Source organism: Silene latifolia, chromosome 3 (genome assembly GCF_048544455.1).
Source record: "Silene latifolia isolate original U9 population chromosome 3, ASM4854445v1, whole genome shotgun sequence".
Lineage (NCBI taxonomy): Eukaryota > Viridiplantae > Streptophyta > Magnoliopsida > Caryophyllales > Caryophyllaceae > Silene > Silene latifolia.
In genome coordinates, this window is record NC_133528.1 from 56,870,724 (window position 1) to 56,942,812 (window position 72,089).

General features: G+C 36.9%; 1 pseudogene; it reads right to left on the reverse strand.

Moving 5' to 3' along the window:
- Positions 1 to 26,359: 26,359 nt before the first annotated feature.
- LOC141646103 (uncharacterized) lies at positions 26,360 to 37,850 on the reverse strand (annotated as a pseudogene).
- Positions 37,851 to 72,089: the final 34,239 nt, after the last annotated feature.

Sequence of the window (72,089 nt, forward strand, 5' to 3'; positions counted from 1 at the left end):
CTCATAATGATCTCATACACTCGTTACTAAATTCCACGAATAACTATGTTCCAGGTCCAACACTCTCTCTTACCTATTGCAACTCCATTATCAAGTCTCATATAGTCTTATGCCATTGCTATAATCCCACTCTAGAAGCCTCTTTAAGGGCCCCCCACTTACAAGCTGTTGGAGTTAGTGTCCTCCACAATAGTGCGTTTACATAATAAATCTCATTAAAGGAATATCATCAGGATATTTATTATTTGATCCTCGTCATTTTATTAACTTAAATCGATAACGGTTGGCTGAATAGAGTTTAACGTTATTGTCGTGAGACGACGGTGATCAACTGACCCCTTTCGGTCACACCTAAAGGAACGAACCCCAATTGACAACTAATTAATTGTATGAGATACAATTTATTTAGTCCCTTGATTTATAGACTAAAAGGTTAGTCGATCCTTTTTAGAGAGATTTCGAGTTGCGAACTCGTGGCGTGGCAGTTATTATTTAATTATGCGATAATTAAATAATAAATTTTATGAGACGGGTTTTAGTTAATTAACTGTTAATTCACTAAAATTGTACTAATTGATTAATGTGATTAATATTAGTACGTAAATAATATGTGTAGCGGTACACGTATATTTACGGAGTGTTTTGGACAAAATTAATCGGGAAGCATTTAAACATAAAACGATGTTTAAATAAAATTTACACGTATTTGTGCGACAAATATAAGAACCAATATGGACCCGTAAATGGACATTGGACCGTGTAAAATAGAGTGTAGTGGATGATTATAAACATAATCATTTCACTTTGCTTTATACTCTTCCCTAAATTAGCTTTTGCTCTATTTTATGTACAAATCTATTGGACATAAAAAAGAGAAAATCCACTCCCTCACTCAATCCTCTCTCACCCGGCCACTCCCTCCTTTTAGACCAACGATTTGTTCATTTTTACACACTTGCTCACTTGTGCATTTTGCATGTGAATGAAAAATTGTTTATCTCTTTAAAAATTAATATACATCTCTTACTAAGATTGTTAGTTTTCAAAAATAAATACTAAGTGCATTAGTATTATTTACATATGAACAAGGGTAGATTTATTAACTAGATATTTGTTAAATTATTGGGTTTTGATCTTGGGTGCGTATTGAAGGAGATCTTCTAATTTGAAGATTTGTTCTAGGAGGATCATCCATCTTTTATTAGCACAAGAACAATCTAGATAGGTGATCTAGATTGTGCCCATATTACCATCAAAATTAATGTAAGGAAATTGTATTTCCTTAATCTTTATTTATTATGCTTTTTTATTTGCATGCATGTTACATAGATCACATAAAAACGAATTATGAGATAATTTGTTTTTTAATTAGAGAGTCTAATATGGATCTATGATCTTTCAAGTGGTATCAGAGCTAGGCTTGTAATTTGCATGTTGATTTTAAGCATATTAAACAAATTATGAGATAATTTAAAAAACTCAAAAATTGTGTTAGAAGAGGTTTTAGCACGAACATTTTTGGGCATGGATGTATTGATCTCAAAAGGTTTGTGGTAAAATTTGGTGACTTGTGAAGTTATTTTTCTATTTTTAATGATTTTTGGTAGAAAACCGAGTCAAAATGACGTATTTTGGTTAAGAGTTAACTAAAAATAGTTAAAAGTTTATTCGGGTCATGAAATTTTTATATTATTCATGCATATTTTCTACATATTTTATGTAAAATTTCGAAGGTTGGTTTGAAGTTTTGCATGTTTATTGATTTTATGAGATAAAAGTCGATAAAAGTGAATTAAATTAATCATATATTTGAAACATTTGCTCCTACCCTTGATAAATTTATGTACATTTAAAAATATTATTTGAAAGTTAAAAGTGAAATTTAAAATGTGACTTCACCTTGTTTTGATGTTTATTGGTTTTTGTGGTTAAAAACCGATAAATATGGATCTTTTTCTTTATAAAATTTATCCAAATTTTTTGGGCAATTTTTATGAAATTTTGGTGTTCTTGAGAGTGTTCCATAATACTCAAAATTTTTAGTTTCAAATTTTGGTAATTTTTCAATTATTTTGGATTTATTACTTAATAGTTATGATTTTACCGATTAAATTAGCAAATATCACCAAACCAAACTAATTATTCATCATCAAATTAGTGAGGACTAATTTTTAGGTCCAAAACCGTTTGAACAACTAGTTTGGACTTAAATGAGATTTAAGAGTTGATTATTGATTTTTACAAGTTAAAAATCGATTAAATCCATAAAACCGAGCAAGATATCAACGATTGTAAGATAGGGCGATTTTGGCATCATTTTACAGCATTTTAAGCATATTTATTTATGTTGAATGAATGATTGTCATTTATTTAAAGTATTTAATTTGTTGTACCTAGTATGGCCTAGTTTATTTTAATCGTTATTACCCGAAATGAATGGGAATAGCGATTTGTTTGTAATTTAAATACGATCTCGTATCGTCGGTTTGTAATTAATTAATAGATTTATTTATTTTATTATTTAATGTATAATAGGAATAGCTATGTAATTTAATTGTAATAGTTAGTTTTACCGGCGTTTCCAAAAGACGGATTTACATCAAGACGGAGTCTATTTTTGGAAAGGTGTTCCACATCCCACAAGAAGGAGCCACTTTTGGAATGAAGAGGCAAGGGACCAAGGAGTTGGTTTCCGATATGTAATAGTCTAGTTTTTATTAACTAGGAGGCCATACTAGGATTATTCATATGCTTGCTTGCTTTTATTTTTCCGCGCATGCCAAAATCGCCATTCACATGCATTTTATTTTCGTGGTTGTCAATTCACATCATTTACATTCACCGATCCGACTTAGTTCACTAATAGGGAATTTATGACTAAATTGACAAGATCTCTCACATAACCAAAATTGAGATTAGCCTTACCAATTAGTAACACCTATGAATCCCTTGTTCATTAGAGCCACGCTCGCCCAAGCGGGGTGTTCTCTTTTTACCTCGGGTAAGTAGGGTGGTAAACGGTTATCACACGCCAAAGTTGGTTGGACTCAACGAGGTATAAGACGGTCTTGTATTCCGGGGCTAGTAGATGGATTTAAGGAAATTTGTCAACCAAGAGTTCTAGAGGTAGAATTAGTCAACCGTTGACTTACCGAATTTACACGATTATGGGATGTTTCGCCAAGCGATGCTCATTTTTGTTTAAAATTTGGGTCTTGGGATCATTTATATAATTTAGTGGGAGATCATTATATAAATGTTAAAACTTGTTAAACATGTTTTCACAAGTAATTTTAAAACAATGAATGTTAATATTTCCTTATTTTGTTGTAGCATTTCAATTCGCAATGGCAACTTTATCAATTCCATCGACTACTACACTAGGCAAAGATTCATGGCTAAGGTCCGTAATGGATTAAAAGATGATGGTAGTAACTTTCTTGAATGGGAATCCAACATCAAAAGCGCCGCGTTGTCCGACAACGTACTTGCTTACTTGACCGATGCCCCTCCCATCGAGCCTGGTTCAAGGCATCATCGGCGGTGCGGACCGCCTATTATGACCATGTGAAGATGTCGAATAATATCAAAAATGTGTTGATATGGTCGATGTCCCCAAATCTCAAGCTTTCATGCATTTCTTTGAATGCGTACGAGATATTCACTCGTATGAATAGTATGTTTTCACAAACACCAAAAGTCCGCCAATACGAAGCGGCAGCACGCTTCTTTGAAGCAAAGCTTGAGAGGGGCCAAAAGGTTGGCCCCAATGTGCTAAAAATAGTCGAATATGTCGACATCCTAGAGCGTCTAGGGTGTAAGATTTTCTAAGACTCTTGTGGTGGATCACATCCTCCACTCACTTCCTTCCAAGTTTGCCCATTTTAGGGTGAACTATAACATGAATGGCATGGATAAGTGTTATCATGAAATTCATGCGCTCCTCACCCAAGCAGAGAGGGATATGGAAGCTAGTGGGAGTGAAAAAGTGGATATTCTAACCATGAAGTTAAAGAACATGTCCCTTGGAGTTAAGAAGGGAAAGGGGACAGAAAAGTCCCAATTCAAGAAATTGTCTAAGAAACAAGACAAGGGAAAGGGGAAAGCTGTTGAGAATGGCAAACCCAAGGCAAAGAATGTCAAACTCTCCGAGGCCAAATGTTTCCATTGTAATGGGAAGGGCCATTATAGGAGGAGTTGTCCCAAATACTTGGAGGACCTCAAGGAAGGGCGTGTGACGTCTATTGGTATGATTTCCTCTCTCTATGTGATAGACATTAATTATGCTTGTACTTCCACTTGGGTACTAGATACCGGATGTGTCTCTCACCTTTGTAATCATTTGCAGGGTTTAAGGGACGTGCGAGCACTAGCAAAAGGTGATGTGGATCTCCGCATAGGCAATGGAGCTAGAGTAGCGGCCGTTTCCATGGGGACCTATGTACTCAATTTAGCTAATGGTCTAGAGTTATATTTGAATAAGTGTTATTTTGTACCAACTTTAACCAAGAACATCATCTCCATTTCCGCGTTAGACGCGGAAGGCTTTTGTTTTATGATTATGGACAATAGTTGTACTTTTTCATTGAATGATGTGGTTTATGGCAAGACCATTTCAATTGAAGGCATTTATGTTTTAAATGATGATAATGACGTTTATCATGTAGAAACTAAAAAGCTCAAAACGGGTGATCCAAATGAATCCTACTTTTGGCATTGTCGTTTAGGTCACATAAACGAAAGACGCATTAAGAGACTTGTTTCATCAAAAGTGCTCAAACCATTTGATTTCGCATCTTATGGTATATGCAAGTCTTGCCTTTTATGCAAGATGACTCGTCACCTTTTGCGGGAAAAGGGACACGAGCTAGTGAGGTTTTGGCTCTCATATATACGGATGTGTGTGGACCATGAACCCTCGCCGCTAGAGGAGGTTTTCACTACTTCATTACTTTTACTGATGACTTGAGTAGATATGGGTATATCTACTTGACGAAGAATAAAAGTGAAGCTTTTGACAAGTTCAAGGAGTTTCAGAATGAAGTAGAGAACCAATTGGATAAAAAGATTAAGACCCTACGATCCGATCGTGGTGGTGAATACCTAGATTCTGAATTTGATTCACACCTAAAAGATTGTGGTATAGTATCACAATGGACTCCTCCTAGCACACCACAATTAAATGGTGTAGCCGAAAGGAGAAACCGAACTTTATTAGACATGGTCCGGTCTATGATGAGTCTAACCGAGCTTCCTGATTCATTTTGGGGTTTTGCCATCTTGTCTACAATATTTTCACTAAATCGAAGCGCGACTAAAGCTGCCGATAAGACTCCATATGAGATATGGACAGGGAAAGTCCCTCATTTGTCATTCATGCGAATTTGGGGTTGCGAAGCGTATGTCAAGATCAAGTCTGACAATAAACTTGCACCCAGGTGTAACACCCCAAGTTATTGAGAGTAAGGTTGTCCCACATCGAGGAATTGAGGAGGTTGTGATATGTTTATAAGGGATTCCACCCACCACTTAATAACAAGGCCTTGTGCTTTTGGGCTTAAGTGGGGACAAGTAATAAGCCCAAAGGTACGTATCCCATCTTATTGGGTTGTGTTACGACCGTGGTGGGTCGGGTTTTTATACCAGGTCTGACAAATGTCTTTTTGTGGCTCGTGATGCTGTCTTCCTAGAAAAAGAGTTTATTTCTAGAAGACAGAGTGGGAGAAAATTTGAACTTGACGAGGTTCGTGAGCCACAAACCGAGAATGAGGTAGAGGAGAACGTGGAGGATAACGTTCCCTCCTCCTCTGAGACGGTTATCATTTCTAGAAAGTCAAGTAGGATTTTTAATCCACCTGACTGCTACCTTGGTAACATCGAAGAGGATGGTGTTTTGTTACTTTTGGAAAGTGACGAACCGACTACCTACAAATCGGCCATGTCTAGTCTCGACTCCTCGCTTTGGCTAAAAGCCATGCGGTCCAAAATGGATTCCATGTACGAGAACCAAGTATGGGACTTGGTGGATTTACCTGAGGGATTGCGACTCCTTCAGTGTAAATGGATATATAAAATTAAGCTCGGCGTGGATAAACATGTAGATGTTTACAAAGCTAGATTGGTGGCAAAAGGTTTCACCCAAGTTCATGGTCTACACTATAACGAAACCTTCACTCCAGTTGCTATGCTTCGGTCCATTAGGATAATCTTAGTGGTTGCCGCGTTTCATGATTATGAGATTTGGCAAATGGATGTCAAAACCGCCTTCTTGAATGGGATTCTAGAAGAGGAAGTGTACATGATACAACCTTAAGGTTTTGTGGATACATCTAACCCTAAGAAGGTGTGTAAGCTCAAGAAGTCCATCTATGGTCTTAAGCAAGCATCTCGGAGTTGGAATCATCGTTTTGATCATGTTATTAAACAATATGGTTTCACTAGAAGTGTTGATAAACCATGTTTATACATGAAGTTTAGTGGGAGTAAGGTTGCATTCCTTGTCCTATATGTGGATGACATCTTGCTCATCGGGAATGATATTCCATCGCTCACTTCCGTTAAGGAGTGACTAGGGAATCACTTCCAGATGAAGGACTTGGAGAGGCACAACGAATCTTGGGTATCCGGATCTATAGAGATAGGTCCACGAGGATACTAGCATTGAGTCAAGAAGCTTATATTGACAAAGTTCTTGACCGGTTCAATATGAAAGACTCAAAGAGAGGATTTCTACCTATGGGCCAAGGGATTACTTTGAGCAAGTCACAGTCTCCCACTACCCCTAAGGAGATTGAACACATGAAGATCGTCCCTTATGCTTCCACTGTTGGGTCTATCATGTATGCTATGATTTGCAGTCGTCCCGGCGTTGCGTATGCCTTGAGCATGACAAGTCTTTATCAAGCCAAGCCTGGTGAGAGTCACTGGATAGCTGTAAAGAACATCCTTAAGTACTTGAGCAGGACTAAGGATTCGTTCTTAGTGTTTGGAGGAGAAATTGAGTTGCATGTAAGAGGTTACACGGACGCAAGTTTCCAAACCGATCGGGATGATATGAAATCCCAATCCGGCTATGTGTTTATGCTAAATGGAGGAGCCGTTTGCTGGAAGAGCTTCAAGCAAAGCGTTACCGCGGATTCTACAATAGAGGTTGAGTACCTTGCAGCGTCTGAGGCTGCAAAGGAAGTTGTTTGGATTCGGAAATTCATAGAGGGGCTAGGAGTAGTCAATTCCGCCAAAGATCCGATCACTCTATATTGTGATAACAATGGAGCTATTTTTTAAGCCAAAGAGCCGAATTCTAGTAACAAATCTAGACACATTGAAAGGAAATACCATCTAATTAGGGATTATGTGGAAAGGAAGGAAATAGACATTTGTAAGGTTGGGACAGACGATAATATTGTTGATCCTTTAACCAAGCCTTTATCAAAGGCTAAGCATGATAGTCATGTCGTCGCAATGGGATTGAGACGAGTACCAGATTTTCTTTAGATTATGGATATGTAATAATTGGATAGTGTATATCTTTTTATATATATGATAATCGCATTCATTGTTTAAGCATTCATTTATGAATCTTTTATTTAGTGTGACTAAATTTTTAATACCTTGTTTATCTGAATAAGTTGTGGAGATAATGTTGAACACTATTCAAGTGATTAAGATGAACATTGTATTTTGTCCCTAGTCACTTAATGAGGTGACGTCTCGGAGTGACTAGATTGTAAGTCGATTGATGGTTGCTCAACACCATAAGGTCATACGTGATCACTAGTCGATTACATAGACAGAGTGTGTGACACTTTGCCGGACAGTGACCATTTAGAGAGTCCCTTAGTTCTATTATAGACGCCTGGTCGTGGCAGGGATCTCTAAGATATTCCTATGAGTCGATTCTTTTGACTGGAGACTATTATCTAAGTCAGTGCAGTTTCCAAGTGACTTTGGTTTTTGTCCTAGGTCGTACCGTAAAAGGAGGCTAAAGAACATCTTCTGAGTCATGATGATCTGTATTGGGCAAAGATAGATAGGGCATATAGGAATTATCCACCCATGTTGGGTAACTATATCTCAAGGCCACTCGAGGAGTTGTGACTATAAATGTGTGGCCACGCTCGGAAGTAATCTGTGGGAGATTTTTCCGGTCAAGTAGTCACACTCCCGATCGAGAAAACCACTCGCGATATGTTCATGTGCAAGTGCAACCTGAAAAACACCTTGCATTGAGTAGGAGATTAAATTGGACAAGAGAATTGGTAGCGCACACCTTGTGTCGGACAAGTGGGAGATTGTTGGAGTTAGTGTCCTCCACAATAGTGCGTTTACATAATAAATTTCATTAAAAGAATATCATCAGGATATTTATTGTTTGATCCTCGTCAGTTGATTAACGTAAATCGATAACGGTTGGCTGACTAGAGTTTGACGTTATTGTCGTGAGACAGCGAAGATCAACTAACCCCTTTCGGTCACACCAAAAGGAACGAACCCCAATTGACAACTAATTAATTGTATGAGATATAATTTATTTAGTCCCTTGATTTATAGACTAAAAGGTTAGTCGATCCTTTTTAGAGATATTTCGAGTTGCGAACTCGTGGCGCGGCAGTTATTATTTAATTATGCGATAATTAAATAATAAATTTTATGAGACGGGTTTTAGTTAATTAATTGTTAATTCCCTAAAATTATACTAATTGATTAATGTGATTAATATTAGTACGTAAATAATATGTGTAGTTGTACACGTATATTTACGGAGTGTTTTGGACAAAATTAATCAAGAAGCATTTAAACGTAAAACGATGTTTAAATAAAATTTATACGTATTTGTGAGACAAATATAAGAATCAATATGGATCCGTAAATGGGCATTGGACCGTGTAAAATAGAGTGTAGTGGATGATTATAAAAATAATCATTTCACTTTGCTTTATACTCTTCCCTAAATTAGTTTTTGCTCTATTTTATGTACAAATCTATTGGACATAAAAAAAGAGAAAATCCATTCCCTTACTCAACCCTCTCTCACCCAGCCACTCCCTCCTTTTAGACCAACAATTTGTATGTTTTTACACACTTGCTCACTTGTGCATTTTGCATGTGAATGAAAAATTGTTTATCTCTCTAAAAATTAATATACATTTCTTACTAAGATTGTTAGTAATCAAAAATAAATACTAAGTGCATTAGTATTATTTACATATGATCAAGGGTAGATTTAACAAATATCTAGTTAGTATTTGTTAAATTATTGGGTTTTGTTCTTGGGTGCATATTGAAGGAGATTTTCTAATTTGAAGATTTGTTCTAGGAGGATCATCCATCTTTTATTAGCACAAGAACAATCTAGATAGGTGATCTAGATTGTTCCCATATTACCATCAAAATCAATGTAAGGAAATTGTATTTCCTTAATCTTTATTTATTATGCTTTTATATTTGCATGCATGTTACATAGAACACATAAAAATGAATTATGAGATAATTTGTTTTTTAATTAGAGAGTATAATATGGATCTATGATCTTTCACAAGCCTCCTAAAGGTCAAGCCCCAGGTCAAACCGACGATTCCCATCTATAATCCCATAACTAATTCCCAACTCGAGTCGGTTATAAGTATACGTATCTATCACGGTGTATAACTCGATTATTATTACATATCTATATAACGTCAAATATCATGCTTTCACATGTATGCACGTCCATCATGAATAGGCGGACTACAAGACACACTGAAATAATGCAATTTCTCTTTATGTGACTCAACCATATTCAACATTCCCATTTTTGGACATCATGCCACGCATGTACCGCGTCAAATCCACCATGTGATCACACACGTGTTTAAATATCCGTTCCCATTCCTCATCAATACTTCCGCTCGTACGGAAGATCTCAATCACTATCATGCAAAGACCACTATGTGACACATAACTTGCATTTTCATCTTACTTGTACACAATAAAAATAAAATCATCTCAATTAACACAAAATCGAACAAGATTATCACGTCATTCTTGTCATCCAATTATACATGTCAATTACCACTTTCATTAGAATTTCACTCTTAAATAGCAAAACTACCCAATATGGTCAAACGTAAATAATTCGCAAAATACCACTCATGTAAGGTCCACATGTTCATCCAACACGAGTCAACTAACATAAACCGCGATATAAGGGTATATACCCAATATTTGGGTCAAGTATGAACAAAACAAGGGTCAAAGCAGACCACTCGGTCGAGTATAGGAAGCCACTCGGCCGAGTAGGCGGCCACTCGGTCGAGTACATGGTGCACTCGGCCGAGTGTCACCTGGGCATGAGGTTTTCATTCTTAAACTCGTTTCCAAGCTTTGCTGTCTCATCAGACAATGCTAATAGACTCCAATGGTGACTAATACACCATTAAATAACCGAATTAGACAAAAACTCTTGGCCTTATGGCCATCATCACTACACAATTACGTTGGAATATCCGAGACATACTACCAACACAAACATACTATGTCATGGTTACTTTCACAACCATCCCATCTCATCCCCCACAACCGGCGACGGTATTACCATACCATCACCAACAACCGCCATAGTCACATCGGTATCCACAACACTTACACTATCTCAAGGACACGGTCTAACTACTCATTATTCTCAAGAAATAATAATGATATCATTACTCGATTAAGTACTACCACCAGGTCAAGATATACACCATGGGCACTTATCTAACGTTTGGGAGGCAATTTCACAAACATCATCTATACTACCACTCTTAGGGTCGGAGTCCGACACAACCACTTTCACATACCATGCACACACACCTAGCTTATGCAGCCATACTAGGTAACACAAGTGTTCAAATCTCTTAACAACATGATTGAATCCTCAAGCATTGCATGCCATATCCTTACTCTCATATTCCGGTTTCATAAATTTTTGTCACCATTTATTCAATTCATACCATTCCCCAAGTCAAATCTCATATCCTCTAAAAACTTTTATCAACTCCTGTCATCACTCTCTTTTACTTTTGGTACCCCAATTATTTCCTCATCATTCCATAAGTCTTATCCAAACGTATGCTATTCCAAGATACTCGAATCACACTAAATAAGGTCACTCTCACATGTCCTTTAAATGCCGTTCACTAACTATGAGTTTGAACAACCGCTAAATATCCAATCTTGGTCGCACTCCACTCATTATTTATAGGTTGTCTCTTATGATCAACTCACCCCATTCAAACTTTACTAGGGCTACCTATCTTCCTAGTGTTCCCAAATTTTCAAACTTGATAATTATACCTAATTCCACATTTCAATTGAACAACTTACCGTAACCCATGTCTCCCGTTCCTAACTCTCAAGATACCATATTCGTTCATCACACTTCATTGACACTTTGCTCTTTATCCTAATAAACGCGTCAACTCGCTCCCGTCTCATATCCTTTCAATCACAACCACGTGTGTCTACGCGTCTATACTCATCAAAACCATACAATCCCCAAGGTAAACTAAGCATTGACCTATATATAAGTAAAACAACACATTATTAAAAAAATTGTAAGCTTGCGGCACAATAGCACCGAGTATTAAGCACAAAATCAAAATTTGGGCATCAACACTATAAATTTCGAAAATTTGAGATAAGATTTCTAATTTAAGACCACACATAGCACCATTAACAAATATTGAAGCAATATGAGACAATTAAGTCATGTTTTAAATACAAGAATGCAAATTTCGACATGTACATAAAAAAAAAAAAATCGAAATTTTCGGGTGAAATTTTAATACAAGGTCTCAGATGTAAAGTAAGATTTAACATTACTAACAAAGATTAGGGTCTTTTAACACCATCAAATCAAGCTTTACACATGAAAAACCGAAGGTTTGGGCAAAATTTTAAAGCAAAATTATCGACGTAAGACAATACATAGTATTATTAACAAAATTGAAGTCTTATTACTCATTCAAGTCAAGAGAACCTTAAAATAAAGTCGTAAAATGTTATGGTTGTTGGAGTTAGTGTCCTCCACAATAGTGCGTTAACATAATAAATCTCATTAATGGAATATCATCAGATATTTAATTATTTGATCCTCGTCAGTTGATTAACGTAAATCGATAACGGTTGGCTGACTAGAGTTTGACGTTATTGTCGTGAGAGGCGGTGATCAATCGACCCCTTTCGGTCACACCTATAGGAACGAACCCCAATTGATAACTAATTAATTGTATGAGATACAATTTATTTAGTCCCTTGATTTAAAGACTAAAAAGTTAGTCGATTATTTTTAGAGAGATTTCGAGTTATTTAATTATGCGATAATTGAATAATAAGTTTTGGGAGACGGGTTTTAGTTAATTAATTGTTAATTCACTAAAATTGTACTAATTGATTAATGTGATTAATATTGGTACGTAAATAATATGTGTAGCGGTACACGTATATTTACGGAGTGATTTAGACGAAATTAATTGGAAGTATTTAAACATGAAGCGATGTCTAAATAATATTTACACGTATTTCCTTATACTTTCATTTTTATGCTTTCATATTAGCATGCATGTTACATAGATCACCTAAATGACAAATTATGAGATAATTTAATTTTTATTAGAGAGTCTAATATGGATCTATTATCTTTCAAGTGGTATCAGAGCTTGGGCTTGTAATTTGCATGTTGATTTTAAGCATTTTAATGAATTATGAGATAATTTATAAAAACTCAAAAATTGTGTTAGAAGAGGTTTTAGCATGAAATTTTTGGGAAATGCATACCTACTGATCTCAAAAGGTTTGTGGTATTGTTTGGTGATTTTTGAAGTTATTTTGCTATTTTTAATGATTTTTGGTAGAAAACCGAGTCAAAATGCCGTATTTTAGTTAAAAATAGTTAAAAGTTGATTCGGTGCATGGATTTTTTATAGTATTTCATGCATGTTTTCTACTGATTGTATGCAAAAAGTTGAAGGTTGGTTCGAATTTTTGCATGTTTATTGATTTTATGAGATAAAAGTCGATAAAAGTGAAATTAATTAATCATAATTTCAAAACATTTGATTCTACCCATGATAAATTTATGTACATTTAAAAATATTTTTTAAATATTAAAAGTGATTTTTCATGTGTGTTTTCACTTTGTTTTGATGTTTATTGGTTTTAGCGGTTAAAAACCGATAATTATCGATCTTTTTCTTTATAAAATTTATCCGGAATTTTTGGGCCATTTTTCTGACATTTTGGTGTTCTTGGGAGTGTTCCAGAATACTAAAAAGTTTTGTTTAAATTTTTTGGGTAATGTTTCAATTATTTTGGATTTTTACTTAAATATTATGATTTTATAGATTAAATTAGCAAAATATCACCAAATCAAACTAATTATTTATCATAAAATTAGTGAGGAGTAATTTTGAGGTTCAAAACAGTTTGGACAATTAGTTTGGACTTAAATGAGATTTAAGAGTTGATTATTGATTTTTACATGTTAAAAATCGATTAAATCCACAAAAACCGAGATGTATACCAACGAATGATAGATAGGGCGATTTTGGCATCATTTTTACAGCATTTTAAGCATATTTATTTAAGTTGAATGAATGATTGTCATTTATTTAAAGTATTTATCTTGTTGTACCTAGTATGGCCTAGTTAATTTTAATCGTTATTACCCGAAATGAATGGGAATATCGATTTGTTTGTAATTAAATACGATCTCGTATCGTCGGTTTGTAATTAATTAATAGTATTATTTATTTTATTAATTAATGTATAATAGGAATAGCTATGTAATTTAATTGTAATAGTTATTTTTACCGGCATTTCCAAAAGACGGATTACAACGAGACGGAGTCTATTTTTGGAAGGTGTTCCAAATCCCACAAGGAAGAGCCACTTATGGAATGAAGAGGCAAGGGACCAAGGAGTTGGTTTCCGAAATGTAATAGACTAGTTTTTATTAACTAGGTGGCCATACTAGGATTTATTCATATGCTTACATGTTTGCTTGTTTTATTTTCGCGCATCCCAAAATCGCCATTCACATGCATTTTATTTTCGCGGTTGTCAATTCACGTCATTTACATTCACCGAATTAATTCACTTATAAGGAATTTATGACTAAATTGACAAGATCTCTCACATAACTAAAATTGAGATTAGCCTTACCAATTAGTAACACCTATGAATCTCTTGTTCATTAGAGCCACGCTCGCCCAAGCGGGGTGTTCTCTTTTTACCTTGGGTAAGTAGGGTGGTAAACGGTTATCACACGCTAAAATTGGTTGGACTCAATGGGATATAAGACGGTCTTGTGTTCCGGGGCTAGTAGATGAATTTGAAGAAATTCGTCGACCAAGAGTTCTAGAGGTAGAATTAGTCAACGTGACTTACCGAATTTACGCAATTATGGGATGTTTCGCCCAAGCGATGCTCATTTTTGTTTAATATTTGGGTCTTGGAATCATTTATATAATTTAGTGGGAGGTCATTATATAAATGCTAAAACTTGCTAAACATGTTTTTACAAGTAATTTTTTAAAACAATGAATGTTAATTTTTCCTTTTTGTTGTAGCATTTTAATTCGCAATGGCAACTTCATCAACTCCATCGACTACTTCACTAGGCAAAGATTCATGGCTAAGGTCCGTAATGGACAAATGTATTTTAAAAGATGACGGTAGTAACTTTCTTGAATGGGAATCCAACATCAAAAGTGACGCGTTGTCCGACAATGTGCTCACTTACTTGACCGATGCTCCTCCAATCGAGCCCGGTGCAAGAGCTTCATCGGCGGTGCGGACCGCCTATGATGACTATGTGAGGATGTTGAATGATATCAAGAATGTGTTGATATGGTCAATATCCCCAAAGCTCAAGCTATCATGCATTTCTTTAAATGCGTACGAGATTTTCACTCGTATGATCACTATGTTTTCACAAACACCAAAAGTCCGTCAATACGATGCGGCGGCACGCTTCTTTGAAGCTAAGCTTGAGAGGGGCCAAAAGGTTGGTCCCCATGTACTCAAAATGGGCGAATATGTTGACATCCTAGAGCGTCTAGGGTGTAAGATTCCTAAGACTCTTGTGGTGGATCGTATCCTCCACTCACTCCCCACCAAGTTTGCCCACTTTAAGGTAAACTACAACATGAATGACATGGATAAGAGTTGCCATGAAATTCATGCACTCCTCACCCAAGCGGAGAGGGATATGGAGGCTAGTGGGAGTGAAAAAGGAGATGTTTTAACCATGAAGTTACAGAACATGTCCCTTGGAGTCAAGAAAGGAAAAGGGAAGGAAAAGTCTCAATTCAAGAAATCGTCAAAGAAAAATGACAAGGGAAAGGGGAAGGCCGTTGAGAATGGCAATCCCAAGGCAAAAAGTGTCAAGCTCTCCGAGGCCGAATGTTTCCATTGTAATGGGAAGGGGCATTATAGGAGGCGTTGTCCCAAATACTTGGAGGATCTCAAGGAAGGGCGTGTGACGCCTATTGGTATGATTTCCTCTCTCTATGTGATAGACGTTAATTATATTTGTACTTCCACTTGGGTACTTGATACCGGATGTGGCTCTCACCTTTGTAACCATTTGCAGGGTTTAAGGGACGTGCAAGCACTAGCAAAAGGTGATGTGGATCTCCGCATGGGCAATGGAGCTAGAGTAGCCGCCGTTTCCGTGGGGACCTATGTGCTCACTTTAGCTAGTGGTTTAGAGTTGTATTTAAATAAGTGTTATTTTGTACCAACTTTAACTAAGAACATCATCTCCATTTCCGCGTTAGACGCTGAAGGCTTTTGTTTTATGATTAAGGACAAGTGTTGTACTTTTTCTTTTAATGATGTGGTTTATGGCAAAGCCATTTCAATTGGAGGCATTTATGTTTTAAATAATTTTAATGACGTTTATCATGTGGAAACTAAAAAGCTCAAAACGGGTGATCCAAACAAATCCTATCTTTGGCATTGTCGTTTAGGCCACATAAACGAAAGACGCATTAAGAGACTTGCTTCATCAAAAGTGCTCAAACCATTTGGTTTCGAATCTTATGGTACATGCGAGTCTTGCCTTCTAGGCAAGATGACTCGTGCACCTTTTGCGGGAAAAGGGACACGAGCTAGTGAGGTTTTGGCTCTCATACATACGGATGTGTGTGGACCATTAACCATCACCGCTAGAGGAGGTTTTCACTACTTCATTACTTTTACTGATGACTTAAGTAGATATGGGTATGTCTAATTAATGAAGAACAAGAGTGAAGCCTTTGACACATTCAAAGAGTTCCAAAATGAAGTAGAGAACCAATTGGATAAAAAGATAAAGACCCTACGGTTCGACCGTGGTGGTGAGTATTTAAATGTTGAATTTGATTCACACCTAAAAGATTGTGGTATATTATCACAATGGACTCCTCGTGGCACACCGCAATTAAATGGTGTGGCCGAAAGGAGAAACCGAACTTTACTTGATATGGTTCGGTCTATGATGAGTCTAACTGAGCTTCCTAGTTCATTTAGGGGTTTTGCCCTCTTGTCTGCAGTATTTTCACTAAATCGAAGCCCGACTAAAGCGGCCGATAAGACTCCATATGAGATATGGACACGGAAAGTCCCTCATTTGTCATTCATGCGTATTTGGGGTTGCGAAGCGTACGTTAAGATCAAGTCTGACAATAAGCTTGCACCTGTGTCGACAAATGTCTTTTTGTAGGATATCCAAGGGAAACACGTGGCTATTACTTCTACAATAAACACGAGAACAAAGTGTTTGTGGCTCGTGATGTTGTCTTCCTAGAAAAGGAGTTTATTTCTAGGAGACAGAGTGGGAGAAAATTTGAACTTGAAGAAGTTCGAGAGCCACAAACCGAGAATGAGGTAGAGGAGAACGTGGAGGATAGCATTCCCTCTTCCTCTGAAACGGTAATTATTCCTAGAAAGTCAAGTAGGATTTTTAATCCACCTGATCGCTACCTTGGTAACATCGAAGAGGATGGTGTTTTGTTACTTTTTGAAAGTGATGAACCCACTACCTACAAATCGGCCATGTCTAGTCCCGACTCCTCGCTTTAGCTAGAAGCCATGCGGTCCGAAATGGATTCCATGTACGAGAACCAATTATGGGACTTGGTGGATTTACCTGAGGGAGTGCGACCCCTTCAGTGTAAATGGATATATAAAATTAAGATCGGCGTGGATAAACATGTGGATGTTTACAAAGCTAGATTGGTGGCAAACGGTTTCACCCAAGTTCATGGTTTACACTATGACGAAACCTTCACTCCAGTCGCTATGCTTAGGTCCATCAGGATAATCTTAGCGGTTGTCGCATTTCATGATTATGAGATTTGGCAAATGGATGTCAAAACCGCCTTCTTGAATGGGATTCTAGAAGAAGAGGTGTACATGATACAACCTGAAGGTTTTGTTGATACATATAACCCTAAGAAGGTGTGTAAGCTTAAAAGGTCCATCTATGGTCTTAAGCAAGCATCTAGGAGTTGGAATCATCGCTTTGATCATGTTATTAAACAATATGGTTTCTGTAGAAGTGTGGAAGAACCGTGTTTATACATGAAGTTTAGTGGGAGTAAGGTTGCATTCCTTGTCCTATATGTGGATGACATGTTGCTCATTGGAAATGATGTTCCATCACTCACTTCCGTTAAGGAGTGGCTAGGGAAACACTTCCAAATGAAGGACTTGGGAGAGGCACAACGAATCTTAGGTATCCGGATCTATAGGGATAGGTCCAAGAGGATACTAGCATTGAGTCAAGAAGCTTATATTGACAAAGTTCTTGACCGGTTCAATATGAAAGACTCCAAGAGAGGATTTCTACCTATGGGACAAGGGATTACATTGAGCAAGTCACAGTCTCCCTCCACCCCTAAGGAAATTGAACACATGAAGACCGTCCCTTATGCTTCCGCTATTGGGTCTATCATGTATGCTATGATTTGCACTCGCCCCGACGTTGCGTATGCCTTGAGCATGACAAGTCGTTATCAAGCCAAGCCTGGTGAGATTCACTGGATAGCCGTAAAGAACATCCTTAAGTACTTGAGAAGGACTAAGGATTCGTTCTTAGTGTTTGGAGGAGAAACTGAGTTGCGTGTAAGAGGTTACACGGACGCAAGTTTCCAAACCGATCGGGATGACATGAAATCCCAATCCGGCTATGTGTTTATGCTAAATGGAGGAGCTGTTTGCTGGAAGAGCTTCAAGCAAAGCGTTACCGCGGATTCTACAACAGAGGCTGAGTACCTTGCAGCATTTGAGGTTGCGAAGGAAGCTGTTTTGATTAGGCAATTCATGGAGGGGCTAGGAGTAGTCCATTCCGCCAAAGATCCAATCACTCTATATTGTGATAACAGTGGAGCTATTTTTCAAGCCAAAGAGCCTAAGTCTAGTAAGAAATCTAGACACATTGAAAGGAAATACCATGTAATTAGAGATTATGTGGAAAGGAAGGAAATTGACATTTGTAAGGTTGGGACAGATGATAATATTGTTGATCCTTTAACCAAGCCTTTATCAAAGGCTAAGCATGATGGTCATGTCGTCGCTATGGGATTGAGACGAGTACCAGATTTTCTTTAGATTATGGATATGTAATAATTGGATAGTGTATCTTTTATTATATATATGATAATCACATTCATTGTTTTCGTATTCATTCTTTTATGAATCTTTTATTTAGTGTGACTAAATTTTAATACCTTGTTTATCTGAATAAGTTTTGGAGACAATGTTGAACACTATTCAAGTGAATAAGATGAATATTGTATTTTGTCCCTAGTCACTTAATGAGGTGACGTCTCAGAGTGACTAGATTGTAAGTCGATTGATGGTTGTTCAACACCATAAGGTCATACGTGATGACTAGTTGATTACATAGGCAGAGTGTGTGACACTTTGCCGGACAGTGACCATTTAAAGAGTCCCTAAGTTCTATTATTGACGCCTGGTCGTGGCGGGGATCTCTAAGATGTTCTAATGAGTCGATTCTTTTGACTGGAGACTATTATCTGAGCAAGTGCAGTTTCCGAGTGACTTTGGTTTTTGTCCTAGGTCGTGCCGTGAAAGGAGGCCAAAAGGGCATTTACTAGGTCATGGTGAGTTGTATTGTGCAATAGGATAGATAGGGCATACAGGAATTGTCCACCCACGTTGGGTAACTATATCTCAAGGCCACTCGAGGAGTTAATGACTACAAATGCGTGGCCACGCTCGGAAGTAATCTGTGAGAGATTTTTCCGGTCAGGTAGTCACACTCCCGATCGAGAAAACCACTCGCGATATGTTCGTGTGCAAGTGCGACCTGAAAGACACCTTGCATTGAGTGGGAGATTAAAACGGACAAGAGAATTGGTAGCGCACACCTTGTGTCGGACAAGTGGGAGATTGTTGGAGTTAGTGTCCTCCACAATAGTGCGTTAACATAATAAATCTCATTAATGGAATATCATCAAATATTTAATTATTTGATCCTCGTCAGTTGATTAACGTAAATCGATAACGGTTGGCTGACTAGAGTTTGACGTTATTGTCGTGAGACGGCGGTGATCAACTGACCCCTTTCGGTCACACCTATAGGAACGAACCCCAATTGATAACTAATTAATTGTATGAGATACAATTTATTTAGTCCCTTGATTTAAAGACTAAAAAGTTAGTCGATTATTTTTAGAGAGATTTCGAGTTGCGAACTCGAGGAGCGGCAGTTATTATTTAATTATGCGATAATTGAATAATAAGTTTTGGGAGACGGGTTTTAGTTAATTCATTGTTAATTCACTAAAATTGTACTAATTGATTAATGTGATTAATATTGGTACGTAAATAATATGTGTAGCGGTACACGTATATTTACGGAGTGATTTGGACGAAATTAATTGGAAGTATTTAAACATGAAGCGATGTTTAAATAATATTTACACGTATTTGTGTGACAAATATAAGAAATAATATGGACCCGTAAATGGGTAATTGGACCGTGTAAAATAGAGTGTAGTGGATGATCATTACACTTTGCTTATTTTTCTTCCATAATTGTCATATGATCATTATGTGTCATAATGCATTGGACAATTAAAAAATAAGAAAAACTACTCCCTCACTCCACCTCCACCTACCCGGCCCTATTCCTCCTTTATACTCCATCTATTGTTCATTTTTAGAGACAACCTCACTTTACATTTTGCATGTGAACAATTTTTGTACATCTCTCTAAAAAATAATTATTCATCACTACTAAGATTGTTAGTATACATAAATTTTATTACTAAAACTTGTTAGTAATATTATAAATAATATCAAGGGTTCAATATTAAGAAGTTCTAGTTCAATACTTGTTATTATTTTTGGGTAAGTTCTTGGGTGCAACAAGAAGGAGATCTTCTCTTTGAAGATTAGTAAGGAGGATCATCCATTTGGAATAAGCTCAAGAACAAGCTAGTAAGGTGAACTAGTTTGTGCCCTTTTTACCACAAAATCAATGTAAGGAAATTGTTTTTCCTTATACTTTCATTTTTATGCTTTCATATTAGCATGCATGTTACATAGATCACCTAAATGACAAATTATGAGATAATTTAATTTTTATTAGAGAGTCTAATATGGATCTATGATCTTTCAATGGTCATGCCTAACATCATTAACAACATGTGAATCTTTATGACAAAACTTGATAAGGAATGGGGTACAAAATGCAAGACTCCTAGGTTATTGCAAACACAATACTACATTAACAAGGACTAAGCACCGAGGTATAATTAAGCCACATTAGTTAATTAAACTAAGTTTCAAACACGAAAAATCAAAATTTAGGAATGAACCTTAAAGTTTCGAAAATTTTGCAACAAAATTTTCAAGACAAATTTTCAAATGTACGAGAAAGTTGGCAATAACAACCAAGTTTTGGTCCTTGTTAAACCAATAACCAAACAACAAATATAAAATCAAATTATTGACTCTAGAACATATATTTTCGAGTTCATAAAAAAAATTTGGGTAAAATTCAACATGAAATTTCATACTTAGCATCCTAATTAATGTAAAAATAAGATTAATATTATGAATCAAACAAAACCTGCCATTAATTGACAAAATTTGAAGCAATTAGCAACAATGATATTTACAAGCAAAATGATCTTAAATGAATGAATAAAGAAATAAAATAAGGCAATAATGCAATTTTTGCGAAATTCACAACCCAGAAATTGGCACTCGGTCGAGTGCCTTCTCCACTCGATCGAGTGACCCACTTCCAGAAAGTTTCAACTTTCTGGAAAATGGTCTACTCGGTCGAGTGATAGGGTTCACTCGATCGAGTGACATGTACTCGGCCGGGTACTAGCTCGCACTCGGTTTGTTGCCCCTCTATGGTTTGCAATTTCCGACTAACAAACATCATTGTTTACTAATGACTAATCTACTAAGAAACATTACTACTCACATTCTAACTATGGCACTAATGAAGTTCAAACATGTACGGTATTAAAACGCCTAAAGATGGGCACATTTTCACATGATAAGATACACCGCATCATAAACAACGATATCATGCAAGGTACTTAACTATGATCAAAACTACATGTAATCACACAACATTTCGATTGATTAAGTAACTCATGTAAGGTGCTAAACAAAATAATAAGACACATGATCATGCAACATTTCACTTCACGTTTCCCGACTCATAACCACCTGCGTAGTGACCAACCGAAACAATAGGATCTAGTTTTGAAATGAGGGATCCTTCTCACCCAAAGCCGATATCCTATTGTACTCATGTCCGGTTCATTTTATTAGACACACCTATGTTCATTTTGGTTCATTGGTTTAGGTTCCAAAATCCTCGCTCTGATACCACTTTGTAACACCCCAACTATCCGGCCAAGATAATTGGAGCGTTACCATCTCGGTTTCCCGAGGTAGTGTTTCAAAACTTCAATAAAAGAACATTTTATAAATAAATGTAATGTTTAGTGAATTACACAAACGTAAACAAATGAATAAAAGTAAAACTCATGACAACTATACTCTCTAGCCAACTATACTCGTCTCGTGACTCATCAAGCTCGTCCCGTCTCCCGCGTACTATCCAAACAATCTGTACCTAACCTGCTCCCCATATTACCAAAGGATATCATATGGATCGACACAGGCCACCCCAAAAGAGACAGGTGACAATTACACAGAAACACAAACGTCAGTTTCAATAAACAAATAAAAGGTGACACGACTCAAGTGTGAACATGCAACATGACTACTAATGTGAATGACATAACACCAAATGACCACCACCATGGTACCGGGACACGCCCAGGCATACCGACAACCACACTTGTACCGGGACACGCCCAGACATACCGATAACTGACACAGCTATCGCAACCCTATCAAAAATAAAACCAACAGGCTCTAACTAATGCAGCAGAGGCAAGTCGGGTATCGTATCCACAGGGAGGCGGTCACTATCTACTCGTTATTCGGTCTATCTACGGTCACAAAGTAGGGGGGTTCAAGTTGTTTTTACTAAACTAACGAACTAAATTAAAAGCAAGGATTGAAATAAGAGATTAACAGATAGAGAGAAATATGCCAGGATGTCGGTTCACCATGATAATTGCACAAGTCAGCTAAAGGTAGGTCAGTCAGTCTGATGTGAGAAGGGTAAAGGAAAGGTCCTCTCGGTCCGCTATCTGCCCTAAAATACTACTAACTTAGCTTTTACCCTCATTAGTGTAGTCTATTGTCCATAGCAGGTCTGTTCATTCCAATCTCTCGATCTAGGTCTGAATTTAACCAAGTTAACTAATTCAGTTGCATGCATTCAACCAAACGATTACAGTTATATTGCTATCAAACAATTCTCACAAAAAAAACCTCTAGACCAATTAAAGCATCATCGATTAACTATTAAGGCTCCCTTAATCCTAGCATGGTAAACTAGCTATGCATAATTAAAACTAATCTAACAGAGGTAAGGATGAGAGAAATTAATCTAATTAAAGGCGTAGATTAACAACGATAAATAAACGAGTAAAGAGATTAAAAGCAGTAAGAGCAATAAGGGAACAAGAGAAATTAAGTAAAGAGTTTAGGGGAAGAAAATACCAAACATGAGGAAGAGATTCAGAGAAAGGAAGAAGTTCTAAATAATAAGTTTTTTAGGAAGAGAGAAAGAGTCAGGGAGATGATTTCCCCCGAAAGTCCGATCTCTCATACATTGATCTAGCTAAAGTATTTATAGTAAAACAAGCTAGGTCTAAAAGAAATAATAAGACAAAGTTGGGATTTATTGCGTCATTTAGTGTGTCGATTAATTCTTTAGCAGCGGTCTTCATTCGATCGAACATACCAGTTCTCGATCGAGTAGTTTCCTTAGCATAAGTCCTCGATCGAGAGGTTTTGTGCTCAAAATTGGTCGATCAAGGAGTAATATGGTCGATCCAGTAGAGTAGGTGGTCGATCGAAAGGCTAGAGTGACCAATCGAGAGGAATTGCGTTCGATCGAACTCAACGCGTAATTCCTGCTTTGCGCACTGAACTTCAAACGGACGCCATTTCTTCGTTACTTGGGCAAATCAGGCGTTTTTGGTGGCGTTGGAAAGATAAGAGGATACGCTTTCATCTTCAATTGGAATAACCTGATTATCATTTGTATAACACGAGATATGACTCTTTAAATTAAGCACTAGTAATTTGAAGTTCGTATTTTGTCCGCTAAGCTTTCTTACTCCTACGCGCATCACCAAATAGCTCCCATTTCAGCTTCCCTGATGACTTCACGCATCTCTAGGCCACGTTCCGAGTCCAAACTTTAATTTTATCCAAATGGGTAGCTCCTTGGGTTAAGTTTAGGTCCGATTTCTACTTAATTCTTGTCCGTTTCTGCAATAAATACAAAGAAGCGACAAAGTAGAAAATACAAGGGAATATAGTAGCGAAAGCTACTAATTAAGCTCATAAATGCGTGCAAATGAATACGAAATAATCTATGAAATAAGCACGCATCAATAACAACAAACAGGTACCGGGACACGCCCAGACGTACCGGGTCCGGAAGCCAATTGAATCCCCTGCCAGACGTCGTGTCTCAACCACACGCGTCCCTCCAAACTCAAACCATTAATGTGCACATCCCTCTTGGATTGGGAAGCTCCAAGAGGCAACTAAAGCGTAAGACGGTCTCCCAACCATCTTACGTCTCCAAAAACAATCAACAACAATATATCCTTCACACACACACAAATACAACCAATACTTTAGTTATAACCCAACATACCATAATCATCCTCTTAATGATGCAATTAACTTGTTTTTGCAATTCGAAAATCTTTACGAAAAGATGTGCTTCATATTGCTATTTACTTTCATAGATTACGTTATTGGATAATAGTACTTTACATTGTTTCTTACTCGTTCAATTGTGTAAACAAATTAGAAGAACAATCTAGTACTTTCTTATTAACGTAAGTTAGACAAAACCCAGTATTTAATGGTACTCAATTGAGTTACAGCTTGAGGTAGTTGTACGAGTGGGTTATTAATTTTGTAATCCGTAGAAAGGTACTAAAATTATTATTCGAGAATAGTGGACGTAGGTTTCGACTTGTGAAACTGAACCACTTCAAAATCACGTGTGTCACTCGTTTTCCTTCGTTCGTTTCCTTACGTTTTAATTTGTTTAGTTAATTAGTTAAAGTTTAATCAATAAACTTTAAATAATTAATTATTAATTCACGCTCATACGGATATTCGAAAAAGTGGGCTAAAGTTTTTATACCCAACACCCTCCCCCCATCTTGAGTATTTCGGATCGATAGACTCTTCACCCATCTTCCTTAACGCCTTTCTAACTTCACTCTTTTGTATTCTACGCACAAATTCCCGATTAATCATGCTTGGTGTTACTTCTACATCCCCAAAACCTTGCTCCTGATGTCCATTGAATAAAGTATCAAAGTAAGAACTCTATCTCGCCTTTATTTCGTTATCATGAACCAAAACCTTGTCGTCCATATCTTTCACACATCTAACTCTCCCAATATCCTTCGTCTTTCGGTCTCTTATGCGAGCCAGTTTATAGATATCCTTCTCTATTTCTCTCGTGTCCAACCTGGCATACACTTCTTGCCTCTTGGTTAACTTTTGCCCTCGCATCCAGCACTGCCTTTTTAGCGGCTCGTCTAGCCTCCTTATACTTTTCAAAGTTCTCATCACTCATGCATTTCCCCAAAACCTTATAACATTCACATTTTGTCTTTATCGCTAGTCTCACCTAATCGTTCCACCAAGATGTGTCCTTACTTGATGGTGTATTTCCTTTAGATTCCTCTTACACCTCCCTCGCCAAATCCTTTACAATATGCTCCAATTTATCCTATGTTGCCTCTATATCTTTCTCCTTGCAATCCGACCAAATATCGTTATTTCCAACCTTATCCAAAAACGCTTGTTGGTTTTCCCCTTGTAGCTTCCACCACTTGATTCGTGCCTCATCGATTATCTTTCTCTTCCTCAAGTCTCTCTTACCCCGGAAATCATGCACCAGTGCACCACTAGTCTATGTTGTGTTATGGTACTTTCCCAGGGTATGACCTTGCAATCAGTGTATTCTTTCCTCCACACATTCCTTACCAAAAGGAAGTCAATTTGACTAGCATTTTCTCCACTCCTATAAGTCACCAAATGAGAATGTCTTTTCTCGAACCAAGTGTTTATTATACCCAAGTCATATGCCAAAGCAAAATCTAATATGTCACTTCCTGCTTCCTTTCTCTCCCCGAACCCAAAACCCCCATGAATGCTCTCGAAGCCAACTCGACTAGTACCCACATGCCCATTGAGGTCACCACCAATGATTAATCTCTCCAATAGGAACTCGTTCTACAACCTCTTCTAGATCTTCCCGGAAGGCTCGTCGAAAAGAAGCATCCAATCCGATGGAGGTGCGTAAGCATTTATAACTGTCAGCACCTCATCCCCGACTACAAACTTAATGCTCATAATCCTATCATTCTTTCTCGATACTTCTCCCACAAGAAATTGGGAAAACTTGAATTATTCGCACTTCCAGTCACTAACTCAATTTAGTAATCCCTGGCTTCTACACAACATTGTCGACTTAAATATTTTACTAATATCATTATATTTTTGCTTTTTGGATGATCGGTTGTGTGACATTGTCAACTGTTTCGCTGTTGGGTACAATTAAGCAAGCGTCAGCTGAGCATTATCCCAGATCATGTTTTAGAGGATCTAAATTAAGTTTGTTCAATAATAGCTGGCCGATATCACACAATCACTTTGAATGAACTGCCAATGCATATAGTCAATTATTAAATTGTGTTGTCTAAGCAACATGAAACAAAGTCAAAAACATGGAATACATCAATTCGAATATCACAGCTCAAACAAGAAATTTAAAGGAGAAAGGGGGGTAAAGATCAACTCTACCCTATCTCTATACCAAAAGCTTCATCCAGTTAAAATGAGGCAAAGAAACCTCAAATTTTAGCAAACAATTTGTTACAAAAAAGAGCGCCGGAAATCAAAGAAACTTGAACGGTCTCGCAAGCTATCACCAACAATTTTCTCTCAATCAACTGTGTAGAGCAATGAAGAACACAGAGATGCTCCACCGTGTTTCATTAACCGCATAACTGTAAAAGGTCATCAAAACTCCATTGTAGTAGAACTACTCATGCCGGAATAGCAGTTGGAGCCTGCTTGGTCTTGGCATGTAATCTTGCCATGAAAGCTGGATTTGCTTTGAGCCTTTGTTTGACGTAAGCAGTCCGAGCCTCATCCACCAAAGCAGTAGCTTTTCCAGCCTCTTCAATTATGCTTAGCAGAGTTCTCAGGCAGTCTTTTCTATTTTCTTCACGGTGTTCAAACCTGAAACGATGGGGAATTATATGCAATTTGGTAAAAGCCATTTAAAAAAAAAACACTTCAAATTGAAATCCGCAAGGTATTATTAACAATACAAATTCCTATCAGCAATGGCAGTCATTTCATAAATGAGACTCCTTTGTTACATAGTTATATACAGAATACATAATAGATAAGAACGAATAATATTATTGCCAATATGTGAGATGTGAGACCAACCCAATTACTTATATCCTAATTTAATTAATGGGTTCGTCTCACATGCGAAACCGTCTCATATGTTACTGTGTTTTGTAGTACTGAAAAGATAAAGCGGTCATCCACAACATAGTGACAGTTTGAATGTATCACAGGTTTGCCTACTCGAAATCTGGATGCATAATCATAGATGTGAGAAGGATTTCAACGTTACCTTTCACTAGTTATTGTTAGCTCATCTTTTCCGGAATGATACCTTTTCCCAACTATTTCTCTCATTCGGCGGAACTGACATTTCGACGTCGAAGCTCCTTAATGATCCACCGATAATTTTACCTTTCTGTTTTTAGGATGTCGGGCATCTCCACCAGGAACAAGTACAAGTCGTGTTTGCCATAGGAGGATGGGACCCACACCAGGAGGATCATTGCTCTTTTTATCCATTGAGCTTCGCCACCTCATCGACTACGGAAGAAGTCTCTCTTCCTCATCCTTCTTTATATGCTCTGCTACGATCTCATCCTCAAACACCTTGAATTGCTCATATGCTTTTTCTACTTCAAGTCCATTATTTTCCATTTTCTCCGCTAATTCATCACACTTTGCTTGGACCTTCTGCTTAATGTCCTCTACAAGAAAGCAATCATAATGGTGACAGGTCAGATGCTACATCCAAATTACTCGTCATTCAAACACACATCTCAACAATATAATTATAAAAAAAGTTACAGCTATTAAAAAGGTCAAACGGAAAGAGTAATATAAAATTAGTCACTGGAGGGTTAAAATTCGAGACTAAATATTCTGATTTAGAAGGCAACATTTTTTCCAAAGAACGTAAGAAAGTGTCTACTTTTCAATTACCTTAAATGCCATGAAAACTTTGTTTCTCAATGACACACACACAAAAAAAAACCTTTTTTTCCCATGAAAAACCATTAAAAGTTGGAATAATTGACGGGAAAAATCCCACCTTTAGATCATCTTCCAAGAATAATCTCACCTTTCCATAATCCAAAAACAATCCTATCTTTCAACCCCTTCTTCTTTAAATAGTCCTTCCATAAAAATGACTTGTTCTAGTCTATATATATATATATATATATATATATATATATATATATATATATATATATATATATATATATATATATATATACTAGTTTGAATGCCGTGCGTTGCAACGGGGTAATAAACTTATTTATAATGCAAAAAAAAAAAACGTTATAAGGTTTTAATGTTTACATTCATGTCTAATGATTGGTTTACATATTAAAAGATTAATATATATGTGGGTTAACTCTTATTTATAATCATATAATCACCCTACCTTATACTAATCTTTCGATGTGGGACAATTCTATTATTTATATGTAATATATTCACCAAACTTGGATTATTTTTCTGATGTGGGACAATTCTACTATTTATACGTAATATATATTCATCAAACCTGCATTATTTTTCAATGTGTGACAAATAACATACTCAGAATTACACTATCTTTTTTCCACTTAATTCGACATCCAACCAGATCCCGAATACCGAATACGGACAATTGCTACTCATATATCTAATAGTTATATTTAAATTTAATAATATGATCAAGTACTCTCCATTAATATTTGTACGTTGTTTTTCTTCAAAAAAAAAAAATCATAATTGAGATACGGAAATTTTCCGTGGTACCTCTTAATTTTGTCAGATTTTCCATGTTACCTCTACTTTTAAGAATCTGCCTACGGTACCCTTGAGGTTCCCATGGTACCCCCTAATGTAAAGGTTATTAAATGGACGTTAAGTTTGATGGCGTGGCAATAAAATAACAATTAAAAATAATTCCCCCTTTATTGTTTTATTGGTACGAATATCTCTCTTTTTTAAATGAAAGTTTAATTAACTATATCATTATAATATTAGAAATTTCTCATGGTAACTTTGAACTTTGATAGATTACACATAATACCCCTAATTTTAAGTTTCTACAAATGGTACCCTTGTGTTCACCTTTTTCTTTCTCAGAATACCATTTGACAACTTCCGTCATAAGCCCATTACTCTTATGACTTGGGGACGCCTTTTTCTTTTGTTATCTATTACACAAACAGTTCAATATCTAATTCCTAAATCTATATTTTATTTAATAAACTAACATTTAATACCTAAATAACAAAACACAAATAGCATGGCATGCTCAATTACTCATCTAGTTACTCATAGGAGTAATAGCGTTGTGAAAAAAAGTAAACACAAGGGTATTATATGTAGAAACTTAAAATTAGGGATATTATGTGTAATCTACCAAAATTATAGGGTATCATGAAAAATTTCCGTTATAACACTGACCATTTTATCGCTCTTTCTCCCACCTAAAAAAAATGTTACAACTTTAGAAATTTAACATTTAATTCAAGATTATGTTTAAAGTCTCTTATATAATAAGTATACTTTGAGAGATTAATATATTTGGGTGATACCTAAGTTCTAAGGATATATCCTATTTATAAATAACATATTTAAAAGTACACCATGTTTTTTGAACCTAATTCGACATCCAACCCGATTTAATAATAAGTAAATACTATATTATCTATTAATATTCATACATTTGTTTTCTATTTTTTTTATCATAATAAAAATATGTGCAAATGATATGAATATATACTCTAATGATAGAAAATTTTTTTAACACAATTCTAATTATATTATTTAAACGTAGTATATTTACCACACCTACATTATTTTTTAAATGTGAGACATATAAAATCAATAGGTAGAAAATATAATGATATAAACTTTTAAGAGCACTCCAAGACAGTACTTAAGATACTCAAATGATTTGGGTTGATGTTAAAGTTCCAATGATGCCTCTTATTTATAATCATGGAATCACCCACCTTATGTTATATTTCGATGTGGGAAAATTCTATTTTTTATATGTAGTATATTTGTCACACATATATTATTTTTCAATGTGGGACATATAACATACTATGAAATACACCATCTTTAATATGTGCAAATTATATGAAATCTATACATACTCTAATGATAGCATTTCTTGCCATGAATCTAATAATTATTTTCATAATTTTTTTACCGACATTATTTCTTTAGTTTTGTACTCTGTCAGGAGACTACCATTAGTAAAACCTTTAGTTTTGTATTTTTTGATTTTCTTGCTCATGTTCTGAACTCTTTCCCGGGTAGTTCCCAACGATTTCCACTTTATTGTTTATATCATATCGTAGATAATGATTGAAAATCTTAAGAGCTCTTTAAAACAATATTTATGAGACTCGATTTTTTTTGGATGGATCATAAGTTCGAAATATGCCTCCTATTTATAATCATAGGATCACATCACCTTGCACTAATCTTTCGATGCGGGCCAATTCTACTATTTATATGTAGCATATTCACCGCACCTACGTTATTTTCCAATGTGAGACAAAACATACTAAAAAGTACACATTTTTACATATTACGAAGTACACCATCTTTAATATGTGCAAAGAATATGAAATCTATACTCTAATGATAGCATTTTTTACCACAAAGCTAATTATATTATTTTCATATTTTTTTTAACGATATTTTTTTGCCAAATGAAATGTAAAAGGTTGATATAAAAATTAGAAATATTACTTGAATATAATTTAGGAAATATACATATTATAATAATTAAAAGATTTTCCACTTTATTTTTTACATTAAAAATTATACTTTCCTAAATTGAATGCCCGTGCGTTGCAACGGGGTAATTAACTTATTTATAATGCAAAAAAAAAAAAAACATTATAAGCGTTTAATGTTTACATATTATTAAAATATCTTTTTCCAAAAAAAATAAAAGATTAATATATACGTGGGTTAACTCTTATTTATAATCATATAATCACCTCACCTTATACTAATCTTTCGATATGGGACAATTCTACTATTTATAAGTAATATATTCACAAAAATTGGATTTTTTTTTCTGATGTGGGACAATTCTAATATTTATACGTAATATATATTTATCAAACCTGCATTATTTTTCAATGTGGGACAAATAACATGCTCATAATTACACCATCTTTTTTGCACTTAGTTCGACATCCAATCAGATCTCGAATATCGAATACAGACAATTGCTACTCATTATATCTAGTAGTTATATTTAAATTTAATAATATGATCAAGTACTCTCCATTAATATTTGTACGTTGTTTTTTTCAAAAAAAATTTAACATAATTGAGATACGAAAATTTTCCGTGGTACCCCTTAATTTTGTTAGATTTTCCATGTTACCCCTACTTTTAAAAATCTGCCTATGGTACCCTTGAGGTTCCATTTTTTTGCCCATGGTACCCCCTAATGTAAGGTTGTTAAATGGACGTTAAGTTTGATGACGTGGCAATAAAATAACAATTAAAAAATAATACCCCCTTTATTGTTTTAATGGTACGGATATCTCTCTTTTAAATGCAAATTTAATTAACTATATCATTATAATATTGGAAATTTCTCATGGTAACCTTAAACTTTGATAGATTACACATGCTACCATGGATGTTTGTTTTCTATTTTTTTTATCATAATTAAAATATGTGCAAATGATAAGAACCTATACTCTAATGATAGAATATTTTTTAACACAATTCTAATTATATTATTTAAACATAGTATATTTACCATACCTACATTATTTTTCAATATGGAACATATAAAATCGATAGGTAGAAAATATAATGATATAAACTTTTAAGAGCTCTCCAAGACAATACTTAAGCGACTCAAAAAGATTTTGGGTTGATGCCTAAGTTCCAAGGATGCTCATAGAATCACCCACCTAATGCTATATTTCGATGTGGGAAAATTCTATTTTTTATATGTAGTATATTTATCACACCTATATTATTTTTCAATGTGGGAAATATAACATACTATGAAATACACCATCTTTAATATGTGCAAATTATATGAAATCTATATATACTCTAATGATAGCATTTCTTACTATGAATCTAATAATATTATTTTCATAAGTTTTTTACCGACATTATTTTGTCAAATGAAATTAAAAGTTTTTATATAAAAATTAAGAAACATCACTTGAATATAAAATAAGAAATACATAGTATATATTATAATAACTAAAAATTTTTCCAAACATTAACTTAGGTTAGAAATCATTATTGTAGAGACAGTAATACAAACTCTTTTAAGAGTTATCTCTGACAATACTTAAGGGAATCAAAAGATTTTGAGTTATGACTTCTATTTATAATCATAAGATCACCATGCCTTATGGTAATCTTCCGATGTGGGACAATTCTAATATTTATACATAGTATATTCACCACACTTACGTTACTTTTCAATGTAGGACAAATAACATATATACTAAGTACACCCTTTTTTTTTGCACCTACTTTAACATCAACCCCATTTAATAATAAGAAAATACAATACAATACAATATACACTCTAATGATAGCATTTTTTTTTTTGTCACAATCTAATTATATAATTTTCATACGATACTTTTTTTTCAAATGAAATATAAAGTTTTTATATCAAAATTATAAACATCACTTTAATATAATATAGAAAATGTATATATATAAGACATTTCTATTATTTATACATAATATATTCACAACACCTACATTATTTTTCAATGTGGGATATATAACATATTAAAAAGTCTATATCTTTTATATCAAAATTTTTTGGATTAATACCAAGTTGTAAGGATGTCTCCTATTTATATTTATAAAATCAGCCTACCGTATACTATTATTTCCATGTGAGATACATAATTTAATTATTTAGACGTAGTATGTTCATAATGCCTATATTATTTTTCAGTGTGAAAGATATACCATACCAAGAAATACATGTCTCTTCTTAAAAAACCACTATTGTAAACATATTATTTTTTTTGAAGGTAAAACCACTTAGTCTCGATCATTAGATATGGATCTCTACATCGTATATATAGAGACTCATTAACGCTCTATTACTGCATTCAGAACAACCATTAGTAAAATCTTTAGTTTTGTATTGTGTCAGGAGACTATCATTAGTAAAACCTTTAGTTATTTTGTGATTTTTTTGTTCATGTTTTTAACTCTTTCCCGGGTAGTTCTCAACGATTTCCACTTTATTTTTTATATCATATCGTAGATAATGATAGAAAATCTTAAGAGCTCTTTAAAACAATATTTATGAGACTCAAAATTTTTTTGGGTGAATACATAAGTTCTAAATGTGCATCCTATTTATAATCATAGGATCACATCACCTTATACTAATCTTTCGATGTTGGACAATTCTACTATTTATATGTAGTATATTCACCGCACCTACTTATTCTCCAATGTGGGACAAAACATACTAAAAAGTACCCAATTTTACGTATTACGAAATACACCATCTTTAATATGTGCAAATAATATGAAATTTATACTCTAATGATAGCATTTTTTACCACAAAGCTAATTATATTATTTTCATAATTTTTTTAACGATATTTTTTGGCCAAATGAAATGTAAAAGTTTGATATAAAAATTAGAAATATCACTTGAATATAATTTATGAAATATACATATTATAATAACTAAAAGATATTCCACTTTATTTTTTACATCAAAAATTATACTTTCCTAAATTGATTTTTGATGATGTGGACACTCTCAGATCGCTCGAAAAAACTCTCTTTTATATAGATATATAGATATATATAGATAATAGAGTTTTTCGAGCGATCTGAGAGCGTCCACATTATCAAAAATTAATTTAGGAAAGTATCATAAATAATAATTTTTGATGTAAAAAATAAAGTGGAGAATCTTTTAATTATTATAATATATATATATTTCCTAAATTATATTCAAGTGATATTTCCAATTTTTATATCAAACTTTTACATTTCACTTGGCAAAAAAGTATCGTTAAAAAATTTATTAAAATAATATAATTAGCTTTGTGGTAAAAATGTTATCATCAAAGTATAGATTTCATATTACTTGCACATATTAAAACTTCTTAGTATGTAAAATTGTGTAATTTTTTAGTATGTTTTGTCCCACATTGGAAAATAACGTAGGTGTGGTGAATATACTACATATAAATAGTAGAATTGTCCCACATTGAAAGATTAGTATAAGATGATGTCTATGATTATAAATAGGAGGCATATTTGGAACTTATGTATCCACCCAAAAAATTTGGAGTCTCATAAATATTGTTTTAAAGAGCTCTTAAGATTTTCTATCATTATCTACGATATGATATAAAAAATAAAGTGGAAATCGTTGGGAACTACCCGGGAAAGAGTTAAGAACATGAACAAGAAAATCAAAAAATACAAAACTAAAGGTTTTACTAATGGTAGTCTCGTGACAGAGTACAAAACTAAAAATTTTACTAATGGTTGTCTTCTGAATGCTGTAATTGAGCGCTAATGAGTCGTTATATGTACGATGTAGAGATCCCTATCTAATGATCGAAACTAAGTGGTTTATCTTCAAAGAAAAATAATATATATACAATAGTGGTTTTTTTAAGAAGAGACATGTACTTCTTGGTATGTTATATCTTTTACATTGAAAAATAATGTAGGCATGATGAACATACTACGTCTAAATAATTAAATTATGTATCTCACATCGAAAGAATAGTATACGGTAGGGTGATTCTATAAATATAAATAGGAGGTATCCTTGAAACTTAGTATTAACCCAAAATTTTTTGATATAAAAGATATGTACTTTTTAGTATGTTCTATGTCCGACATTGAAAAATAATATAGGTGTGGTGAATATATTATGTATAAATAATAGAACTGTCCCGTATATATACATTTTCTATATTATATTAAAGTGATGTTTATAATTTTGATATAAAAACTTTATATTTCATTTGACAAAAAAGTATCGTAAGAAAATTATATAATTAGATTATGACAAAAAAATGTTATCATTAGAGTGTAGATTGTATTGTATTTTCTCATTATTAAATCGGGTTGATGTCAAAATGGTGCGGAAAAAAATGGTGTACTTAGTATGTTATTTGTCCTACATTGAAAAGTAATGTTACTGTGGTGAATATACTATGTATAAATATTAGAATTGTCCCACATCGGAAGATTACCATAAGGCATGGTGATCTTATGATTATAAATAGAAGTCATAACCCAAAATCTTTTGATTCTCTTTTGATCATTCTGGAAGTTTGTTCAGAGTAGTTTAGGGATAAAGAGAGTAAGAGATGAAATAAAATAAATATAAAACATCTAGAAAGGAGAACAAGTAATAGGGATGAAACCGTTTAATCGCGTAACAGGTAAAAGAGATTGTTTAATAAAGACATGGTTAAAAGTTGGGATTATTTTCGGATTATGGAAGGTGGGATTATTCTTGGAAGATGACATAAAGGTGGGATCATTGCCATCAATTTTTCCTTAAAAAGTTTATGATAAAAATCCATGGCTAATACCACCATGAAAAACCATTCAAGTTTTAAACTCTCCCCTCTAACTCTTTTAATTCATCCCGCATTCTCTTACTCCTAAGACATTTGTTTGCCCATTTCCTAGCCCTGGTGGTGGATCTTATACTGAGCGCCATATAACTGGCTACAAGAAAAATGTCAGCTTATGCTCCATAAGACCATCGCTTCACAAATGTGATTGCTCACCAAATATTAATTTCACAAATTTTGCCCAAGGAGGCACCTAAAATATGTTGAGCTCTTCTTTTAATGCAATTCGAAGGATATAAGAGAGACAGGGTGCAACCAAACTCAAAATAAGTCGAACAGTCAAGCTTATTGCCAAATATCACCACACGGAGAACTTTAGGATGCTAGCACTTGGTTTAAATATGTCCATCTCCTACAAACTTCATGCAAGAGTACACTGAAATGCTAAACAGCGTAGGGGAGGTGCCCAATTGATAGTGTACAAATGTGATAGATACTTTATGATTTTTAAGATTATAAAGCAAACAAGGGTAATAAAATAGTATCATATGTCTCGGACATTTGTTTACCTCTTTTTAAAATTCACTTTGCAAAAATACTAAAGGTAAACAATTGACTAGGCAAACAAGGGTAATAAAATAGTATCATATGTCTTGGACATTTGTTTACCTCTTTTTAAAAATCACTTTGCAAAATACTAAAGGTAAACAATTGACTAGGGCGACGAAGTAAATGAACAACGCAGATGGAGATAAGGGACAAAAAATGTTCAAAACAGTTCCAGTCTACATGTGTATAGTATAGTAAATGAAAAATGTCAATTAAAGTGTTCCGTACATTCCAATAGTTGCCATAAAATCTTTGAAACAATGCATGATTGAGATATTTTTTTCCCAAATAATGAAAAAACAAAAAAAAACAAGTTATAAATTGACGAGTATGTTACCTGGGAGAAGTTTATCCCAGTAAAGCATATCTTCCAAAATCTCCTCACACTCCTTAGGATCATCTACATATCCTTGTTGTTTTGCTTCGTCGACAATGGCATTCCACTTTTTGTCATCCATGTTGAAGTATTCATCTTGCAACATCCTCTTGACAACTACATCTTTTGCAGAGCATAAGTTTGGAATATCTTCATCAATCTGAATAACTTCATCAAAATCGGACTCAAATTCCTTATCCTCAACATCCTTTAATGGGGCAAAGCGTAGTTCTTCAGTCAGCTCATCATCGGTATCTTCATGCTTTCCTGATAATTTTCTGGACAGTATGGCTTCTAGAACTGATAGGAGTGCCTCTTCATCACCCTCAAAGTACTTCCCTATCCTAGTTTTCAGCTCTGGAGTCAACCAAAAATATTTACCATCAGAAACATAAAGCAAAAATAACGCAAGCAACAAACATTTCATTCACATAGTGGTCGTTTAATTCACTACGGAGTATAAGATATCTTAATGATTAGGAAGTAATATTTCACACGATTTTTCATCTCTTATGAAATGAAAACAACTCTTTGCCTAAATACAAGAATTAGATTTCCTTACGGATTCCCACTTACCTAGGGGAGTCTAAGTAAGCAACTTTCTCGATTATGGAGAAAATAGAATTCCCAATGTCCCCAACTCATTTACGCCGACAAGATGACACCAAAGGCATTGATCGGTTTCAATCTGGCCCTGATAAGAACCTAAAATCAACTACAGACCAAAAATGACAACCCAACTTCCAAAATTTATCCATAAATTTCTCAGAGAAACCACAATTAGGTGTATACTAACTACTTCCTCCACAAATCATCGACATTTTCGCTAAATTGGATTTGCAATACTCCGTATTACTTACTAATCAAAACAGAAACAATGAACAATGAATCAACAAGCTACTATACAATCAGTAATTGGTTAAAAGAATATTGAATTGAATCAAAATTAATAAATACCTTCATTATCAACATCTTCAACAACTAAGTCTAAATGTTTTTCCTGGGTAGTTTCCAAGCTGGTTTGTTCAACAGCAGGAGGAGGAGGAGGAGGAGGAGGATGATTAGGGTTTTGATCAGAAGAATCGGATTCTTCAGAAAAAAATCTGTGGAAAATGGGGAGATTGAATTTGGGAATTAAATTTAGGGTTTGATAATGAGGGATTTGGGGAGATTTGGTGAAGGTGGTAGCGTAGAGTGACACATTTTTGAAGAGAGCTCTTCTCATGGCTTCCTCCTCTTCTCTTGTCTTTGATTCTTGCTTGTGCTTCGAGTCTCGGTTTAAGGTTGGTTCTGTAAACTTCGTTTGTTCTCTCGGGTTTGGGCTTGGGCTTGCACTATGGTTTTCGGTGTAGACCGTCTATAAAAGTCTGTGTCCTGTTCTTTTGGACTTAATTTCAATTTTATTCAACTCTATTCAGTTCATTTCAATTCAACTAGTCTATTCACAAATTAAATCTTACTTCAGTTCGATTAAATCCAGCTCCATTCAATTCAGTTCTTTTCAGCCGAAAAAAAACAGGGCCTTATTTTATTGATTATCAATTGGCATTGCATTTCGGGTTTTATCAGGGATCACCTTTCAGTTAGTTTTCGGGGTTGGATTCTTGATTCATAATATTTTGGGTTCTATTTCTTGTAGTTTAGCCTTCGGGTTTATCAAATTTTGGAAACTGTTGGGTCGAATTCCAAAGCCGATTGAGTTAGATTTTGCCAACTCTAGTTACAATATAGTAACAATTTATAAATGTCAAACTTATACTCCTTATATACCAAGTGTTCTTCCGATTTGATTATTATACTAGTGTAGATCCCGTACAAATACACGGTTTTTTAAGGTTGTAATGTGTACAGAAATTAACATTTAGTAATTAAACTTTAAATTAAATTTTATAGTCTACAATTATTATATGTAGTATTAAAGGTAAAAATTCGTGTTGTATTTTGAAGTGTGTGGTGAATTGGTGATGATATTGCGATGGAGAAGATTCTTAAATATAATACTGTCGAGAAGAAATGCAACAGCTGTTGCGCCTTCTGGAACAGTCGCAGCACTTGCTGCGCCTATTCCAGAGGCTGCTTAGCCGTCGTTGCTCTTCTTCTTCTTCCTCGTGTTTCTTCGTTGCTTCGTTCGAAGGTCTTTTCTCGTTTTATTTCTTATTTCCTTCGAATTTTCATCTTTTCCAGTTTCTTAATTCTTTTTATAAACTCCTTTTCGACTTAAATCCCTTATAATTCGATATTTGCGAGTTTTCGTCATTAAATCAAACTCGGACGTTAAGAGGCTCGATTTCTTCCATATCAAGTCTTTTGAATCCGTCTTTTGTATATTGTTTCCAATTCGTTTTCAAACCTTTGTTTCCCAATTCCCGTTTTAGCTTCGATCTTTGTAAATCCGACATCATATAAACCGTAGTTCATGTGTAAACCGTTGTGTTGGACCATATAGTTATATGTTTGTGTTTTGATAATGACAAGTGTGCTTGATTATATATATACTTGTGCTCATAATTGTTTGTTTAGTCGTATTAGATTAAGCATGGTTACATCATTGGCAAACAATGTTAAAGCAAGTTAGGCTATAACTTTGAAGATTTGTGAAGCATTATTAAAGTAATGTTATAGCAGCTTAAGCTATAACATTGAAGATTCGTAAAGCGTCATTGTGACTACATCAATCACATGTATGATGATCACTCAAGCAAAAGACATGATCAAGTCTATAAGAAGCTCGAGATGAAGAGCTTATGATCAAGATGAAGAGATGATCCTACTAATGAAGATCTCCAGGAAAATTAGCTAGTATAGGACGTCATCTAATAACGGTATCTTTGGAAATAATATTGGGAAGGGTAAAGTTATAGTCTTTTCACCTATAACTTTACTTAACTAAGCTTAATGTTATAGTCATTTATGTTATAACTTTAGGTTGCAATTTAAAGGCACGAGTTTAAGGTCTTAAAATCAATTTTCGAAAGCTCAAATTATTTATATATTTTCGAAAATTTGTGTATGTATGACAGAGATGAGATATGGGTTTAATTAGATTGAATAATTTATGTTTATCCTATTGGTAAGTAAAACGACTTAAGAGTTGTCATGCTACCTAGGGTTTGCTAAGTTATCTAAACCTAAACCCTAATCCACTTCCATATTTCGGCTAGGGTTCGACCGTGGTGGGCTTATGAGCCGTGTCAAGGTCGATCTCTCCTTGCACAAGTAATCTATTATGATAAATCTTAAATAGATTGACACAAGATATTTATATATCTTAAACAATTATTTTGATTTATCTTAGTTTACTTAATCGAAATATTTATGGATCAAAATAAGAAAATAAGATTTGTTTCTTTAGAAACAATCCAAAGTGCCTCACGGTACATCTAGGGTTTTCGTCTAACCCTAGTTCTCTCCTCTACTATATACACACATATGCTTTCTTTATTTCAGTAGGGAACTTTTCGCGATATTGTCTCTGAATTCCAGAGGACGGGGTAACAAAAAACGTAACAAAAAATATAAATAATTATATTTTAATTCAAACCACCACCATAATCCAAATACAACTTACAATGCCAGATAATAATTAAAGACTTAATTATTAGAATCTGATGAAGTATTAGGATACTCATCATGAATTTCGGTATAGAGCAAGTCGTAGATCGGCCCTTCATTATCACCGGGAAGCGCAGGTGGAATGACCTCTTTCTCCCATGACATAGGCACGGTGGCAAGAATGTGATGCTTCTTGTAATGTTTCAGCAGATGATGATCAAGATGGGTCGCAACCCATAGATAAGGGCCTTGTTGTTTATCATCCGAATAGAAGTCCCCTTTCCCCGCATCTTCCCCCGCAAATCTAGCCCCTAATTGTTTTGCTTGACGAAAACTATCATAGCAGTTGGCTTTGTCAAATACGATAAAAGCAAAGCCTACAAAACCTTGCTTGTTTGTAGACACAGGGTACACTTTTTTAGCCGCGGTGAACCCGGAGTCATGAAGCATTTGCGTCAACCACCCAAAATTAGGGTTTAAACCCTTTCCATTCACACCATAATGAACCGGGAGATTATGGAGAATGCAAGTAAAAGGTTGTGCGTAACGAGAATGTGATTGTAGCTCCGATACACCAGCCATATTTTTTTAGAGAGAAATTAAAGATTAAATGTTTGATAATTTAGAATTTGACCTAAAACATTATGAAGACATATTTATAGAATTATTTTGGTCAAATTGAATATTATTGGTCAAATTGAATATTTATTAAAGTTCTGATAAAGTTTTGAATGCAGCAGTCAAACTGAAAAATCTAATCAAATACTGACAACAGTTGAATTGAAAAACCGTTATTTCATAATAGAAAATAATAACGGTTACGAAAAATCTGTAGCTATAACATAACAACGGGTAACAAAAATCGTTGCTGTGTTAATTTAGTAATGGTTTTCGAAATGCCGATTTCTTAAACCGGTAGGTTTTCTAACAACCGTTGATAAGAGTGATTCTATAACGAGTTTTTGGAAACCGTTAAAACGTTTTTTACAACGGTTAGTTAAGTAGCCGTTGTCAAATTATAATAACAACGGTTTTCGAGGGAAACCGTTATTCCTATTAGCGCGGTCTAGTTTTCCGCCAATATTTGGAAAACGGTAATCGAAGTGTCGTTATTAAATACATTTAACCGTTGTGATACACTCCTTATAAATTGCCATATTTGGCGTAGTGAGCGTACTCAAGTCTTCTGCTTGACGGACTTCCTTCCAAAAATTTCGTCTAGCTCGAAAAGTCTTTTCTGGTTCAGAGTCGAATGGTATGAGCTCGGACCTGTGAGACCTGGGCATAAACAAAACACTAAAGAAAGGAATGAGAACGATCTCAAGGAACTAATGTTCCCTGAAACGAGACAAACTAAAATAAGCAAACAGAAAATTGTTACCTCCCCGGCAATGGCGCCAAAATTTGACAGGCTAAATCGCACACCTATCAAAGATAACCAACTGGCCTAAACTAATGTAGTAGAGGTAGTCGGGATTGTATCCACAGGGAGACAAACATGTTCTATCTGCTAATTATGAGTCCTTCTAAGTAACAAATATGGGGGTTTGATTGGTTTGATTACTAAACTAAAGTAGCGCAAAGTAGGGAAATAAGAGTAGTGAACGAGTCTAAAAATATAAGTGGAGATAGCTAGGATAGTCGGTTCACCATGGTCTAACAACGGTCAAAGGTAAGGTCAAAGACTGGTCAAATTACGGTCTGAAGGGTAGTGATAAGGTCCTCTCGGTCCACTAATCACCATAGAAACTTTGACGGGTATGTCCTCAAGCATCCCCAAAGGGCACTTGACGGACCTATCCGCCAATTGGAGGGTCATGGTAGTAGGAGCAAGACTATGAATGCCAATTTTCTTTGCAACTTTTAGAGGAATAACACTCACACTTGCTCCCAAGTCACAAAGAGCTCTTGATATAGGGACACCATCAACTACACAAGGAATTGAAAAGCTTCCCGGGTCACCAAGTTTAGTGGGCATTTTGTTATGGAGATGAGCACTATATGCTTCTTCCATTGACATAATTTCTTGGTCACCCAAGACTCTTTTCTTAGTCAAGATGTCCTTTAAAATTTTTGTGTAAGTTGGCATGTTCAAAATCACTTCGGTAAAAGGTAGGATTACTTCAAGTTTCTCTAGCATGTCACAAAACTTGGCATACTTGAAGTTTTCCCTACTCTTTATTGCTCTTGAGGGGTAAGGAATATGGGTGACAAGTTGAGAACCAAAGAGTACCTTTGGAGGGTTTGATTTCTTTGTTACCTTTGTGGCGGGTTGCAAGAGCACTTCTTCGGTAGCATATTCACCCACGTCTTCCTCACATGGTAGATCTTCAACTAAACCATCAACTTCTTTTCCCACTTATATTCCCCCACTTTAAGATTCTTCACATGTTTTTTTCCCTTTCTTTGCTTCACTCATCCTTGCTAATGGTGTCATCGGTGGGCTTTTCCTTCCACCATTCATTTCCATCCTCTTTCTCTCGGGATCCACATCAACCTCAATTTCAAGGTGCTTGTAAGGGTCTTCAAGCTCTATACCGCTTCTCAAGACTACCGCATGTGCTTGGTGGCTAGTAGAAGCATCTTTGGAGCTTTGCCCTTGAGCTAACAAGCCACTGGGTAGTCTATGAGGATTAGCAAGAGCATGAGCGGCCAATCGAGCCTCCATTTCTCTCATTTATTTTTGGTGAGCAATCCTTTGGTTGACACTTTCTTGTTGTCTAGCAATCTTAAAATTGGCCAAGTTTTGGCAATGTTGTATTTGCATGTTCTTCATCATCTTCATGATTTCACTCTGCCAAGTGTCACCCATGAACTCTTGATATGGTTGATTAGCAATGGGTAAAGGAAACCCATAATCATTTCTAGTGTTGGGACCTTGATTGTTGTTTTAATTTTATCGCCCTTGATAGTTCCCTTTAGGACCATGATTGTTGAAGTTTGATCCTTGCCCTTGTTCTTGAAAGCTTTGAGCAAACCCTTGCCTAAACCCTTGGTTAGCTTGCTTAATTTGGTTCCCTTGATAGAACCCTTGGTTGTTTTGGTTACCTCCAAAATCTTGGTACCCTTGAGATTGGTTCCCAAAATCTTGGTTTTGATTTCCGGTATTGTTTCTTTGGTTAGGGTATCCACCTCTAGGTTAAGAAAACCCGGGTGGATTGGTGTTGGGCACTTGTGGTTGAAGGTGTTGTGGGTTTTGAATATTGGTTCTCTTGTAGCTAAAATTGAGGTGGTTCTTCAAACCCAGATTATAGAAATTTGTGTTTGGGTTATAGACATTGGGATTGTTGTAGGGTGGTTGTGGTGGTCTCATATTTGTTGTTATAGCTTTGGAAAGCATTAATATCTTGAATGTTGTCTTCATACCCCGTATTATAGGAGTTGTTTGCACACACATCAAAGGTGTGACCATGTCCCCCACATAGCTCACAAGAAGCACTTTGGATCATTTCCTCCATTGGTGGACCATGGGATCCATTAGCTTGATGGACTTGGTTTCTTGTCAATTGCTCAAACTTTTTGGTGAGAAGATCAAGCTTGGCATTTGCATTAGAAGTGGTTTCCTTGGGATATCGGTCATTCCTCCTAAGCATATTGCCCCTTGAGGCGTAGTTGGCCTCCGAGTCCACCATCTTCTTGATTAGTGTCGTCCCTTCCTCATCACCCAAATGGTCGAATCCCCTTCCCGCGGAGGCATTCACCAATTCTTTAGTTCTTGGCAACAAGGTTTGGAAGAATGTTTGGGTGACATACCACTCCGGAATCCCGTGGTGAGGACAACTAGCGATAAGGTCTTGATATCTATCCCATACTTCACCTAAGTGTAGATACCTCATTTCTGCACCTCCCGCAAACCACCCGGTGATGATTGGGCCGCATGTTTGGTACACAGAACGATTTATGACAATTCGTAAGTTTATCGTCAAGTGATGGCTCAAATACTCGTGTCTACCCCTTTGTTGTCATCTACGCGCCATTACGGTCGTTTTGACAGTAATTAGAGTACATTTGGAGTTCGGGTCAAAATCGTCTTCGTTTTCTAATAACCGTTTAAAATGCCGAGTCAGAATATTATGGAATGTTCCGGATATTTCTATTCCATATTTCAATCTTTTAATCTTTTGGTAAATTATATCCCGAAATTATATTTTAAATAATAAGGACATTAAGATCAAACCGTAATTCCATAATAGAAACGCGGAAAATCTTTCTTCCGCAGGAGGAAACCCTTGGGGAAAGGACGCAGCAGGTGCTGCGCCTCTTCCAAGAGATGCAGTGGTTGCTGCGCCTCTTCCCCAGCTCGTTTCTGCGTATTTTAAGATTTTTTCGAGATTTACATCCAAAGTTTTACCGAAACCCTAATTCCTTCGTGTGATTAGTATAAATAGGGACCTTCGTTCCTCATATTTCTCACGCGAGTGTCCGTCCTTCTCTTCTCCCTTTGCATTTTAAGACCGTGCTCTTGCTTATTGACGTCTACGTGCTTGAACTTTCGACCACGTAAGCTCGGATCCTTCTGAGTACCAGTCTCGTTTTGCATGACCGACCAATTTGACCACTACACCATAATCAATAATTCAATCAATTTGTTTTCAAATCCTTTTTCAAGGGCACTTTCATATTTGCATAGATCGAGTCGAGTTACCACTAAAAGCCGATTTAGTTAAATCTCGCGACGCTAACATGTAAGTCTAAGGGTGTAAATCCTACTTTTATTATTGTATTTTATCTTTATTGTAAGATTTACGTCGAAAGCATGTTTAAAACCGATTTACAAAACCTTTTATATAACTGTTTTTACGGATTAATGGGAGACAGACTGTAACACCCCCATTTATTTAAGGCCTGAACTAGGACTCCTCAGATAAATGACGGTGTTACCATCTCGGAAACCCGAGACAGTAGATAACAAAAGAAAGAAACACAGTACTTTATTAAAATGTTTATAGTGAGATTACAACTGGAATTAAAACAAAGCCTCCAAAAATATGACCAAAAGATAAAGTCTGATAAAACTACTAATAAGACTAAGGTGGCCTAGGCACTAAGTCAGTCATCCAAGCTCTCTTCTCGGCCATCTCCCATCAGTCTCTGAAATACCTGTCAATCTGCTCCCCAATAATTGGATCATCACAGGCATACACGAATACACAGGGTCAGCCGCGAAGCTGAGTAGGGAAAACAATTAAACAACAAAATATGATATGCATGATCCTCCGTCACCTCCATCTCCATCTCAACTCGTATCTCATATCTCATTTCTCATATCTCATAACCCAGACAACCCAGCCATACCGATCCCCGGTAGACTATATATATTGACCGTAGCCGATCTGCCAGCTCGCAGCTGAGGACACCAGGGCAAGTCCTGCAGAACCCGCCTGGGCCTTATCACAACTCGCATCGTATCTCAACATCGTCACTCCTACACCATCCTCCAACTCCAATGCATATGAAATGCTCAACAGTAATAATGCAACACAATATGTATATTAATGAATGAAATCATGCCAGCTACCGAATGTCGTGATAACAAACTCAACACGATCAATGCAGTCAATCACCTTCCCGTATATGAATCAAAACGTAAATCAACAACCACGAATCAAGTCAACACAACTCAACAACAACGATAATAGGTCAAGTGTATTTCCCTACCTCAAAGTGCAGTCAAATGGACAGATGCCCAATAGTATTCCATCACAAAATCGCCCTCTGAAAGATAAATAATGATAACAATTACTTAACTATTCCCGTTCCCAAAGTAGAGAGTTATTTAAAAATAGAATTTCCTAAAAGTGGAAACTTTCCCGATATAGTAACTTTCTATTTTAACAAACCCGACTCAAAATCCCGTTTCTAGTTAATTAATTATTATTTTATTTTAATTAACTCGGAACTTAAACCAACACGATAATTTAAACGAATTATACGATTTAAGAAAACCCGAATCAAACATAGAACAACTCAAACAATCCTGACTCAAACCCGTCTTTAATTATTTACTAACTCGGGAATTAAATTGAATAAATTATTTAAATGACTCGGGAGTTAAATTAATTAATTAAGAATACGATAACTTAAATGATAACGAAACGAATCAAACCCGACTAAACACACGCGCCCCTTCAACTTGACACAACTCCCTCCAACAACCACCAACCCTCACCGCCGACCACCAGGCCTGACACCAGGTCTGGCCTGGTCACCTCCTACCACCACCAACGTGGTCGACCCACGCCGGTGGTCAGAACCACCAACACCAACACCCCCTGTCTGCAACTCAGCCGCCACAAAACGCCATAATGACCCATCTTCATCTTCAACTCGTCCGCCACCACGACACACTCGCCTGACCCACAAGCCACCACCACCACCAGAATCATGGCCAACCCAAGACCCCCAGACGCACGGCGTCACCGGCTCGACCTCCCCCCAGTCTCCGGTGAAGCCCCCGCAACCCCTGCCTGACACGCTCATAACCCGTTTGCTACCCCTGTCGATGCCGCCTTTTTGCCCCTACCACCACCTAAAACCACCCCAACAACCACCACGTCACTCGTCTCTCCCCACACTACCCTTATACCCTGTTAACAACTACCATAGACGCCTTTATAAGACACGAAACAATCAACCAAAAACCGACATCAATACTAAAACAGAGGAAATGGGTTGAGTACTTACCTTTACGCCGCCACAACATGACCACCATGGCCACCCACGATCGTCGACAATAGCCCCTACCCCTTCCTCTTCGCGCCGTCAACAACCCAGGCTCTCTCTCTCTCTCTCTCTCTCTCTATGCGTGAAAGCGGTGAATGGTGTTGATGAAGAAGGGAGGCGGGTTGAGTGAGTGTGAGAGGAGGGAGGAGGCATTTGGGTAGTTACCATTAGGGTTAGGGTTAGGGTTAGGGTTTAAATGGGCTTAGGGCTAATTTGGGCTGAAAAGTTAATGGGCCAACTCAGATGGGTTAGCTCCTAATTCGAATTCTTATAAACCCGTCACAATTAACTTATATCGATACAACGCGGGTTAAGTAAAATAACTTAACGAAATTATCGACTCAATATTAACTCGACTTAATTAGTAATATAATATGTATAATAATTAATATATAATAATATCCGTTTAATTAATTATATAAAAATAATGGGTTTTACAGTCTTCCCCCCTTAAAATGAACTTCGTCCCGAAGTTCGCTCCCATACTCAAACAACAGAAGGGTATTGTATATCGTACTTACGGACGTCACGCATTTCTAACACGGTTAACACACGCTTTTGACACATCACTTAAACACAACAAATACGGAATGTTACATTCTACCCTCCTAAAAAATAAACTTCGTCCCGAAGTTTAACTCGTCTTTACTTAACCCAATTAACTATAACTAATAACTACTTGAGGACCCAAATGTACAACAACTAAATATTCATCTGAGAACACCGTCATCTTCCATCTAAATTCCGATCTCAACTCAAGTAACTCAATAACCATGGTCTCACTGGACCGTAAACGTAACTCGGCTTAAAGGCCCCACAACTCAATACTAGTGGCCAATTTCAATCTCAATAACAATAGTTTAACTACACTCTCCTTTTACACATCAACCAACTAACAAAAGTAGGAACAAAACATATAGAACTCATTTGCATAGGTACCCCACAACGAATCATCCACTTGATCAAACTACAATCTACAAACAGGTGCAATTTAAGCATTAAGATTTTACAATCCTACCCGACTAGAAACATGGTTACGTCCTCGTAACCTCTTTTCAATTTTCATATACATATGCAACAAAATCATTATCAACCACATGTGACAGGAAAGAATACGTGATAAGAGATTGCGCATCAACATTAAGGTCGAAACAAGGTTTTATTATGGAATTAACTGATTGTCAACAAGTAACATTTATTACTAGCTCATGCTTAACTTAAAAACGCTATATCAAACTAAAAGGACAACAAGAAAGGAACCAAGGTTTACACGGTTTCACAACTAAACAAATTTGATGATCAAATATAGACTATGAACGAGCGAGAGCAAAATCAACAAAACAATTTAAGAACTTCTCACATTTGTAAACGTATCACATAAATAGATTTACCACTACTATCTATCACAATCACAGGTCTTATTGACATGTCCATACAACCATTTACTCACTCCTTTGGTTTAGGTCACGAATTAGGTCGATGAATCTAAGCAATTAACAACATACTCATAGTCCATATTTTAAATTATAAAAATTGTTTGCACAAAATCAATTCTGAAAACATATTTCCCAATAAAAGTAACAACATATGATTTATGACAACGACAACATTCCTTCCATATCCTTCATGCGTTTAACATCTTAGCAACCATATCATTCAATTGTGTCCAGCAACTTAGTATAATTCATTTTCAGCAAAACAAAGATATTGTATAAATAGTTTAAACATATACATTTGCCCTCATATACTTTGTAGAACACTAGCTATGATAAAAGATTAGCAACTTGAACAACTTCCCTGATTTGCACGATTTGAATAGTTAGGCAACTCGTGGCTCAATTAAATGTAACCATAATGACTATCATTTAAATCAATGCATGTCATGTGAATCATCAAAGGGTTATCCTATTATAATTGTCAACATAGTTACCATAACAATCTTTATTATAATATAATTGATAGTAACGACTCGAGAATATAGATATGCCAATTGTCATGTTATATCAAACAATTTCCTTTATATCACACCCATACAATTGCAAGAATCACTTTAGCACTTTATGACATCGTAATAACGAACATATTCAATAAGGAATAACAACACCGTTTATTATCATGTTATAGGTGTAGGTCCAACTAAAATAATTTAATGCGATGAAGGTAATAAATATAACTATGGGCACACAACTCATATGAAAGACATTAGAACCCAGATGCATCCTACATGTGTGAACATTTAGACATACTCATTACTACCATCCATGTGTAAACATTTAGACATAATTATTATAATTATTCATGCGGGTATATTAGAACAATCAAATTAACTTTTAACGCCATCAACTTTACCAAGATATGACAATATAGTTTTATAATTATATATATCCGACCACTATGCAAATATGATGAACACGGAGAGATATTACAACATGCCAAATGTATACAAAGTATGCAAACAACTGGACTCGTATAAACATTTCACCCTCGATTAAGAATCAAATTAAGCTATCCAATTTTACTCATGCTATCATGCAAACCATGTTATCAGCTAAGTTTTAATTTTATCACTTGTTAAGATATATAACTACTGAACATGCGTGCTACTATCGTCATATAAAGCATTATAATTTCACATTACTAAGGCTCATGAATTAATCAAACAACTGTATGAAACTCAACCTAGAACACACATTTTACAAGCCATGTTTCACGTTGTAACTTTCAAAGATCACGAACAAATAACCGTTCGATTAAAACTTGATTCATATTGTTTTTATAAAACACGGAGAGTTAAAAACACAGGGGAAAAAGAATTAGGTCTAAAGCACAAGAATTTCATTTTTAAAGAATTTTACAACTCAGTTGGTCCAAACAAACATGTGACAACAATTGGTCCAAAACTTGGGTCAGTTTGCAAAACCTACCGTTTAATATAGAGACATCAAGAATTTTTTCGTGGCTTATCAGTTTGAAAACTTATGCGACTCTTATGATCGATGGAGTTGGAATTATGCGAAAATTATTAATATAATTTAAATGAGGATTTTTACAAAATCGTTGGTCAAACATCACTACACAGGAACTTCCTAACCACAGCTCACTAAACTAATTATTACTCCTAATCCGTATATCATATAAGCATGAAACCAACGCCAAATGAATACTAATTCACGAGGCTATCCCCCATAAAACTTTCATCTCTAGGCAATAAAATGAAGGAAAATGGCAAGAAGGTCAATTAAAGAGTAAAATCAAACAAAACGAGTTTCAAAGACTAAGTCGTTCATTTTCTATGTTCCAAACTCTTACAACCATACTATCGATACTAACCCATCCTGACTTAAATCTCACCCTGTACTTACGTAAACATCTACCCCATAGAATCCCTTCGCATCTCGATCTACTCCGTACATCTAAATCACGATTGCTATGACTATAAACATGCAATTCAACAGTGTTTCTAATTACTATCACAAGACTATACTAGCATGGCTTTGGGATCACATAACCGCATATTACTAGACATAATAGTACTATCAAGACATCATTCAAAGCATCCACCTAGGTAACTATCATCGACTCGCAATTATTTTCATGCTCACGACTAGCACAACACTTCATTGATTATTAACTGAACTCGAAATTTTATTTCTCATTTCCACAACATTATATGATCACGTCATCATTCATACAAAATACTTACCGTAGCGTTGTCCTGCAGAATGGTTAGAATATATGGGTCTCAAGGTATACATCAACTCGATTATGCAATAATCAATATATCAATCAGTTAACACTTAGGCCACGATATAGGAATTTCATGCTCTACCTCATGCAACTTTGCTACCCTTTCTCTCATATACACTCAAGGTTTCCGGGTCAAACTGAGAGGGCCGCTGGTTCGGTGTGAGGGGGCCCCTAACTCATACCTTACCTTAGTGTGCTCCTAACAGTCCTATCCCGGGGTTCATTTTATTTAGACTCTTCCTATGTTCATTGGGTTCATTGGTTTAGGCCTGAGGATCGTTCGCTCTGATACCACTTTGTAACACCCCCATTTATTTAAGGCCTGAACTAGGACTCCTCAGATAAATGACGGTGTTACCATCTCGGAAACCCGAGGCACTAGATAACAAAAGAAAGAAACACAATACTTTATTAAAATGTTTATAGTGAGATTACAACTGGAATTAAAACAAAGCCTCCAAAAATATGACCAAAAGATAAAGTCTGATAAAACTACTAATAAGACTAAGGTGGCCTAGGCACTAAGTCAGTCATCCAAGCTCTCTTCCCGGCCAGCTCCCATCAGTCTACGAAATACTGTCAACCGCTTGCTCCCCAATAATTGGATCATCACAGGCATACACGAATACACAGAGTCAGCCGCGAAGCTGAGTAGGGAAAACAATTAAACAACAAAATATGATATGCATGATCCTCCGTCACCTCCATCTCCATCTCAACTCGTATCTCATATCTCATTTCTCATATCTCATAACCCGGACAACCTGACCATACCGATCCCCGAGTAGACTATATATATATCGACCGTAGCCGATCGCCACCAAGAATCGAGGACACCAGGGCAAGTCTGTGAGAACCCGCTTTGGGCCTTATCACAACTCGCATCGTATCTCAACATCGTCACTCCTACACCATCCTCCAACTCCAATGCATATGAAATGCTCAACAATAATAATGCAACACAATATGTATATCAATGAATGAAATCATGCCGACTACCGAATGTCGTGATAACAAACTCAACACGATCAATGCAATAATCACCTTCCCGTATATGAATCAAAACGTAAATCAACAACCACGAATCAAGTCAACACAACTCAACAACAACGATAATAGGTCAAGTGTATTTCCCTACCTCAAAGTGCGGTCAAATGGACGGATGCCCAATAGTATTCCATCACAAAATCGCCCTCGAAAGATAAATAATGATAACAATTACTTAACTATTCCCGTTCCCAAAGTAGAGAGTTATTTAAAAATAGAATTTCCTAAAAGTGGAAACTTTCCCGATATAGTAACTTTCTATTTTAACAAACCCGACTCAAAATCCCGTTTCTAGTTAATTAATTATTATTTTATTTTAATTAACTCGGAACTTAAACCAACACGATAATTTAAACGAATTATACGATTTAAGAAAACCCGAATCAAACATAGAACAACTCAAACAATCCTGACTCAAACCCGTCTTTAATTATTTACTAACTCGGGAATTAAATTGAATAAATTATTTAAATGACTCGGGAGTTAAATTAATTAATTAAGAATACGATAACTTAAATGATAACGAAACGAATCAAACCCGACTAAACACACGCGCCCCCTTCAACTTGACACAACTCCCTCCAACAACCACCAACCCTCACCGCCGACCACCAGGCCTGACACCAGGTCTGGCCTGGTCACCTCCGACCACCACCAACGTGGTCGACCCACGCCGGTGGTCAGAACCACCACCACCAACACCCCCACCCCGCAACTCGGCCCGCCACAAAACGCCATAATGACCCATCTTCAACAAATCGCCACCACGACACACTCGCCCGACCCACAAGCCACCACCACCACCAGAATCATGGCCAACCCAAGACCCCCAGACGCACGGCGTCACCGGCTCGACCTCCCCGGTCTCCGGTGAAGCCCCGCAACCCCCGCCCGACACGCTCATAACCCGTTTGCTACCCCCTGTCGATGCCGCCTTTTACAGCCCCTACCACCACCTAAAACCACCCCAACAACCACCACGTCACTCGTCTCTCCCCACACTACCCTTATACCCTGTTAACAACTACCATAGACGCCTTTATAAGACACGAAACAATCAACCAAAAACCGACATCAATACTAAAACAGAGGAAATGGGTTGAGTACTTACCTTTACGCCGCCACAACAGCCACCACGGCCACCCACAAATCGTCGACAATAGCCCCTACCCTTCCTGCTGCGCCGTCAACAACCCAGGCTCACTCTCTCTCTCTCTCTCTATGCGTGAAAGCAGGTGAATGGTGTTGATGAAGAAGGGAGGCGGGTTGAGTGAGTGTGAGAGGAGGGAGGCCGCTGGGTAGTTACCATTAGGGTTAGGGTTAGGGTTAGGGTTTAAATGGGCTTAGGGCTAATTTGGGCTGAAAAGTTAATGGGCCAACTCAGATGGGTTAGCTCCTAATTCGAATTCTTATAAACCCGTCACAATTAACTTATATCGATACAACGCGGGTTAAGTAAAATAACTTAACGAAATTATCGACTCAATATTAACTTGACTTAATTAGTAATATAATATGTATAATAATTAATATATAATAATATCCGTTTAATTAATTATATAAAAATACGGGGTATTACAGTCTTCCCCCCTTAAAATGAACTTTAAGGCCCATTTATTTAAGGCCTGAACTAGGACTCCTCAGATAAATGACGGTGTTACCATCTCGGAAACCCGAGGCAGTAGATAACAAAAGAAAGAAACACAGTACTTTATTAAAATGTTTATAGTGAGATTACAACTGGAATTAAAACAAAGCCTCCAAAAATATGACCAAAAGATAAAGTCTGATAAAACTACTAATAAGACTAAGGTGGCCTAGGCACTAAGTCAGTCATCCAAGCTCTCTTCTCGGCCAGCTCCCATCGGTCTACGAAATACTGTCAATCTGCTCCCCAATAATTGGATCATCACGGGCGTACACGAATACACGGGGTGGTCACCGAAGGCGAGTAGGGAAAACAATTAAACAACAAAATATGATATGCATGATCCTCCGTCACCTCCATCTCCATCTCAACTCGTATCTCATATCTCATTTCTCATATCTCATAACCCGGACAACCCAGCCATACCGATCCCCGGTAGACTATATATATCGACCGTAGCCGATCTCGCGACTCGCATGTTGAGGACACCAGGGCAAGTCTGCAGAACCACTTTGGGCCTTATCACAACTCGCATCGTATCTCAACATCGTCACTCCTACACCATCCTCCAACTCCAATGCATATGAAATGCTCGTGATAATAATGCAACACAATATGTATATTAATGAATGAAATCATGCCAGCTACCGAATGTCGTGATAACAAACTCAACACGATCAATGCAGTCAATCACCTTCCCGTATATGAATCAAAACGTAAATCAACAACCACGAATCAAGTCAACACAACTCAACAACAACGATAATAGGTCAAGTGTATTTCCCTACCTCAAAGTGCGAGTCAAATGGACGGATGTCCAATAGTATTCCATCACAAAATCGCCCTCGAAAGATAAATAATGATAACAATTACTTAACTATTCCTGTTCCCAAAGTAGAGAGTTATTTAAAAATAGAATTTCCTAAAAGTGGAAACTTTCCCGATATAGTAACTTTCTATTTTAACAAACCCGACTCAAAATCCCGTTTCTAGTTAATTAATTATTATTTTATTTTAATTAACTCGGAACTTAAACCAACACGATAATTTAAACGAATTATACGATTTAAGAAAACCCGAATCAAACATAGAACAACTCAAACAATCCTGACTCAAACCCGTCTTTAATTATTTACTAACTCGGGAATTAAATTGAATAAATTATTTAAATGACTCGGGAGTTAAATTAATTAATTAAGAATACGATAACTTAAATGATAACGAAACGAATCAAACCCGACTAAACACACGCGCCCCCTTCAACTTGATACAACTCCCTCCAACAACCACCAACCCTCACCGCCGACCACCAGGCCTGACACCAGGTCTGGCCTGGTCACCTCCGACCACCACCAACGTGGTCGACCCACGCCGGTGGTCAGAACCACCACCACCAACACCCCATCCGCAACTCACCCGCCACAAAACGCCATAACAGCCCATCTTCAACTCGTCTGCCACCATGACACACTCGCCTGACCCACAAGCCACCACCACCACCAGAATCATGGCCAACCCAAGACCCCCAGATGCACGGCGTCACCGGCTCGACCTCCCCCAGTCTCCGGTGAAGCCCCCGCAACCCCTGCCTGACACGCTCATAACCCGTTTGCTACCCCTGTCGATGCCGCTTTTTACAGCCCCTACCACCACCTAAAACCACCCCAACAACCACCACGTCATTCGTCTCTCCCCACACTACCCTTATACCCTGTTAACAACTACCATAGACGCCTTTATAAGACACGAAACAATCAACCAAAAACCGACATCAATACTAAAACAGAGGAAATGGGTTGAGTACTTACCTTTACGCCGCCACACAACGACCACCACGGCCACCCACGATCGTCGACAATAGCCCCTACCCCTTCCCTGTTGCGCCGTCAACAACCCAGGCTCACTCTCTCTCTCTCTCTATGCGTGAAAGCAGGTGAATGGTGTTGATGAAGAAGGGAGGCGGGTTGAGTGAGTGTGAGAGGAGGGAGGCCGCTGGGTAGTTACCATTAGGGTTAGGGTTAGGGTTAGGGTTTAAATGGGCTTAGGGCTAATTTGGGCTGAAAAGTTAATGGGCCAACTCAGATGGGTTAGCTCCTAATTCGAATTCTTATAAACCCGTCACAATTAACTTATATCGATACAACGCGGGTTAAGTAAAATAACTTAACGAAATTATCGACTCAATATTAACTCGACTTAATTAGTAATATAATATGTATAATAATTAATATATAATAATATCCGTTTAATTAATTATATAAAAATACGGGGTATTACACAGACATCGAGAAGAAACGCAGCAACTGCTGCGCCTCTTCGAAGAGTCGCGCGCCTTTCTTTGCGCCTCTTCGAGGTTGCGCGATTTAGCGCTTTTCTTCTTCTTCCTTTGTTCTTCGTTGATTCATCTCTTTTACTCCGTTTTCTTTTGTTCTTCATTGTTTCATTCGTATAACAACTTTAACGTATAATTCATATTATTTATCACCTTTAAATTCGACCTTGATCCCTAATAATCAATATTAGCGGGTTTTCGTCATTAACATCAAACCCGGATTTTTAGAGGCTCGATTCATTCATATCAAGTTTCTGAAATTCGACCTTTTGTATATGTTTTCATTACTGTCTATCACGTCTTTTCCCTCTTTAATTTAACCTAATTCGTAAATAGTTTAACCTAATTCGTTTTCATTCACTTTAACTTGTTCATAATTCGTTTTAATTAGTCTTAATTAGTTTTAATTCATGTTTAATCGTTTTTACGACCAAATTCGTATGTAAATAATCCGTTAAATCACTTTCATCCGAGTCAATTATCCATAATCAACCATTAAAATCACCAACGAACATTAACGATATGCAGTTCCGGCTTCACAGCCAGAACTCACTTCAGAAACAGACGCAGTGACCACTGCGCCTCTTCCAAGGGACGCAACTCTGCTGCGCCTGTTCCGGGTTGAGTTCTGCCTCTGAACTTCCGTTGTTGCTTTGACCTAGTTTATTAGTTTACGTATTAATCAACTATTAATCGTATTATCACTACTAATCTGTTTTTTTTTTCTACCCTTAATTTATTTTCTTTTTCTTTTCTAAAAACATCCGTTTTAAATGTATTTTTGACGTAAATTAATCAAACCATTATAATTATTGTAATTTTAATTATTGTATTTTGTTGTATTCTTTATTATCATATTGCTTGTTTTCACATGTAATCAACATTAAATCCCTACTTCGACCCAATGTATGCTAAACTACATGTTCACCGACATAGTTTAATTCACATGCTAGGATTAATTTATTGGATGTTGCATTGCATGCATATAATCGACAACATATCAAGTATAGATGATTTTCCCTAATCATTAGTAGAGGCCGCTATCGAGGCGGGCGGGATTAGGTGTTCGATCAAAAGAGCTTCCTAATACATACCCTCACCCCTTACTCAAGATCTCTGTGAACATCCGTGTTCATTGGCATCCACGAGAGTCATTCTAGACATAGAATGCTAAGGGTAACGAGTTCTTGGTGTTCATGTCACTACTTTGTGTCTTGACATGGCACGAGGTATTCGAACGGTTTCCAATTTTCCACAAGAAATTGGTGGTGACTCCAGAAATGCAAACGCTTGTTCCCAAGCGCCCCCGTGGCCGTCCGGTCATTCTCGGCAAATTTTTTGCTTTTTCTTCGAGTCTTTGTCTTGCGCTAATCTAGGCAAAATATGTGTTATGTGCGATTTCTATGTAAATTTCGGCAGCATGACGACATAAACCGTCATCGACCAAACCTGGTCAAAGCTAACCTGCAAGTACAAACAAGGCAACCCAGCAGCAAAGGCACTCAGGCCGCCATATACAACCAAAAGGAAATATGTACACCAAACTGGGGGCTCGTGCCCGAAACAAAGTTCAAAAGTCCAAAATAAAAGTCCTAAAATGTACAAAAGTGTGTGCGGTACAGCCAACAACAAAAACAACAAAACAAACAAACTACTGCTGGTCGCCACCTAGCTCAGTAACTCTCGCCTCGAGAGTAGCGATCTTGGCGTCGAGGACCACCAACTCCCTTAGCAGGCGAGCTGTCTCCTCCCGGGACTACGCTAGCTCTCGCTCCAACTCGCGCCCCCTCTGCAAATGACAAGAATTGACTCATGTCAATTATTTCAAACATAAAGAAAGTTAGAAAATTCAAAAACGAAGTAAATGGAAGGTTCATACCTGACGTCCTCGACCGCCAGCAAGTGCCTCGATGGCAGTAGCCCGTAACCGGTTGGCTACCCTCCACAAAGCCATGAACCGAGATGGCGCTACCTGCATTTCAATAAACAAGGATTCTCAATGATTAGACAAGAATTAAACAAATGTATTCTTATACAAAAGCTAATTGAGTTGGGGAACTTACCCTCCGAATCAGATGCTGCCACTCGTCCAGGCCAGCATCTGTCACCGCATCAGTGTACTCGAGGGTCTCGGGGTACGCTAGGGGCTCGACGCCCGCTGCCTCAACCTCCTGCAAAAATTTAAATGGTTTCCATTAATCGATGATCATTCATCTTATTTTCAAGCCAATCGAAAGAAAAGTAAAGCACTCACCACAACCGGCCAGTACGCCAGCCTCCGGTGGAGGAACGCGGAGTAGTCCTTGTCAGGAAGAAGGAGAGCGTCACCGCCGACGTCTGCCAGGTCAGCCTCCCTCTCAGCATCGGAAGGCTCCCTAAACATCGTCCGAGGAGGATCGACGGGGATCGTGAAGACATCTCGAGAGCACTGGCGAGTCAAACGCTCGCCCAAGTACCACACGGGACCCATCGACGTCCTCAACAACAACCGACTCGAGCTCCTAGGTCGAAGGACCTCAACCACAAAAGAAGGGACGCCAGTGTAGTCCATTAAAGACCTGGGCACCCACTAAGATAAGCAAACAAGAGGTCATTCTTATGATCAGTTCTAAAAGAAAGCGATGAGAAAGCAAATAAAGGAAAGTGATACTCACGCCACTCAGCTGCAGGGCGTTCACGTCCCGTCGACAGACGTCGTGAGAAGAACGCTGACTCTTCTTGCGACACATCACCCAAACCCTCACCAAGGGATAAGCTCTCTCCCCCGGCTCCATCCTCTTGGGCGCGAAGCCCGGAAAGTTAGAGTACACCCACACCTTCAAAATAAGATAATCAATGGCGATCTTTCGCGATTCAATAAGAAAGAGAAATGATCTTTCACAATACAAGATGAAGGTTCATACCTCCAACAACAGTCCAGGACCAACAATGGCAGGAGAAGTCCCCTTCTCCACCAACTCAGGACGAACCATGGCCCTCATGTAGCGAGTGAGGACCGCAAAGCCGGGAGTGACCCAGTCCCAACGACCTAGGCCACTCAAGTTAGAAAGGAATGGAAGAAGCTTCGTCGACAGCCTTGTCTCCAAGGTAGAGTGAAGACAAGAACCACCAGAGCCATAGACGAGCTCTCTACTCCGCAATACAAGGAGGAGGAGCCGTCTCCCTCCCATCGATCGTCACCACCGTCGGGACCTTGCCAGCAAAGTAATCCCTGACGTAGGAGCTCAGCACCAACCCGGGAACCGGAGCAGCTTTTGCCGCCAGGTTCCTACCGATCAAACTCTTAGCCTCAGCCGAGTCCACTCTCATGTCTGTCTCCGGCCACACCACAGCCTCGGTCCCACACGGCAAGCCAGAAATCATGTCGTAATCCTCCAACGTGACCCCAACCTCGCTGAAAAGCATGTGAAAGGTCGAGGCCGTGTCCCAGAACCGATCAAGGAAAGCTCGAATCAGGCAAAGGTTAGACCGAATCTTCCTTCCCTTGATGTCCCTCCACGCTCGTACTAAGGCCCCAAAAGCTCCCAACTCGATGATGGTCTGCTCCTCCGCTGACAGCCTCCCGTAAGCCTCCATCATCGTAGTATAGCCCGAAAAGGACCTGATGTTTCCGGCCTCCTATTTTGATTCAAAGTAAGAGCTATGTTTAGCTCGAATGAAAGAGAAAAGGAATAGCAAAAGAAGGATAAAAGAAGGTAAATGAAAGAATGGTGAATTCGATTTACCAAGCTCTTCACCGTCCTGTAGGACAGGTGACTCTCCGCTGCCCAGATGAGATGTCGGCTATCCCATCTCTCAGCCCACTCGGGTGCTCCCCTCAGCTGATGACCGCCTCATCCAACATTGGCCCACCTCGGGGCCTCCTCCTGAACAACCTCCTCCTCGGCGACTTCCTCCGCGGCCACCACTGCAGCAAAAGCCTCCTCTAACGCCTCCTCGAACGTAAGGGAAGAGTCAAAACCAGTGTCCACGTCCATAGGAGTCCTCCCGGATGTAGAAGCCTCATCATCTGCGAAACTAAAGTGAATTAGGCCGCGTCAAGTGACGACGAGCCTTAATTAGGGAATTTTCAAGCTTTCAAAGCTCCGAAATCGCTCTTTTCTCGCCATCCTTGGCCATTTCTCCTGAAACCCGACCACTCATGTGGTAATATGGGTCAAGTCAAGCCTAAGTTCAAGCCTAGTCATGGGTTCGAGTCGGAATTTCGACAGCATTTCGTTATTACGGCGATTATGCCCTAGAAAAGTGTCCTGAAAAAGCCGTCACAAATCAAAATTCCGAGATAGTAGGAAGTTTACCCATCACACAAGGATTCCAAATATCAAGTTTCATCGCGAATGGGCAATCCTAAGGCTATTTTCGAAGCAATTTACGACTCAGCTGTGAGACCGTCACAATTTCGCTCAAATGCTCAATGCTTGATGAAGATTCGAAATGAACACATGGTTACGATCCTTATACTAACAATTATCCATTTCTAAAGTCAATTTCGCAAAGAAAATTCATTTGGGGAAAAGCCCCAAATTTTCGAGTTATTTGGGTTGAAAATGTTAGTTATATAGACCAAATTAATACTCATCTTATGATATCAAAATTACAAATTAATTTTAGGTGGTCTAAATCTGCATGCATGCAAAGCAAAATATAAAAGATATGGTATTAAACCATCTTAAGACAAAAATTCCTTACATTGTTATAAGGCAAAATGGGCACAACTCAAGGACTCCTTCCTTGATGTTGTTCTTGTGCTAATGCAATAAGGATGATCCTCCAACACCTTAATTACCAAAGTAGGTAATCTCCTAAGGTGGCACCTAAGATAAACCCAAAATACTACTAAAATACTAACTAGGTAAATGTAGTAGTAACCTTATTTATTTGTATATTTGATGTAGTAGTTAATATTATTACCTTGATAATATTATTAGTTTACTTTTATATATGTTTATTGTAAAAGGATGAACAAAATAAGAAGAAAAATATGGTCTATTGATGGTGTATATGAACCATTCACAACAAGCACACAAAGACCAATTTTTCTTCAAATTTCCAACTTTAGAAATGATGGAAGGACTTAGGTATATATAGGCATGCAAATGTATACAATTCACATACAAATGCTAGCGGGAAATGCCTACATTTTCCACTCACAATGAGTGTATTAGTATTGTATAAAAATCTGTCCAAATGGTCCCCTCCGGGTCCATTTCGATTTTCGACATTTGCCCCACAAATGCTTATCAGTCTTATATTTAATTATCTGACATAATTAAATATTAATTTGATTATTTAACACTTAAATAATATAAATTAACTACCAATGACTACTTAACTATTAAGTAATCATAAGATCATTTTATCAACATACAATGTGTCAATATTATCCCAATTAGCTAATTTTACAACCTCTTGTAAAATATAAATAGCTAATTAATTCCACCTCAAAATATATACACATATCGCATAAAATTAATTAATTAACAATTAATTAATAAATTATAATTATTAATTTGTTACTTAAATATCACATAATTAAATAATGAATCTTCTCTGCCCGAGTTCGTAACCCGTCATCAAATAATACTTTTATGTAACTAATTAAAAGTCAAATAATACAAGGAATTAATTATCTCGTATCTCATACAAACAATTAATTCATTCTATTTGGGCGTCATCCTATAGGTGTGACCTAAAGGGATCAGCTGATCACCGCCGTCACACAACAGTAATGTCAAACTCTAGTCAGCCAATCATTACCGATTAACGATGACCAGCTGACAAATAAAAAGATAAATCACTGATATTCCTTTTACGAGATTTAATATGTAAACACACTTATTGTGGAGGACACTACTCCAACAATCTCCCACTTGTCCGACACAAGTGTGTGTTACCAATTCTCTTGTCCAATAATATCTCCCACTCAATGCAAGATGTCTTTCAGGTCGTTCTTGCACGTGATCATATCATAAAGTGGTTTCCTCGATCAGGAGAATGACTGTCTGACCGGATAATCTACTATAGATCTCATCCGAGCATGGCCACGCATTTCCAGTCACCTCTCCTCGAGTGGCCTTGAGATAAAATATGACATAAATGGACAATCCCGTTGACCTATCTTCTTCGTTCGATACAGATCACAATGACCCGGTAAATGCTCATCGGCCTCCTTTTACGGTGCGACCTAGAACAAAAACCAAAGCCACCGGAAAACCGCACCAACTCAGACAAATAGTCAACAGTCTAAAGAATTGACTCGTAGGAATATATAGAAATCCTCGCTACGACCCAGCAACAAAAGGACTCTATAAACGGTCACTATCCGACAAATCGTCTCACAATCTGCCTATGTAACCGACCAGTCATCATTATGACCATATGACAGTCGAACTTGTCATCTATCGCCTTACAATCTAGTCACTCCGAGACGTCACCTCATTAAGTAACTAGGGACAAAATACAATTTTAATCTAGTTCACTTTAATAGAATTCGACTTTGTCACTACAATCTATTTGGATAAAACAAAGTATATAAAAATTCAGATATAAAACTGAATGTAACGATAAATGTAATTATCATATATGAAATAATAAATACAATATCTTAATTATTACATATCATATAATTTACAACAGTTCTGGCATTCATATCAATCCCATCGAAACTACATGAATATCATGTTTGGCTTGAGACAAAGCTTTGGTTAAAGGATAAGCGATGTTGTCAGCTGTCCCAACCTTACAAACTGTAATTTCTTTCCTTTCGATTAAATCTCTAATTACATGAAATTTCTTAAGTACGTGTCTAGACTTGTTACTAGACTTGGGCTCTTTTGCTTGAAAAATAGCCCCACTGTTATCACAATACAAAGTGATAGGATCTTCGGCGGTAGGAACTACTTTCAGTCCCTCTAAAAATTGCCTAATCCAAACAGCCTCCTTTGCAGCTTCATAGGCTGCAATATACTCGACTTAGTTGTAGAATCGTGATCACGAACTCTTTAAAACTTCTCCAGCAAACCGCCCCTACGTTCAACAAAAAAACAAAACCAGCCTGGGATTTCAAATCATCCCTATCGATTTGGAAACTGGCATCCGTATAACCTCTTATACGTAATTCAGATTCTCCTCCAAACACTAAGAATGAATCTTTAGTCCTTCTCAAGTACTTTAGAATATTTTTGACGGCTATCCAGTGACTCTCACCTGGAGTTTTCTGAAAACGACTTGTCATACTCAAAGCATACGAGACGTCAGGACGAGAACACATCATAGCATGCATACATGATCGATCCAACAACGGAAGCATAGGAAATCGATTTCATGCGTTCAATATCCTTAGGCTTATCGATATAGGATTCTTGACTTACTCAAACTGATCCCACTGCCCATAGGTAGAAAACCTCTCTTGGAGTTTTTCATATTGAATCGGTCAAGAATCTTATCGATATAGGCTTCTTGACGACTCAATGCTAATATCCTTTTGGATGTATCCCTATAGATCCGGATACCCAAGATGCGCTGAGCTTCGCCTAAATCTTTCATTTGGAAGTGATTTCCTAACCACTTCTTGACAGAAGCAAGAATATCTACGTCATTCCCAATGAGTAATATGTCGTCCACATAAAGAAGTAAGAAAACAACATTACTCCCACTAAACTTCATGTATAAACATGGTTCCTCAACACTTCGAGAAAAACCATTCTGTTTAATAACATGATCAAAACGATGATTCCAACTCCTTGACGCTTGCTTAAGACCATAAATGGATCTCTTAAGTTTGCATACTTTGTTAGGATTTTTAGGATCCACAAAACCCTCAGGTTGTGTCATGAACACTTCCTCTTCTAGAAACCCGTTTAAGAAAGCGGTTTTGACATATATTTGCCATATCTCATAATCATGAAATGCAGCAATCGCTAATATTATCCGAACAGATCTAAGCATAGCAACTGGTGCAAAAGTTTCATCATAGTGTAAACCATGAACCTGGGAGAAACCTTTTGCCACCAATCTAGCTTTGTAGACATCTTTATGTCCATCCATGCCGATTTTAATCTTGAATATCCACTTGTTTGAAGAGGTCGAACATCTTTAGGTAAGTCAACCAGGTCCCATACCTGATTATCGTACATGGAATCCATTTCGGATTGCATGGCCTCGAGCCATAGCATAGAGTCAGAACTCATAATAGCTGCTTTGTAGGTCTTGGGTTCATCACTTTCCAAAAGTAAAACCTCATAGTCACCATCTTCCTCGATGACACCAAGGTATCTATCAGGCTGGCGACTAACCCTCTCTGACCTCCTAGGTTCAGAAGGAACAATAACCGATTCAGACGTAGAAGGAACATCTTCATGTATTGTCATATCAGTTTGTGGCTCTTGAACTTCATCAAGTTCAAATTTTCTCCCACTCTGTCTTCTAGAAATAAACTCTTTTTCTAGAAAGACAGCTTCACGAGCCACAAACACTTTGTTCTCGCTACTATTGTAGAAGTAATATCCATAAGTTTCCGTAGGGTAGCCTACAAAAATACATTTTTCAGAACGAGGTGCAAGCTTATCGTCAGACTTGCTCTTGACATAAGCATCACAACTCCATACTTTCATGTATCGTAGATTCGGGACTTTCCCTTTCCATATCTCATATGGAGTTTTGTCAGTTGCTTTAGTGGGACTTTGATTAAGTGAGCGTACATCAGATAAAATGGCAAAACCCCAGAATGACTTAGGTAACTCTGTTTGACTCATCATTGATCGGACCATATCTAATAAAGTTCGATTGCTCCTTTCAGCCACACCATTTTATTGTGGTGTGCCAGAAGGAGTTAACTGGGATACAATACCATAGTTTGTAAGGTGATCTCTAAAGTCATTGCTTAAATACTCCCCTCCACGATCTGATCGTAATGCTTTAATCTTCTTATTTAATTGGTTTTCTACTTCATTCTGAAACTCTTTGAACTTATCAAAAGCTTCACTTTTATACCTCATTAAGTAGATATACCCATAGCTACTCATGTCATCGGTAAAAGTAATGAAATAGTCATAATTACCTCTAGCAGTGACTGTCATTGGACCACGTACATCGGTGTGTATTAAACCCAACAACTCACTAGCTCGAGATCCTTTTCCTAGAAAAGGTGAACGAGTCATCTTGCCAAGTAGACAAGATTCGCATGTACCAAATGATTCAAAATCAAAAGATTTAATTATACCAGTCGACACTAGTCTTTTAATGCGTTTCTCGTTAATTTGTCCTAATTGACAATGCCATAAATAAGATTTATCGGGATCACCTGTTTTGAGTCTTTTATCATCAAAATGATAAACATCGTTGCAAGTATCTAGAATATAAATACCATTGATTGAAATAGCTTCGCTATATACAATCCCATTAAGGGAAAAAGTACAACGTTTGTCTTTAATTACAAAAGAAAAACCTTCTGTGTCTAACACAGATACTGATATTATATTTCTAGACAACGTTGGTACAAAATAACAATTATTAAGAAATAACTGCAACCCCGAAGCTAAGTTAAGTACATAAGTTCCTACTGAGACGGCGGCTACATTAGACCCGTTACCCATTCAGAGATCAACATCACCCTTGTTTAGCTTTCTTATGCTTTTTAGGCCCTGCAAATGATTGCACAAGTGAGAACCACAACCAGTATCTAATACCCAAGTTGTATTTGAAGCATAATTTATGTCTATCATAAAAGATTCGGTTGAGAAATTACATGTTGGCTTCACAATGCCAACTTTGATGTCATCCAAGTATTTCGTGCAATTACGCCTCCAATGTCCCTTGTTATTACAGTAATTACAAGTATCTTTAATAGGATTACCCTTTATAGGTATAGGCTTGGTAGAGCAATTCGCAATTCCTTTACCTTTGCCCTCCACCTGTATGGGCTTCTTACCTGCATTCCTTTTAAACTGCTTCTTCCCCTTCACGTTTATCGCAAGCACATCTTTCCTTGTACTCCCACTCAATCCCAGTTCCTTCTCTGCTTGCACAGGCAGAGAATGGAGCTCATGTAAACTCTTTCTCATGTTCATCATATTATAATTTACCCTAAATTGGGTAAATCCTTTTACTTGCGAGAGAGAGTGGAGCACTCGGTCCACCACAAGTTCGCCGGGGATCTTGCATCCTAACCCCTCTAAAGTTTCCACGTACTCAATCATTTTAAGTACGTGTGAACTTACAGGTTGACCACCTTTGAGGTTAGCCTCAAAGAAACGAACTGCGGTGTCATATTGAATTATTCTCGGGGCTTGAGAAAACATAGTTGAAAGCCTCGAGAATACTTCATGTGCATCACGAAACTTGACACGTTGCCTTTGTAAAGTAGGATCCATTGAAAAAATCAAAACATTTTTAATTGCAGCGGATTCCTTTTGATAATTTCAAAAAGCCTAGTACTAGGCGAAGGGGGAGAGGGATCGACAAGGTAGCGTAATTTGCCATCACTTGCGGCAGCTAATCGAAGTTGTTCCTCCCAATCTTTAAAATTACTACCGTCGGCTTTCAAAACATATTTGTCCATAAAAGAACGTAGCCATGAATCTCTAGCTATGGTGACGGTTTCACTAGTAGAAGTCATCGTGATTACTACAAAGGAAATAAAAGGAAAGATTAACATTTATCGTCTAAAAAATTTTTAACTTGTGAAACTATTTTAACAAGTTCCCATTTATATAATGATCTCCCACTGAATTATATAAATGATTCCAAGATCCAATTTTATATAAACACGGGCACGATGGACCGATTCAACCCATATTTATATAAATTTGGTGAGTCAACATTTTGACTGATTCTACTACTAGAACTCTTGGTTGACGGATTTTCTTAAAATCCATCTTTTAGCCCCAGAATAAATATGGGCACGGTGGACCGATTCAACCCATATTTATCCCGTTGAGTCCAACCAATTTTCATGCGTAATAACTTTTATTACCCTACTTACCCAACGTAAAAAGAGTGTACCTCGGTGATCCGAACCTACCTCTAATGAAGAAGGGATTCATAGGTGCTATTATTTGGTAAGGCTTAATCTCAATTTTAAACAAATGTGAGAGATCTTATCAATTTAATTGTCTATCACTTTTAAGTGAACAAAATTGGTGAATGCTAGACGATTAAATCAATAACAACAAAAATTAAAACATGTAGTGACGATTTGGCAAGAATGCATAAATAAACAAACAAGTCCTAATATGGCCACCTAGTTAATCTAATTAACTAAAATTATTACATATCGGAAACCAACTCCTTGGTCCCTTCATTCTTCATAAATTGACCTCCTTCTTTAGGATTTCGGAATGCCTTTCCGAAAACACCGTCTTCATGAAAACTCCGTCTTTAGATGCTTCATTTAATTACTAATAATTAAATTACATAACAATATCCTATTATACAATTTGTAATTAAAATTAAAATAAAACTATTAATTAATTACAAATTAGGCGATACAAAATCGCAATTAATTACAAAACAAATCGATATTCCCTTACATTACGGGAAATACCAATTTCTATCTATGGCCATATTAGGAAAAATTACATAATTGTAATGCTAAAAAAAATATTCATCCAAATGAATAATAAAATGCATTATGAAAAATGACATGCCAAATCGTCTAACTTACCAACAACGATCATTTGAGCTTTCTTTGACGGAATTTTTATCAATAAAAATTCATAATCAATTCTTAAAACAATTTTAAGATATGCTAATGATACTAATCTGGTCTAATTTCAAAACAATTATTCTCACTAATTATCTTGAATTAATATGGGATTAAAACACAAATTATGACAAAAAGACTTAATAATTCACAATTATTATGGAAAAATTTCATTTAATTATAAAATTTATGGAAAAAAAAATTTCAAGGCCATGAACATTCTGGTCTTATACCAAAAAATGACATGCAAGTGAAAATGTTTGTTTTAAAATTTATTTAAAACGATTTTACAATTTAATCGGTAAAACGGCAATTTTTACGATTTAATTCTAAACCAAACCATAAAAATTGAAATAACTTAAAATAAAATTTTGTACATTTTGGAATAATTTCCAGGAGCTAAAAATTCAAAAATTTTGAGCCCAAAAATTAAATCAATATTTATTTGCAAAATAACCATTATTTACCAATTTTTATCAAATAAAAATCAATAAACTATCTAAATTAATCACATTAACTTAAAGTAACTACTTATCTCATAAATATAACATGCATGTGGTTATTTCTAAATAAATATGCATAAAATTAACATGCAACCCAATTTAACTAATTCTTAATTAATTTTAATGCATTTTTATTCAATTTTATGCCATTTTAAGTTATAAAAAATGGAAAAATATAACAAAAATCAAATTTTCATCCCATATCATCCTAAGACCATATTATTTACATGCAAGACCATATTATGTGATAAAACTAATTTTAGTAACATAATATCAATTTTATTAATTTATCTCATAAATTACTAAAATCGTCTTAAGACAACATGCATGTATATAACAATGCTCTGATACCACTTGTTAGTTATTTAGACCAAATTAATACTCATATTATGATATCAAAATTACAAATTAATTTTAGGTGGTCTAAATCTACATGCATGCAAAGCAAAATATAAAAGAGATGGTATTAAACCATCTTAAGACAAAAATTCCTTACATTGTTATAAGGCAAAATGGGCACAACTCAAGGACTCCTTCCTTGATGTTGTTCTTGTGCTAATGTAATAAGGATGATCCTCCAACACCTTAATTACCAAAGTAGGTAATCTCTTAAGGTGGCACCCAAGATAAACCCAAAATACTACTAAAATACTAACTAGGTAAATGTAGTAGTAACCTTGTTTATTTGTATATTTGATATAGTAATTAATATTATTACCTTGATAATATTATTAGTTTACTTTTATATGTGTTTATTGTAAAAGGATGAACAAAATAAGAAGAAAAATATGGTCTATTGATGGTGTATATGAACCATCCACAACAAGCACACAAAGACCAATTTTTCTTCAAATTTCCAACCTTAGAAATGATGGAAGGTGTTTTGTGTGGATTTTGCGCAGGGCGAAATCAGGTCAGGGTGATATTGTGCAGGGTTAACTAGCTCTAATTAGATTACTGATCAGGTCGTCGGATACGATATTAAGCTATAAGTAAAATAACAAAAATAGCAAGACAAACAATTTTGTACGTGGAAAACCCTTGAATGGGAAAAAACCACAGGCACCAAGCCAGGAGAGGATTTCACTATATGATTTGGGAGTATAATGATATGATAACAACAATGCTTGTATTTCTCTAAGTAATGTGTATGTATTTTCTTGCGTATGAATGATGTGTCTCCTATGTCTTCAAAGTGTCTCTTATATAGTTTTCCCATCTTGAACGGCTGCATGATCAAGCATTGAAGGCTGAATATTCTCCATAATTGCTGGTAATAATTGGTGAATATCTCCCTCTTAATTACCGTATTTACTGCATAATCTTTATACTTAATGCAGCGTATTTATTTCCATTAATATACGCGGATATGATCAAATATCATCCTGATATTTTGACCGTTGTCCTCTCCATGGCCTGGCGCCTATCTTCATGTGCCCTGAGAGCCTGACAGTTAGGTTTAGATGAAATGCTGATCAGGGCAGTCTGCGGATTTCCAGGCCTAACAATTGCCCCTTATCTCCTTATTGGTAGTGCCAGGACGAAAAAATGAGGAGATAACTTCAATTTTGATAAGATCACCCAACGGTTAAATTTTCCCTGATCATTTTCCTGTAACGGCTCTTTTACTGCAATTGCTGATGCGTGGTTTATTTACTGCAACTTCCTTAATGATTTTGCGGCTGAAACCCTAATCTTCCTTACTATAAATACTTGTGTGCTTCATTAAGTTGAACTCATCAACACAATTTATTCTCATCTTCTTTCTTTAACTTTCTTTTTCTTCAGTTTCCTTAATTCCTAACTTCCCAAATCTTTGATCAATCTTCCATAATTCTTCAAATAATGGCCGCAAAGAAAAAATCTACCAGGGCAGCAGTTCCTGTAACTCCTCCTCCTCAGAATCCTGAGGAGATTTCTTCTGAAACCTTGCCTGCTTCTTCTGCTGCTCCATCTCCCACAGTAGATAAGCCAAGTGATCCCCCATTGGAGATGATTTAAATATCTCATGGTGCTTTTCAATTCAAGCCTACCAAGGCTTTAAATGAGGATCAGTCTCCTGCAAACCGTTTGAAGCCTGAGTTTGAGAAGATTTTGAAGGACAAAGGGATTATCCTGCGATCTTCAAGACTGGATTCTGAGGATTCTCCTCGGCCGACCGGGCTTGTCTGGTTGGTTCTGCATCCATGACTGGGCTTTCAGGGCAGGTTGTAAGCTTCCTTTTTCTCCTCTTATGGCTGAGGTTATTAAGGAGATCGGTGTTCCATCTTATCAATTGATGCCAATGGTATAGAAGGTTGTATGTTCTATTGAGAACCTCTGTAAAAAACACAATATTTCTTTTTCTCTTGATGATTTGAAGACCTGTTATCCTGTTAAAACAAACAGTCCTGGCCGTATAAGTTTTAAGGTCAGGGCGTCTACTACTCCTCTTCGAGTAACCCTGGACATGGCCATGATAAGGGTCGGGTCTGCTGGCTATATGTTTGTCGGACCAATTGTGGGTCCCGACCGGCGTATTTGAATCATGAGGCCTGTGTGGCTGGTGAGTCTTTTGGTTTCTTTCTTTGACCTGCATGTTTTTCCTGTTAGTGAAAAAATGAAATGAAAATAATAAGTCATACCTCTTTATGTGCGCAGTTGATGACTGGGTTACTGAAACTGAGTATCCTACTCCCAATGTTTCTGCTTTTCTTGCTATTCCTCCTTTGGAGAGGTCCTGGCCTCTTTGTTGTGTGGTTGGTCACCTTTCTCGCTGTTTGAAGGCTGACGGTGTTCCCAGCGCGGCCAAAGCTTCAGGGGCTACTAGTGCCACTACTTCAGCCAGTGAGTTTATTTTAAACTTTCTTTTCTTTTTATCTGGGCTTCCTGATGATGCTTGCTTTATATTGCTGATATAGCATTTCGTGTTGCAGCTAACAGGTCATCTATTCGCCTTGCCAGGTTTGGTATGGCTGACCTTTCAGCCAGGCTGGCTAAGATCAAGGAGGAAGGCCCTCAGGGAAGCGGGAATACTGAACCTGTCATTGACTTGACCGAGCGGTCCGATCTTCGCCAAGGTCACTCGCACTGCCGCCCCCGCCGAGACAAGTTCGAGCCCGAGAAAAGGAGAATTGAAGATGTTGATGTTTCGCCCGGTCGGGGAGGTGAGAGCCAGTGGATAATATGGAGGCTGCTAGGGTGAAAATCAGGGACTATGCAGCTTCTAAATCGGATGTCATGCTTACCCTTGACCGCTGAGAGGCGCTACTCGGGCGGTTGCTTGAGTGGATCACTCAGTTAGCCTGTTGGCTGGTACCCTGGCTGCTGTGAGGGAGGTAAGCTGGAATAATTTCTATGTGTGTTTTGTTTTGGTAATTTTTTATTGTTGGTATAAGTTACTCATACTTTTCTTGTTTTTTGACCGAGTCTTTGCGACTGTCTCCATAATGCCTATCGGCTACTTCTTTGGTGGTTGTGGATTGATCGATGAGATCAGATTATGATAGGTTGAAGTCCGAGTGGAATTTGCAAAGGCCGACTTGGCCGCTAAAACCGCCGACTTGACAAGGGTGCGGTGAGAGGGATTTGCTAAGATCGAGGGCTTCAAGCGGCGGTTGTTGCGGGAGGCCTTGGATAGGAATGAAGAGCTTACCCAGGAGAGGGATGACTTGGAGTTCAAGCTGGATGATGCTTCCCTCTATTTCTATATCAAGGGAAGGGCGGCTGCTATGTCGGAGCCTGTCGAGGCCAGGGCCAAATGGGACCCTGCAGCTGAGATGGCTTTTGCTGCTTCAAAGTATCCTGACCTGCACAATTTGGAGAATGAACAGGAGGTTGACTCTCCAGGGGAGCAGGACATTGAGGCTGAGCCGGCTAAGAGTGGGGAGCAGGTTGTTGATGCTGCTGCTTCTAAGGAGAAGCCGTAATTTCTTTTAATTCTCAGTTTGTATTTTGGCCCATCCAGGGGGGATGTCCCTGGACAAACATTATTTTTATTTTCCTGTCTTGGGTCAGGGGGACTCTCCCTGGCTTTTATGAATATTTTGGCGCCTTTGCCCAGGGGGTAAAGGTTTATTAATATAGGCATGATGGCCTTCTTTTGGCTGATTTCACTTTTGTCTTTGCTTGATTTGTGAGTTTCATCCTGTTGGACCTGTCAAATGTTTCGTTTTGCATGATCTGCACATTATTCTGGTTAAATAACCTGCACATTATTTTTGTTTTTAATCTGTCATGAGTATTTCAACCAAGTATAGTGCTTTTGCTATAATGGTT